This window comes from Desarmillaria tabescens (genome assembly GCF_030435595.1).
Source record: "Desarmillaria tabescens strain CCBAS 213 chromosome Unknown EV420scaffold_143, whole genome shotgun sequence".
Classification (NCBI taxonomy): Eukaryota; Fungi; Basidiomycota; class Agaricomycetes; order Agaricales; family Physalacriaceae; genus Desarmillaria; species Desarmillaria tabescens.
In genome coordinates, this window is record NW_026848442.1 from 13,865 (window position 1) to 84,393 (window position 70,529).

A 70,529-nucleotide genomic window follows, 5' to 3' on the forward strand; every position below is an offset into this window, starting at 1 on the left:
CAATAGAACGAACTATTGGTAATCTAACTGAGGAGGTCCATCAACATTCCACTCCATTTGCCAATCTCAGTGAGCGTGCTCTCCATCGCTGCTGTGTCAATGCGCTTAAGGTGATGCATTCTGAGCTGGATTATGACACTTTGAAGAATAGTATCTCATGAAATGCACTAGATCTTGGTGGAGGTTATGTTCTTCTCCCACGAGTTGATAATGTCCGACGTGATATCCTTGAATGTGAACAACACACCATCAAATCATACCTGCAGGGACTTGGATACAGATTGGCAGCAGAATGGCAGTGTCCTCAGGTACACCGATGGGCAAGACTTCACCTTCCCACTGGACAAAATGCCTGCTCACTATGGATTGAAGCACGCAAACCTTTGAGCCATTTGCGATCCTCAAGACATGTAAAGGTATATTGATCAGATTTAAATCTTGAGGAAGTTCTAACAAACAATTCATATCCAGATTTACATGAATGGCCAGAGTCGCTTTGGTGAAGTGCGATATTATACCCAGCTAACTCTTGGAAAGCAGGGCACCACGAAGGCCGTTGCCATAGTCTCCTTATTTTCAATGCCAAATGCAGAGCTTATAAGGTGATCACATGGTCAGTATGCTACATTCCACCATCAAGGAGATCTTTCTGTTCATGCCATCGATGTGCATGATATCGAATCTGTTGTAATGATGGCTCCAGACCAACATTATGGATTATTTTATCAAGATAGGACAGAGACAAATCAGTGGTACTTGATGGAGTGGCCAAATGTCAAGCTGGCATCTATGGAAGGGTGGGCAGATGATATAAATGAAGAAGAGCAGAATGTGTAGAAATACAAGTTCATAGTATTTTGGCTGAACATGCAAGCAATATAAATCATGTGTCAAATGCATCAGAAGCACTGCCTCTCTCTCTTTTCATCTCTCTTTCCTCAGTTGGGCCTCCTTTATCACACAATCACTTCTCCTTTCACACACCAGCAATGTCGTCGGGAAATCTCTACCTGTCACAGAATGTGATGTCATCGGACTCGGCTTTTGACAACTATGATGTTCCACAGAGTTTCTCTAGCCATTCTTCACGGACGCCATCAGTATCCTCAAATTACACATTGAAGCTACCACGTTTTCCAAGCTCAAGCTCAGACAGTGATTTCTATGACAACAGTTCAGACTGGACTCCCTATCAGCCAAGCCATCACCCTGCCACTGCAAATATTGCCACCAGCTCAAATTCAATCCTTCATACAACAAACCCAGTAACTAACAGCCAGATAAATGCATGGTCGAGCCCCGACATGCCCCAATACAACAGTAGCACATCGCTGCAGTTTCAGATTGAGCAGTTGAAGATGCGGTTAAACAAGACTACTCTGCAACTTCATGAAGCAAGTGCAACAAATAGAAGTCTGAAGTACATACCACATTGAATGTTTTCCCTTCATATCTCTTAATACAATCTTGATCAGATATGCATATACTCAGCTTCTTCAAATCGTCAAATCACACGTCTCTAATGGTACCACCAGTGAACAAGGAGCTACAAGTCAACCAGCAAACAGCACTGGTGATCCATACCCCGAACCTAGCCAACTGGACCATAAAGATCCTCGCTACAAGCATGTCAAGTTTTGGTTTATCTCTGACTGGAAGACACACATGGTCAAATGAAAAGGCGAAACTCATGTCGAAGTCAATTCAGAAAGCAGTGACGAGGACAACACGGACATTAACGAGGATGATCCCAAGACTGCTGCGGCACTTTGTCTGAAGACCAAAGGCAATGTTCATGCCAGCCAAGGTATCAATGTGGCTATGCGATATATCTGTGACATCAATGGCAACATAATCGATGGACATCGGGCTTCCACAATTCATAGCAAAGCATGCAAAATCTGGAATGAGCTGCAACAGAGAGATCTAGCACCAGCTGTTTGGGGTGACCTCAGTACCTTGGCAAAAAGCTATTTCCTGCATCATATGTATCAGAGTTTCTCAGAGCTCTCATTCTGCGAAGGTCACTGGAAAGTGCTGTGGATTGCTACAAACAACTACTCACAATGGCATAGCAAAGCCCTCAAGAAGCAGAAGGCTACTAGTCGCTCAGGACAGGATCATTCTGCACATGGACACCACCACCATTCTTCAAAGAATATCGGAAAACATGTCATCTCACTGGCAGATCGTGAAGAAAGTGCACTTGAATCAGCTCTGAAGAGAGTTCGGACTGAGTCTTCCACCCACCATGATGGCGAACGTCTGAGTATGGAACTTGATGATGTTGAGGATTGCCATGGATCTCAGGTGCACCATGTTCAAGTAATCTGTTTTCTGACTCTCGTTTGCTTAGCTTTGATTTCAGGGAGATCTTTCTTCTAGGTACCAACACTGCAAGGAGCCTTCAACACCACAATTAAACCCAGGCACAATCTGGCAACTATCACCGCAACCATCGACTGAGCTGTCAGTACACCCGCATAGACCTGTCAATGAAAATCCCAAGCCCGATTCTACGAACGAGGACACTAACCAACCAAACTCGGATCTCAATGACTATCCCCCACCAGAACAAACTAATAGCACTAACTCGGATCTCGATGGCTATGACCCACAGGAATCTGGGCCTGAGCTGCCTAGTTCCTCAGTCATCAATATGGCATCCTTGAAGACAATGCTGATATGTTAGGACAAAACTGTTAAATGTATTGCAGCTACTGATATCATAGACTTGTTTACTTCCTTCAGCACATAAATCCTTTGTAAGCATTCAGTTCTACATGCTCAGAGATGGTGATGCTAACATTGGTATTGCACACCTTAGATACTGTCATCGCAACTCCGAGTCTCAAAGCTCCAAGCCATTTCAGGAACCGCCTTGTCCACCATCAGTAATGCCAATGGAACCTGTTGCAAATCCTGGAACTGACACATTGGACTCACAGGCACTCAGGAAGAAAAAATCAGATGGGCCAACAGCACGGTATGTTCTTTGCAGCAATGTCATTTATCTATATTTATGCATTCAACAGAGCACTATGCAAAGAAGATTGGATGAAGCAGAACTCTGCTGGCAACTGGAAAACCGAGTTCCAGCCATACTGGAAGTCCCTTACGATGTTGCAATCAGCAGAATACCGAGTAAGTGCTTTACTAAATGCTGGGACTTCCTGATCTCATCTCTGCATTGTATAGAAATAGGTTGATGCATCAGCGGCAGCAAAAGCAGCTAAAGAACAGGTGTATATTAGCCTATAAATTAAATTCAGACAACTTTTGTTGACTACTACACTATCTAGGCGGCGGCTGTATGACATATATAGTGCCTCGGGGTATTACATAGACAACATTAGATGTACTTAGATAGCTCAAAATGATATGTAATTTTTCTCCTTCGATATGATTTGATATATTCTGGGTCAAAGAAATTTGGGACCATATATGCCAGTCGAAGCAAAATATATTCATTTGAACTACTTATAAATCCTTCGATGTGATTACAAAGAAGCGATACAAATGGCAGAATGGTCAAGGCACATCGAAGTAGATACATCTAATTGATTGTCTTCGATCTCTTTCGAGGCACTTTTCGCTAGGTTGTAAATACAGTGTACTGAGTGGACTCTGGCAAAGAATTTGCACCCAAAAGGGCTCAAACTCTAAGCCTTAATAAGTGTGCCTATACTTCAGAGACAAGTTACCATTACACCAAACAGCCAGACACTAGTATAACTAATTGCCTCATTTTGATAGCTTCCACTGAAATCATATGATGTTCACTTCATGTTACTATTTGCCTTTTTTTCCACTCTACCACCATGGCCATTGGGAAAAAATCAACCCACACATACAAGACAATATCTGGAACTGTGGTGAATGCTAGGAAGGCTAAGTTAGCAGTGGAGAGAGTGGTGCACAAGGAAGAGATGGCAAGAGCATTAGAGAAGGTGAAACAAAGGCAGATGGAGTGCAATGAACAGTTTAAATGTGAAGCAGATGTAAGGCCATTTATAGCACTTTCTCTGCAATGTATATTGCTCACTTTTCTTTTTTTTACAGGTGAGAGCCAAAAAACTCAAAGCATCACACCACCTTATAGCTATTAACATGTCACAGGACCCTATTCCTGAGCCCAAGCCTAAGAGGGAGCTGAACCATTGCCACACAAAGAAGGTGGCCACTCAAGAAGAGGTGATCAACAAGATGAATCTCCTCATGTTTCTTGAGCATGGGAAAACAGTCTCTGGTGCCTTGAAGGAAAAACCAGAAAAATGTAACAAATATGAAAGTAAGTGGACATCATCTAATTTCACTTACCCTTCTGATGCCATAACTGAATGAAGAGACACTCTATAGATGGCCAAAATGCAAGCTAGTTGTCTACCAGCTGATGATCTGAAGATCTTTCATGTCAGCAATCCATCTCAAAAAGATGTGAGTGAATGGTCTGCATGCAACTGTGACGAAGATTCTTGGCTCAAACAAAGTATGTCTCTCTTCTTGTTTTGCTTTTTTTGATGATATATACTTTTTGACATATCATATAGTATTGGCTTAGATAGATTGGATAAGAAGAGACATGGTAATGCTTTTTTGTTGTAGAAAATTTTGTTTCAAAAAAAAGTGCTTCAATTGGTATTCAAACTGATGACAAATCAAAATTCCAATCCAGTTCAGTCTTGTACACCACATTACACCAATCAATGCACCAAACCTAAAATCAATACCTGGATCTTAAATGGTTCTGTTGGTCAGAAGTGAAATATTGCACTGCTGGTGGGTTAAATACCCAACTGTGAAAAATAAAAAGTTTCTTCTTTGAATCCCCCTGACACCTTAATCAATGCATCATAGGCAGACTATATTTTTTTAACTTTATCTATTGACATGCCCCATAGATTTTGGACTCACATGTGATATCTTGTTCTCACCTGAAACCCTGGCTTGAAACTAAAGTGAAGCATGATAATTGGTGTGGGACCATGACTAGGGTTCAATGTCTGGAAAGGAGATTACCGAAAATGAAGGACAAGAAAATTGGTCTCATACCACTGTGTGGATGGGCAATCTCCAGCAGTGAGGTAATCTAAAACAGGGCAATAGACATGGCAAAATTCAGAGCTTCAAAATGAATACCCACCATAGCATCTTGGAATATGCTCTGATAGAAAGCATCTGATGTTTCAAGCTTAAGTAGATACAATTAATGAGGCATATTATTTTAATGTAATCTTTTACAATTCTAGTTCACTTCTAAGCATAGTGTAAGCAAATAGTATCCAATTTCACTGAGACATTTGCCACATTCAAAGATTCTCATCTGCCCAGATGGAAGATGCTCATGCAAGGCCTATTTGCAGCATCTGAGACATTAATATTAGCTTGTTTTGATGTAGTTTATAGGAAATGCCTACTCTCAGTAGCTCTAAATGTTCTGCTGCACATTCTCCTTTGGTCTTTAGAGTGTAGCTGACTCAATGTCCTTTGAAACATTTGTAGTGGAATGAGAAAAACAATTGTCATCAATATTGAAGGACTTGTATGGAAAATTCATGTTGAAAGTGATGTCTGGGTTTTTCTGCCTCCTGAATCAATGCCTCATGGTATCCTTGGTCAAATGGTCATAGAAGTTCAACCTGTTTAGCAGAAAACATGCTCTTTATTTCATGTCCATCACATCACATCTGCTTTCCTTTCTGCTGTAATTTCTTTCCTTCTCTAATGCATGCAGCATATTTCTGGGCATACCTAAGACTGTCTTTTGTGAGAATATGAAATATTCCTTTGCTTGATGACCATGATACACTATCTTTAGGATAGACATATATTTCTTGCCTAAATTCATGCATCAGTCCTTCAAGCTGATGAAATAATACTGAGCACAGGAGAGAAGTATAACAGAAACATGCTTATGTCCTACTCAGTTATGTTGTCCTGATTAATTCATTGCAAAGATAGAGCTTTCATGCTGAAGATTTTTGCACCTTCCTTCATGTTCACCACCTCAAAGAGCTTGGTAATGGACAGTATGACTATGGGAACATTATTTCTTTTATCCTGATAACAGATAATGACTTACGTGTGGCTTTGAACATCAAGTTATTAACAAATACCACATTGGCATCTGAAATGAGCTGCCAGAGGTTAGGATTCTCAAGCATGTTTCCATATTCAATTGTGATAGAATTGACAACCATCAGTGCCCTCCAGAAATTGATACAATACCCTGCTTCACATATCATCAATTTCACAGCTTTGATGCATTTGTCTTGCATCTCAATGCCATAGGTGCAGCAGCTATATGCCATCCTTAGCTGTGAGAGGACATTTCCCATTCCACAGCCAAGATCGATTATGAAGAAAGAGGAGTTGATGTTATAAATTGTAGCAACTCACCAGATGAAGTTGGAAAGCAGTTCCCCATACATTTCACTGCTGAATGGGCAATATTTCTGAAGCTTCATGGCTATGGCAAGAATGTGCCAAGAATAGGTCTGTTCAAGGATGCAAGTAAGCATCTTGTTTATCATAAAGGTGATCCCTTAGAAGTGCAGTGTGTCATTGATCCTAGCCACTTTCTGTAACATTGGTCTCTCAAGTGCTGTACAGAGTGCTTGTAGTTGATAATAATCATCATTGTTATACCCTCCCTTAAGTGCTATAAACTGTGAGTAGCAGCCAACATGTGATGATATTTAACAAATACTATGGAAGAGAACATCAATAGTACTCAGCAGGTCCTTCTCAGGGTTGTAGTATTTAGAACTTGAAGGTGCCATGAGGAGAAATCTGCTTAGCATAATCAAAGATTATAAAAAAGTAAATCTCATTCACTGACTCCTCACTCACCCTGCTGTCAAGGTAGTATAAACTGATAACATATTTTGCACCCTTGTAAACTGGGTTTACATTTAATAGATGGTTGAGATAATATATAGGGAGTGGACTGACTTTTTTATATTTTCTAGGGCTTTTTTCAATGAGCTCCCAGGCAGACATTGGCATATCATTGTACCAGTTTATAATGTGTCCATGTGCCTTGTCTATGTTCAGTTGGTGAAGATATGTTTTATTTGTTGTGATGGAGAATCTGAGATTGAGAACATTGTAAGGTGAACAGTCCTGGTTTTTTGATTTCACTGCAACTAGAATAATATGATCAATGAGTATTTATGTATTGACAGTGCATGGATAGAAGTGATGTCTCTGGAAATTATTTTTTCTGGCCTTTACGCTATGGCTTTAAAGTTGACTGGTACACTATCTCTAAATACACCAGGTATGCCACCTCTATGCTAATATGTGGATTATTCAGCATATATAGAATTATTCTAGGATGGATCTTACCATTCTATAAGGTGTCTTTGCTCCTGATAGTCTCTGCTTATATGATTGAGGATGTACACATTTTGACAGCCACCTTGGAGCTTTACAATGTACTTTTCATAAAATACTCGATAAAGTTTGAGGCCTCTTACAACAAGGATTGTGCCCTTCTGTATATCATGGATGAGCTGAACCTGTTCATCATAAAGTTGTATGGCAAGTATTTGATTGAAGAGATACATTGGAGGCCTCCTTCTCCAGCAGTCTTCTAGGTGTTTTCCTTTGGTATAGTCTGTAAGAAGTAGAGTGGGTATATTTTTGATAATTCTAGTTGCAATGAGCTGTTGTAGTTGGTGCATGAGTTTGGCCATTAGTCTTTGGAGTACAGATTGTAATGTCACCTTCATAACACAGTTAAACATCTTGTTCAGGGTGATGTCAGAAAAACAGGTGAGACAGAACTCATCAATGCTGTCCATCTCTCTTTCAAAACTAGCCTGCCATTGACTGGAATGGGTGAGAAAAGGCCCCTGAGAGATATGTGGCATACTTTTTCATCACAACAAGACTTTCATTCTTTGATGAAGGATCAAATTGTTCAATCTGAGTCTCATTCATCTTGCCCTCTGCATTGCCCATCTTGTCTGTCTGCCAGAGTATGTTTCTCAGCCTGTAAAATCCTCCTACTTACATAGTGCTTTCTTGTTCATGAGCTTCATCCCAAAGTTCCAGTGATATGGCTGACTTGTGCAAGACCTGAGGGCACTATTTCAAAGAGAGAATGATGCTATCAGGTCTAACAGTGTAGTCAGTAACCCATATCTGGAGATTGTGATCTTTAGATTCGATGCGTAAGACCTATTATGATCAACATTTGTTTAGTTCTTCTGGTATGTGATGCACTGACCTCAATGGTACAATCAAAGTACTTGCCACATATGTTGGTTGGTACTGTGTGGATTGTCTTCCATCAGCATATCATGTTCTGACAGTAGTTTATCTCATCTTTTTGCAGGTTATACTGTTGTTTAGAATTGATTAATTTCAAATAGCATTTGGCCATTGTTGACTGATAAGTGCTGTATTGTAATGTGTCATGATACTCCACTCCATGGCAGGTTTTATAAAAGATTAGCTGTAATGCCCATGTTTGATTAATGTGTTGGCAAAGAGTTCTCTGGCTGACCTTAATATGGTAGAGAACAACTACATCACCCACTTCCACACACATGGCTTCATTTTGATCTTTTGGAAGCAGGTGATAGTAAAGGCTACATGATGACATCTATCATTATTTTTTGTTGGCTATGGGTATATTTCTTGTCAAAAATTGTGAGCTGTGCATCATGAAGACTTAAGCAAATCTCTTGTCCAACATCAAATGCTGTATGCTCCAGGTCTGAGAGTCTCTGCGATACTACACCTATGAATACCATAGGAAATGCATGACTGATGCAAGATGGTGACTGAAGAACCAGCACAATAGATATCTTTGCACCTGATATGTCATATTGTTCTACTGTATCTTGAATGTAACACATCATGTCAAATCCTGGCTCCAGAGGCAATTGCAACACAAGTTTACATTTCAAAGGATCTTAAAATGCAACATTGACATCTATTCCATCACATACATGACTTTGGAATGGGTGAATGCAGTTGCTATAGCCAGAGGTTATTTGAATTGCAGATATGTTTTTTATGATGAGATAGTCTTGCCAGCTTTGTTTGCAGGGTAGGAGAAGGAACCCTGAGAATTGTTATAGGTTGATGTGATTGTACTATATCAGAAAACTGTACCTTAGAATTTCTTAAACATGGCTGAGTTGTGTTGCAGATGCTGGTGGAAGAACTTGAAAAGAATAACAAACAGATTCATCAAATTTTTGATCTTTGTTTGTATATATTTCTGCTGATTAGGTGCACACCATGATTAATACTTGCAACTTATTGTTGTTCTTTCATTTATATAACATTCTATGCCTACACTACAGAGCTATTGGTTCTAATATTTCATCCAATATAGATAATAGTCTCAGTCTCATCTCTCAGCACACTGCCTTGTGCTTCTACATCTCTGCATACATAGCTGGATCCTGCCTAGCCATCTCCTTCTCTGTGTGAAAGTCATTATCTACCCACTGTAGAATGCCATCAGCCAAAAACTGTGTAAAAGATATCCTGCTGTCCTCTTCAGCCAGAAGGTAATTGGAATGAGTGATGGTGGCTGAGGGAATGAAAACAGTAGCCCTATGTGGAAATTGAATAAAGAGCTTGAGTTCCCAAAGTATGAGATGTGCCTCTCAATAATGGTCAAAGTGGCCTAAGGCTGTGATAGTGCACCATCCATAAAGGCAGTTCAAGATGTCACAGTGCTTGAAGGTCCAGACATTGCCACCAAAGTTGAAGGTAGCACAAGAAAAGATAGACCTGGAAAAGTTGGGATGAAGATGTAGTAGCTTTTTGTAGAGTGCACTGAGGTGCTCTTCATAGTGTTAGTGCAGCCAGGGTGCCTAGAGGTTATAGGAGGCTATTCATCTGTAGGTTAGAGATGCAGTTACTGGAGAAACAAAATAACATACTGCTTGGATAGGAGGTCATTTGCCTGACTGCCTCACTTCTGACAAGGCAGCTGATGATGTGAGCCAAAATGCCATTCTGAAGGTGGAAAGGTATCTTCTGGCCTTTCCCATATGATATGCCAAAGTTTACTGCCAGGAAGCCACTGCGATGGCCATAACAGTTCTTGCAGAATTTTGCAGCCTGATCCTCCTGCAAAATATTGTCATGGACCTCCATGCACACTGCAGAGTAGCTTGGATCACTGCAATGACTGCCACAATACATCCTTTGCTGTCAACAATTGGCCTGAGGTCACTGCAGGCTTGGGTTGAGCACAAGATGAAGAATTAGAGGAGATAGACTTACAAACCCTTCTATAGAACCTCAGAAAAACCAAATGCCCACAGATCATCTGCCAAATATTCCTTTAATGTGTCTGGTCCCACAAAATTAACTGTGGAATAGGTGCCCTTAGCTGTTGGGAGTCTTTCAGTGGTGAGACTGGTATAAATAGGTTCTACCATCTCACAGATGAGATTGAGGGTGTGACTGGATGGGCAGTGGCTCTCCTCTTCATACTTTTTTATTCTGGCCTTGCACCTCTTCTTGTGTCAGTGTGAGTTGGGGAGGCATCTGTGTCCAATCCAGCAGCATCACTAGATGGCCTATATTCTAATGGGCACTTCAAACTGGAGCTCAAAGTTGGCTGAGGTGGCAGAGGGGTGGGATTGCAAGGAGGCATAATATGAATGTCATTGAGCTTGTCAAGGTCATTCTTCAGAGAATGATCATTTTTGAAACTGACAGCTTCACAAAACAATTTGCTGGTGTCAATATTAACATAAAGGGGAGAGACAGAAAGCCTATTGAAGGTGGTGGAGTTAAGGGCTATAGGATTGGGGTTGAACAGATGCTCAGAGCAGGTAAAGCAGAGTACCCATAGCATTCTGGCAGCAGCAAATGCCATATAGGCTACTAAATGTCTCTGTAAAAAAGGAGTTCAGTTATAACTGAGAGGCCGATATTGTCCTTCTGTGCATGCTGAACACATTCAGAAACCTGCCAGGTGCCTTGCATTGGACCCAGAGGTGATTCTGTGCACAAGGTGCCCAGCTCTGTTCTGAGGGTGTCTGGTCCATTTCACCATGCTATGAGATGGCCTACCAAAAAAAAAACCATCCAATGTCAAGATGAAGACAGTCATGGTGAGACCACCAAGATTGAGGATGCTACCCCAAAAGATATATATTATCGTTGGATTAAAGATCCAACATATTCATATTGTTGATTATGACCTTGTACCAACATATCAACATGCATCCAAAGGCTCCAGCCACATGTCACTGTCTATTTGTAGGCCTCTCTCTGAAAGAATAACCTATTAGAACAAACTGAACAAGAAGTGTTCATTGCTCAGAACAATGAAAACAAATTGAAAGTCACTTTTCTTTGTTAAAAACATATCTTTTTTTGTTAGGGGTTAAGAATTGAGATGAAATGGTATCTTCTTTTCATGGGCTTTTGCTTTAATGTTTATAGAGAAATTCACTATTTTGCATGTTTAATGGATTCTGCAGGCCTGTCTTGCTGGATGGAGCACCATTTGTGTTTTTACAAGATGTATGGTATGCTTTTGACTTCTGATTTTTATCTAGTAACCTTCAATACCAATGCTTTGTCCCAGATGAATAATTGTGCTCTGATTGCCTCAATGCTGATGCTGGTCCACAGATGCTGAAATTAGGAAATGTGGTGAGCTTGATGGCTGCCAAGTATCATCTGTGCAAAGCCAAGTCTAAGATGCAATCAACTTATGGAAACATTCCTTGAAAAGAACAGTACATTCCTCATTCCATGCAGCCAATGTGCATGCACTGAGTCTGTGCACTGGTGAATTCCTGTACAGTTGAATGCTGCCATAGTCTTTTCCAATCTGAGGCTAAAATATTATTCTGAAATCAAATATGATAGAGCTATTGGTAAGGGTCAACATCAGTTTATTGTTTATCTATACTTATTTTCCAATCAAGTTTTTAGATTCTAAACAACTTTATGGATGATTTGTCAACAAATTCTGAGAATACATAAAACTGCCTCATTTTAGTCACAATGAGTGGCTTGCCTCCAAAGTGTCTTATTTTCAGTATTCATTTCCTGATTTTGATCCCAGAGAATATGAGGAGGCCAGCATCACAGAGGTATGAGTTTCTCCAGTCTATCAGAATCTAACCTCATTTTGCTAGTTTGTTCATGGAACTTTCACATATCTCAAGCAAGAGAAACTGAAGACTAGATATAAATGTGATAAGTGTCTTGAAATATTTAACAGTCAGTGAACATTCATTCCTTGCAAACATATACCATCATCAGAGCTGGATAAGCAACCTGAAGAAAGCAGAGTTGATGTGAAAGAGTGGGGATCTGGTTCAGGATTTGGTGGACAGTGAGAAACCTCAGGCCCATATTTTGAGGATGCAGAGCCTTAAAGTTATACATGTAGAGAGTTGTGCACTTTATTTTTATTTCAATAAATAATATTTTATTCATCAAAAGACAGTATCTGCAAGTTTATCAAAAGTAATCTTAAAACACATTCACACATTTATCAGGTGGTGACAATCAATCAACAGTGAGCATGATGTGACTGTTCTGCTGATTGTGTGAATTATCTATTGCAACTTTAAGATTAGACCTAATGTCTGATATATTATATCTCACATCTTAAAAATAGGTAGGAATGATGCCAGGAATTACAAGTAAGGACTCAACATCCATAAAACCTTGCTTTTTCTCCTTGTCTTGACCTTCTACTAGCAAACACTCTGGAACAGATATGCCTTGCCCTTCCTTGTCCAGCCCACAGATGTCATCACAATAAGACTATGGAGATCCAGCTGATAGGCTGTCTATGCAATATAAATGAGAGAAGGTTTGGGTAAAAGGGGAAGTTGTTTAGTTTGATAACCGGATTTACTATGCTGCAGTCACAACATGCATACATGAACAGTATTGACCCTGACTGGTGTCTTCCTCCCAGGCTTTGTCTAATAGAACCATCAGAATGGGTTGTCAGGATATAGCACCCAGAGATAAACCTAGAAGGCCAGCATAAACACAGCAGTTCACCTAGTGGAGGAGAGCTCTTCTAATAGTTGAACATAGAGCATATATAAAGTTGTGGCAAAGTTGTTTTGAGATCTCTTCTTGCTGGTAGGAATACAATTTGTTTGGCAGATAGCAGAGAAACAGATATCCAGCAAACCCATAGGTGAAATTCTTTAGTCAAGCCTCTCGTTGGTAAATGCCAACATCTCTCTTACTTATATTGATTGGTCTTAAGGCTCACTAAGTCTTACAGCCTGATGTGCTCCTGCACTTGCTGTCTCCTTGATATATCCTTGGCTTGTTTGCAAGTCACTGTGTACTCCATAAAATATTTCATATCATCTTTGAAGCAGTTGTCCTACTGTCAGGAGCTAGAGTAGGTGCAAGTCAATCCATGTACTATATCAGTTTTAGAGGACTCTAGGTATTGATAATAAAGGTGTTCTAGAGCCAACTTGTCTCCCTCAAGCAAAGTCAAGTGTTTTCCATGAAGTTGAATCCATTTGGCAGAAAGTATCACTTGGCTTTAAAATTATTCCAGTGAAGGATCCACATCACTATCATTATCACTATCAAGTTGAAATGTCAATGTCTGACATCTCCTGGTTCTCATAGAGGGCAATCAGATCAAGATGGTTGATGATGTCAGATACTTTCTTTGTGAGAAATTTGTGTATTTTAGAATAGAGGGTGACTGATTCTTCATCTGCATCTTCTGAGAGCAGTGGAAAGTTGTCAAGTCTTGTAAGAGCATCCTCAATGACAGTCTAGAAGCTCTTGGAGTAAAAGTCCAGTCTTTGCATTGTATGCTTTCAGAATTGTTCTAGCAGTATGTGATGTGGAAGGATGTAAGCTGTGGTATCAGTCATGTGATTTCATTTTGACTGATCTTCTGCATTGGTTGATCACTACAGAGGCTTATAGACCATACAATAGAATAAAGGTTTGCCATCCTTATTGCTATGTCTGTTGTAGAGCCTTCTGCAGTGATATTTCTGAGTTTTCTCTGCATACACTCTCATTGATAGATATCTTTCTAAAAATTTTCTGTGAAGCAGGTGGAATTATTTCCTCTCTTTGGTTGTGAATACCTTCCTCTACCTCTCTCTTATAAACTCAAAGATGCCATTGTCAATGTGTTATATAGAGAAAGACTACAAATCAATGAAAACCATGTTGCTGGCAAGCAAGGACTTGTCCTGACAGACTCAAGCACCCTTGTTCTGAGAGTTCTGGCTGGCTCCTTGCAATATGGCTGATTGCATGACCAATTGCATGACTGTGTTTCCACCTGACCATGAAATGCTGTCAAGATATGCTCTTTTTTATATTATGTATATAGCTCACACACAATATAGCTTGCTCCAATGGTTGACTATTTTCAGGCCTATCCCTACAGTGTTGTTGAATAAAGAAAATAATAAATATGAGCATATAATGTCAGTTTCAGATAAAAATAAAGAGTTCATATGCTTTTAAGCTATTGTACTCAGATGAACAATAATATTGTGACACATTATCTACTCTGTTCTCCTCCAGATCTAACCCTTCATCTGTCTCATCTTGTGAGGCCATGGGGGTGAGGAGAAAGTAGCTAAGGTGCTCTTCTGTGGGGGTGGATATTCTGGTCTAATGAGTGTCAACAAGCATTCAATTATTTGAAACATACCATTCTTCTTACCTTCCTGATGCTCATCAGTAGAGAAAACCAAGGGTACAGCAGATTTGTCCAGGTACCAGACCCTTACCCACAGGGTCCAGGTTTGGGCTCAGATAATTTGACCTGCTCCTACCCATTCAACCTGCTGGTACCCTTATGCAATTTCCTGAAATTTTAGACATCAGGCCAAAGAAAACTGTACAGTTTCAACATGAAATTCATTTTTCACAAGTAGCACACACAAATATCTCAAAAAAGACTACTCTTTCCCACTGAAAATATGTTCGACATCACTGAATCTTCCAGTCTTGACAAGTGACAGCATGTCTGAACCAAACAGAGCAAGGAAAGTGAAGCTCAGGCAACTGAGGCCACTCCATCACTGATCAAAAAAACAAAATCACAGAAGAAGAATGCAGGGTGATAGCATGTGACCAAGGCTGCACCTTCTACTATTTCTCCAACTATGAATCCTGCAGACTTGGCCCCAGCACCAGCTACCAAAAGAGGTTATACAACCATGATGACAGAGGAAGAAGATGATGCTCACACTCTTGCCAAAGGTATTGATTACTAAAGACCATGATGGAAACATTACAGAGTTACAATGCATTGGTGGGCCTACAATTGTAATCTGTCCTAGGAACAATGTGGTTGGTCACACTGTGCATCAAGATTCAACACCACTGGATCATCTCTCAGGTTCTCAGATGGCAGATGGTAATGGCAGTCAGGTCAATAATGAGGATCTTCTGGAACTCATAGATGTGTCTGCAGACTCTGACGATGAGGATGAAGAGCAAGTTGATGACAAAGACATGGAGGAGATCTCAGATGAAGTCAAGCTTTGTATATTTTACATTCTACAATAATGCACAGATTACTCACTGCAACACGAGCCTTTTCTGCTTTGCTTATTGCTGCATTATCCTTTCCCTTTGCAACATCAAGTTGTTTTAACATCGACTTTGCAACAAGATTCATGATATGTGCAAAGCATCATGTATGGTTTGCTTCACCAGGGAAGCATTCAATAATATCAGCAATGGCATCAATCATTGTGTCATTGTTGCTCACATTGTCACATGTCATAGAGAGTAACTGTTCAAGCCATTGTGAGTGTGCTTCAGCCTCTAGACTCAATGTGAGGGCTGACCTTATCTGTTAGCTTGAAATCTTCTAAGATTCTGAAGAACTCATCAGTGAGATTCTGCCTGGTATGATTCTATTATGCAGTTAAAAGATAAGTGATGGTCAGACTGAAGTGGTACATACCTTTGCAACCTCAATGATGTCTGATAGAAGACTGACAGGTTTCCCATTCTCTTCAAAGTGTACAGTAACCATGATATATGGGTGGTGATTTAGTGAAGTCCAAGCATCCATAGCGAAGTGCAAGTCACCATTATAGCTCTGGTATGGCTTTATTAATGTATTTATTGAGCTATCAATAAGAAACAAACCTGCAGCATATTGGAAATATGCTGACATATATGCTCAAAGACAGTCTTAACATCACAAGCAACTGTGTTAGGACTGAAGATATAGCAGCTTAGCTGACCCATCTTCATCAAACAATTGTATCCATAATCCTTCATAATAGTGAATGGCCTTGAACTTTCAGAAATCCAACATATGTGTTCAGCACTAATAAAATTATTAGTCTGTTTACTATATGTTTAGATCAGCATGACATACCATGCCTCACTCTTCATGTGTTGGCAATTTGAGTATGTGACACGACCCTTGCCCTGATGTGCAAAATGAGCAGTAATAGACCTATTCTGCTTATCTGATCTGATGCCCTTCAGTAATGACTATGCCATCCTAACATTACTAGCCTCATCAACCTTCTTAACAATGTTCTCCCCTCAGCATTTTCAAGCATGCTTTCTTAAGTTGCTTGTGGACTGTGCATCTTTTGTGTCAAGATAGTGGGCAATACGATGGCCACAACTACTGATTTATACTCTTCCAGCTTTATAAACTCTCTTTTAAAATAATCAACTCCTTAACCATACTTCTTTCTGCATAGTATGTGATTCTTGATAAGCTAAAGTTGAAGCAAAGAATGCTATCACATGACATGGCAACTCGCTGGAGTTCGACATATGACATGTTGGCAATGGCTTTGGAGTATAAGAAAGCTGTGAAGCAGATAACAAGTGATGATGAAGAGATTGGAGATCGAGTGGTACCAGAATTCAGGCTGTCATTGAAGGAGTGGAAGATGCTCCCCCCCTCCCAATTGCCAGTAACATTCTAACTGGTACCATCAGATTCTCAAAGATGCTACTCTTTTCTTTTCTCACTCCATGCCCAGCCTTGTGACTGTGATCCCAGCTATGGATCACATTGACTCTGTCTTTACAACTCAATCAATCCTCTTTATGATCCTGTGATATGAGCTAGCATTGGAATGGCAAAGAAAACATTAAACTGATATTACAATGTCACAGATTATTCAGAGGTGTATCACATAGTCATGGGTATGTCTTTGTTATCTTCAGCATGGCTCTGTTTCATTGTTCCATCAAGTTCTTTATCCCTACAATAAACTGGCATATTTTCACAAGGTTGGATGGACCCCCAACTGGATCAACACAGCACATGAGATCATTCAAGCTGAATATGAGTGCAAGTACAAAATTCAGGTGATTCTAGAGAAGCATGACCAAAATGAAGTCAATGAGGCAGCTCCTTTGGTATCAGTGCATTATTGAATGGTAGTTTAAAGAATACTCTGACACAAGCTAAAACAATATCTTTGATGCTCTTCCAATGTTAACAGTGACCATGTCTACTCAAGATGAGCTTGAATGCTATCTCTCCACAGATTCAGAGGCTGTGGAAGATGCTTTAGCATGGTGGAACAAACACTGTGCAATGTATTCTCATCTGTCATGTATGGGGTTGGATTATCTATTAATTCCAGGTTCATCTATCCATCTAAATATTTCTCCTGGCTCATATTCCTGCTTTTAGCAATATCAGTGGATGTAGAGCATGTCTTTAGTCATGGTCGAATTCTCCTTTTGCATATCCACAATTGTCTCAACATGCAAAGTACCTCAGCTCTTCTTTGCCTTGGACAATGGAACCTTCATGGTTACATCCACAATGATGACATTCTTACAGCAGTCTCTCTTCCTGAGGTCTCCGAAGATGAGGGCAAAGATGGAGATTTCCTAATGCTGGACAGCTGGAACATCATTGAATCTGATACAGAGAGTATATAATCTTGTTAGCTAGTAGGTTGAACTGCTATTCAATTTAGGTATACCCAATCTGCCAATACCTGGATGAAACCTATATCCATGAAAAGGGTAAGGGTAAGACTGGGTAAGAGTGCGAGTCTCCTCTTTAGCACTCATAGGTGACCCGTGGTGATCTCTAACATGTTCAGCAGATGATCAAGATTGAGCAACCACATTTATAACCCTAACTCATAGCTCCCTAAAGATATTCCTCTCTAGACCCAAAAATTTGAGAGAAAGAATATATATAGAGTGACTTGGGCATTCTTTTTCACTTTTTATTCTAGGATTGTTTAAATTAGGTTCTTTTTTTTAGGACATAGACTGTGACTGACAATTTGCCTCTTAGTTTTTTCTCACCATTCTTTATAATGTCAAGCTGGATATGTATCTTTGAGTGCTCCAAGAGATTTGACAGTCAAGATGCTCAAGAGTGCCACCTTGGTGTATACAATGAGGATGAAAAAATTTATTACAGTGTTTCTGGTGAGTTGTCCTGTGCAGTTGTGTGGGAGTTTATTCTGACATTTATAGTAGAGTAAATGTTCACTATTGTTTTGATGTCCAAGGGATATATTTATCCCAACCTGGCATGCTTGTTCCTTGGATATGGTGTGGCTCTCAATGAGCATCTTTTCACATGTCTGATGAGTTATATATGTTTACTTTGACAAATAGTCCTAATATTTGACATGGTGGGAAATAAAACAATATATGTCAAAAAAGTGCCAAACTCACATCTCTGAAACAGATGAGAGCAACATTTCTGAATCAGCTCAAAAAAAGCTGAAAACTATATGAACCTCATTGCTAGACAATTTTGATGACTTTGATGTTATTGACACACCCATGCTAAGTTTTCCCTCATCCCAGATGTGTACAGTTTTATCCTCCTCATCTCCTCTCCCCATAAATGCAAAGAAACACAGCTTGACTTTTCTCCACCATTCTCTCATTCAGCCTGCTGAAGATAATACCTGCAGCAATAACCATGTTCTCTATTCAACTTTCCTGCCTCCAATCCTCACTACAAGCAGTGTCACAGGCTCTAGTCCCTCTGGCCCACCTTGCTTATTCTATGTGGTATCCTGCCTGCAAAGGAGAGGCTTCAAACTGCTTTCAGAGGCAGTGAGTTTGAGCAATTTTGAAAGGGTATGTCATTTTGGACAGTGTGCTGCTTCAGTTGCAGCACTCCACACTGGATGACCTTTGCCCATGGGCAGAATATGAGCAAAAATTGCCAGCAAGAGGAGTGGCTAGGTGAGTGGCTTCATGAAGTGGCTTACCCAGCTGACTGATACAAGGCAATGTATAGCAGTTAGCAGGTCCTTCTTGTACAGTGCAACATTCTTGTATTTCTGCTTTACATGGTCTGCTCTAGTTGACACATTCTCCAGTTGGGGTAGAATGCCTAACATAGTCTGGATATTTCCAAGTTTTGCCAGCTGGAATTGATGACCCATCTTCTGCTGGTCATCAGAGAGAAGAAAAGGAGTTTGTAGGTTTGGATCCTGGAGCATTGTGGTAAGTGTACAATACTAGCACATATGTGAGATCTTTTTTAGTATTCTTAAAGACAAGCAGCTTGCCTTGACACAATTATCACATAACACTCCTCCTAGTGCTGTGCAACAGTATGTGATCCCATCTAGTGGCCTGTGTAACCTGATACAGTGGCACTGATGTGGCTTCACAAGATACAAGCATAGTTCAGTAATTCTGTAATGAGTTTGGTCTGCCTCAATGTTGTTGTAGAATTGGTCCTTCTCAGTCATGGGTTTCAGAATATTACCCTCAATCATGGGGTAGTTAATGGTATGATCTTCATGCTGCTGATGATTGAACTGGTGCTTGTTCACCCAGGGAAGTTCATTCCAAAAGATCATCAAATATAAAATCCTGCCATCTTGTCTGCTTTGCCCTGTCTCCTGTGTGACACCAACAATATGTGTCACATTATAGTGGACTGTGACATGGATGTTGGGCATGTCTATGCTTTCCCCAAGACACTGTGTTCCCACTATCCAACAGTTACTGGGTTCTTCACTCACTTTCCAAGCTTCAATTTGATGCCTTTTTTCTGTCACATTCTTCTCTGGATTTTTGTTGATCTTGGAGATGTAGAAATCACAGGATAGGTGCTTTGCCAGCTGTTGAGCATCAGCAATTGTGTGAGTGTAAATTATTCCATGGTCTTTGGGTCCCAGCTTGATGTGATTAATATACTCTACAAGTTTAACATTCATGTCTTTCTTAGGTGGAACTTGATAGACTAAGAGATGTTGGAACATGCAGTGGATCCTCTTATGACTCACAGTATGCATTGATCAATATGCATGGCCTGATACAGGAGAGGGATAGATTGTGAAAGCATGATTGCTGACAGGAAGGTGAAAGGCTTGCCTAGCTCTGTCAGTCTGTAGAACAGTTTGAAACTTTGTCAGTAGCATGATGAGAGGTAGATGTGCTGAGAAGAAGGCTAAACTTTTCTCACTTCCTGTTGGCAAAATGGCAAGTACATGGTCCAGAGTAGTGGTCATCTGAACCAGTTCTGCCTATTGCAGTGATCAGAACCTTCAACTGTCTGGGGGTAAGAGAGATTTTATGTCCTGAAAAAGATTGGAGTGGACTTGGATGGGTGGTTGAGATTCATGATGTGTCTGAATGGAGGTGTGCTCTGCATGTTCACAGTGAGAGGTTAGATGGGTATGTATGTATGCTATAGCCCCAGCCATCAGTCATTGACCTATTTCAATGACACATTATTTGATCTTGGCCAAACCTACTTAAAAAGTTTCAGTGTCATCTGAACCAACAATGAAATTTAATGAACAGGGACTAGTTTCTGGGGACCCAAAACCAATGATTTTGGGACTGATTTTGCTGTATTCGAAATCTAGTATTTAACACAAATGATTTTGGGAAGACTATAACTCAGCTACGGCATGTCAGCGGCTCAGCAGATGCATGGCTGTGGTAAAGATTTAGCACAATGCCAATTGGGCAAACCTAATGCTTTGCTGCATCGTGCCTGGTACTCACGTATGCACCAGCAACCAAATCACCATCATCACTTGAACCGCATCGAACTCAATGTCTTTCTGCATGCACTTGAAGTATCCTACTCTGAGACTGCAGGAACCTCACTACCAACCAAGCTAGGCTAAGCAAATGAGTTCACTGTTTCAAGAAAATTATTCTGAACAACTCCCTCGAAGTCACTTTCTACAACATAGCAGGTATACTCAGACAGTGTTAGTGACTTACGAGTTCATAAATAATGCCTAGTATGCCATAACAACAGAAGCCAGCAATATTCTCAGTCATTTGTGTGCTCATCAGCTAATCAGAGGTTGTCATGTGTGCGACCACATTCATGGGCACACGAGCGAATGATCTCTTTCAGATTCAACAACATTACATGCAGCATTCGCTTGAATAGGTGAAGGAAGCAGTCAATGGCAGGTAGTGGTGGCGAGACAAAAAGTTCAAGTGACGTTCATTTTGTATCAAAAAAGTAATCATATGAGGGTATGTGTAAGTGGAAGGATATATATATAATAATGAGGCAAGTACGCAATATTTGACTGAGACAGCTTAAGTGTAGCTATTGCAAAGAGTCAGTGCTCTGAAGAAGTCTAGCATGAAGATAATACACACAAGATGCCTATGAAACGATGTTCAGGCATATTGATGACAGCAGGTGCAGTCACAGGAACAAACTCGGCTTCTCCTGGCATGGATGAGTAGTACAAAGAGCCAATGTGGGCTCCATGGTTAAAGAACCTAACGACATTGCAGTGATCACCATCGCTGATTAAGTTCCTAAGAGGAAGTTAGCAGATATGCATACCAGTTGGAACAAGAACTCACCACACGATGCAGTAGAGGTGAGGACGGCCTTCAACACTGTTGCGTATAGTGTTGATGATGTAGTTCAAAGCACCAAATAGATCCTGCACTTCATCCACGAAGTACATGTTGAAAGGAATCCACATCGTCTCCATTGTGTATACTCTGATTAACATCTTGATAGACATTGAGCTCTTCTACACCAAAGTTGCTGTCTGTCTCTCACCTTGTTGCCTTAGCCTGTGCTTGATACTTGAAGAGTGAGGGCAAGAGTAAGAGTAGTGGTTGTCAAAGTTGAGCCAGGTTTCACAGTGAGAGAGAGGCTGAGCTGATGGTCAGAGAACAGAGAGAAGGACCAGTGAGAGTCAGTGAGCTCTGATCATTGCAAAGACAAATAAACTTATGCTAAATGCTTAGCCACATGATGTTGTGATCACGTGCTGGCCAAGGCAACTTGAAAGTTTCAATGCATCATATTATTGAAGAGAGGAAGTGGAATAACTCATATCTAGAATATGCGTGACCATCAGAGAGGTCAGTGATGGCTCGAACAGATGCGTGAGGATCCCAGAGCGAATTATTGAAGGAAGATGGGTGACCAAGGCATGGGGGGTGGTTTAGATGGGTGTTGCTGCTATGGAATATCTGGCCTGACTCTCATTGAAGACGGCACCGACAGAGAAATAATACGCTGCACTGAGCAATATGTCAATGTGAATTTTGGAGGTAAAAAAATCAACAGTAAGATCAAAATGTTTTACACATGAAAATAGGCTAAAGGGCTGGATTTCAGGACAGAGGTCGAAACTGTGGACTAGTTAATTATACAGCCTAGTCTGCTAGATTTCCGTTTGAAAGGTGTGAGTTGACAGTTAATTGTGATACATCAGAAGTGTCAGTTTACATCCAGCCCATATACAGTAATTCCATCAGGATGACAAAGTGGCTTAGTAAGCTTCCCAATCTGTGTCAATGATGGCATCATTAGAAAAGAGGGTAATCCGGGGAATTGAACCCAGGACCTCAAAAATAAATCCAATAACATCCCATGACTTTCTCAAGCAAACATGCTAACCACTACACCATACTGGCATTATATATATATCTTTTCATCTCTATATATACCCTCCCTCTCTTAACATTTATGACCTCATATTGATGCCCTCCCTTTGCTCCGCTCTGGTGCGCTCTTTTGCCTTTTTAGGCTCCCCAAATCAGCCCATCAATTTTGGCTGGATCCAGTGGCAGTGCCGCATTTTTAATACCCAAAATAGGGGCTATTTTCCGGTCAAAATAGCTATTGGGCTATTCTCAGGCTACTGGCTGGGCCAGGGGATAGCACTATAATCTGTATAGACATAAACAACATAAAATAGAGCCCTCTAATGATGCATAGGAGCCCTGGATAGTGGGATAAAAGGGTGATATAATGAAAATCGCATAAATATTCGCTTTTGGGGGCTGCTGCATGCATTGGATCGGCTGGAGGACTTCACCAATCAATTCCCTGACCTTGAAAACACCCAAACGACCCCTCCACAGTACTTTTGGCACACTTTATTCCTGGAGATAAACGAAAATATTCGCTTTTTCAGGGTGCAGCATGCTCCAGATTGCTTTTAAAACATTACCAGTCGATTCCTATGCTATAAAAACCTTAGAATACATCCTCCTTCGTAATATAGGTCCAGTATAATACAGTATAAAAGGGGGTATTAGGGGGCATACATCGCTTATTTTGTTTTTCGCACTTCGGATGGCCTGGGGAGCATCACCAATGGATTCCCTGATATTAAAAACCCCAAAACGACTCCAACCTTCATTTATAGGGTCTCAAAAACGACAGAAATAATGATATTACAGTTTAGGAGGAGCACATGTAATAAATCCTATTTCTGGGCTTCGGACCACTTCGGAGTTTTGTCTATTGTGTTTATTGACCTGAATAACACTCAAATGACCCCACAGGACAAAGGAAACCATCAGAAATACGTGATAAAAAGAGTAATAGGGGGATGGAGGAAGACATACCTTATATTTCGCATTTCTAATAGTTAGGGAGGGTATTCTTGTTATATAACAGACTGTATATATTGTACAATGGTGTGTACGAAGCCCCATGGATATCCGAAATGTATTGAATGAGATATGAGCAGATCATTCTGTAAAACAGGAGGAGCACATCCCATATTTTGATGTTCTGCTCATTCTATGGCCTGGGGACTATCAGAATCGGATTCCTTGACCCAAAAAACAGTAGGGCCACCTATCATCCATAGGAGCCATTTTACCCAGATAACACATACAGCCATATGTAGCTAGAGGACAATATAAGTAACAAATGAGAGAACATCTTGTACTTCGGAGTTTGAACATCTGAATACCATGGATGATAGGTGGCCCTACTGTTTTTTGGGTCAAGGAATCCGATTCTGATAGTCCCCAGGCCATAGAATGAGCAGAACATCAAAATATGGGATGTGCTCCTCCTGTTTTACAGAATGATCTGCTCATATCTCATTCAATACATTTCGGATATCCATGGGGCTTCGTACACACCATTGTACAATATATACAGTCTGTTATATAACAAGAATACCCTCCCTAACTATTAGAAATGCGAAATATAAGGTATGTCTTCTCCATCCCCCTATTACTCTTTTTATCACGTATTTCTGATGGTTTCCTTTGTCCTGTGGGGTCATTTGAGTGTTATTCAGGTCAATAAACACAATAGACAAAACTCCGAAGTGGTCCGAAGCCCAGAAATAGGATTTATTACATGTGCTCCTCCTAAACTGTAATATCATTATTTCTGTCGTTTTTGAGACCCTATAAATGAAGGTTGGAGTCGTTTTGGGGTTTTTAATATCAGGGAATCCATTGGTGATGCTCCCCAAGCCATCCGAAGTGCGAAAAACAAAATAAGCGATGTATGCCCCCTAATACCCCCTTTTATACTGTATTATACTGGACCTATATTACGAAGGAGGATGTATTCTAAGGTTTTTATAGCATAGGAATCGACTGGTAATGTTTTAAAAGCAATCTGGAGCATGCTGCACCCTGAAAAGCGAATATTTTCGTTTATCTCCAGGAATAAAGTGTGCCAAAAGTACTGTGGAGGGGTCGTTTGGGTGTTTTCAAGGTCAGGGAATTGATTGGTGAAGTCCTCCAGCCGATCCAATGCATGCAGCAGCCCCCAAAAGCGAATATTTATGCGATTTTCATTATATCACCCTTTTATCCCACTATCCAGGGCTCCTATGCATCATTAGAGGGCTCTATTTTATGTTGTTTATGTCTATACAGATTATAGTGCTATCCCCTGGCCCAGCCAGTAGCCTGAGAATAGCCCAATAGCTATTTTGACCGGAAAATAGCCCCTATTTTGGGTATTAAAAATGCGGCACTGCCACTGGATCCAGCCAAAATTGATGGGCTGATTTGGGGAGCCTAAAAAGGCAAAAGAGCGCACCAGAGCGGAGCAAAGGGAGGGCATCAATATGAGGTCATAAATGTTAAGAGAGGGAGGGTATATATAGAGATGAAAAGATATATATATAATGCCAGTATGGTGTAGTGGTTAGCATGTTGCTTGAGAAAGTCATGGGATGTTATTGGATTTATTTTTGAGGTCCTGGGTTCAATTCCCCGGATTACCCTCTTTTCTAATGATGCCATCATTGACACAGATTGGGAAGCTTACTAAGCCACTTTGTCATCCTGATGGAATTACTGTATATGGGCTGGATGTAAACTGACACTTCTGATGTATCACAATTAACTGTCAACTAACAGTGTTTGATGTATCAAAGTAGCAGCTACAGGTGAATTATATAGCTACAAATAAATGTGATTTATCTCGAGAGCAGTGTAAAGACATTGACCACCTGAATATAGTATCATTATTAAAGCTAAAATGGCATCAACAAAAGCTAAGAGGCAATGACATGAGACATACCTTCAATAAATTCAGAATTACAGCATGCTCATGTAAAAACTCGAACCAAGCAACATGAGAAACTACCAAAGACAGACTGACTTTGTCAAAGGGGTCATCGCTCATCCTGAAAGAATAAATGTGGGCAGGAAATGATGGATATCGATGGAAGGGGTCATATTTCGAAGGAGGGAGAGGAGCTTGGCATCTAATATGAAAATGAACTTAATCACCTTCAGTGGTGATCTTTTGAATGCTTCTGGCTATGGCAGTTGTAGACTTAACAGTAAGGTAATAGAGAACGAGACTATTCCTGACATGAGTGCATTCATGGGAGAAATTGTAGCGGTCAAAGAAGTAGTGGGCATGATTTGACTGTTGGGACATGGGTGGCTCCACATTCAAATTATGCGGAGAAGTATCTGTCGAGAAAGCCCAGTTGAACAGAGTCTTGAACTCCATGATGACGTCCAGGCAGTCAGGCAAATTGAGCCACCATTGAAGGTTTGCACCTTTCATGAATGACTGTAAAACCATAGCCTCCAGTGCTCCTACAATCAAGATTAATTAACTAATGACAATAACTACAATAAGGTCATGGGCTCACTGCTAACATGGTCGTTGGTGTTGATTTTTTGCAACATACCGATCAATCGCTCAAAAGGGAAGGTCCACCATGAATATACTGGTTCAAAAAGGAGTAGGAAGTCATATAGGTGGAATGAGGCATGGATGTTCGGCTTGCTGTTTTGAGCTTTTGTATGTGGATGTATTTCAAAAAGTCTGTCAGCCCACTTCTTCATGAATTCGCAGTACAGGATTGCGTGGTGAACAGTCATTGTATATTTGCACATAATGATAATGGCCTGAAAGAGCACCATGGTGTGATCTAACACTTGCAACAAATAGAAACCTGCATCTGGCTCTTGACCATTATCATCCCTCCAGAGTGTTACCAAAGCCAAAGGAAGAAAAACGGTGCTAAATGTTCACCATTCATCCGCTTTGATTGTACCAGCACTGTCTTCACTGTATTTTGCCAGAACAGAGTTTATTCAAGAAGGTGTCACTGTTTCTTTGATGACGCATTGGATGTATGCCAGAGTGTTGAGATCGACAGGTCTCAGGCGAGGATTACTTGTTTCAACTTCGTCTCATTGAAGATGCTGATGTAAGAGCATCGTCAGTAATGCTCCAAAAGCTACATATGTACTACATACCCACTGGATCAGGCGGTCCACAAAATCCGCTTTGTCTATAGCAATTTCAGCTACATCTGCAGCCGTGTGATCAACTATTTCTCTGTAGCCGACCATTGCACAAACGAACATGAGAGAGGCCCAACTTTTTCCTAATAGTCTTTTCCTGAGAGTATCTACCATAATTGACCCATCCCCAGCTAACAGTAGTTCTAAAATATGATGGATGTCACTGATATCTTTCTCTTGGTCTTCGCTCAAGTCATTGATGGGCTCCAGTAAGACTCTGTGATCGTATGGGACCCATTTGTAGAGAAATGCAGGAGACGGCTTGCACAGCTTCTTCGCAGCATCCTTATCAATTGCCAGAACATAGTGGCAATGATAGTGAACTAAACCCTCCAGGATGCAATGCATAGAGTCAATGACCAGCATCCAGGTTGGATCCCAATAGGGAAGCCTCCAGAACTCAGACCAATGAACACCATATTTTTTGAAGATAGTCTCCCTAGCTTTGCAGGTCGTAGCATCACGCCAAGCCTCTGTCTGCTTCCGCATCTCAGCTACATCTCTTCTTTTCCATTCATGGAAGCAGGTACGATATGACTGCATGTCCTGTTGACAAACGGTACACCAGGAAGTCTTGTGAGCCCCATTTCCAGAAACTCGGCACATGGCAGGAAGGTCATTGATGGAGAGGACCACAGCATACTCAGTAAGTCGGCCTTGTGGACAAGACACTGTCCTTGATATGTAAAGGCCCCGATGCCAAGCTTCCACACATATGTCCATAAGAGGAGCCATCAAGCGAGGTATTTGCTCATAGTTGGGCTCCTTCAGTCCAGGTGTAATGCCAGCTATGAAGATATTCTTGGGTTTATATTGAATGCTTTCTGGGATGTTCAGATTAGCCATGGAAATCAAACCAATCAAGTCGTGATTGCCACGTTTGCATATGCTGTTTGGGTTGTAAAAATCGACTTGCATAGCATAGGCGATGCGGACCTTTTCACCTCTATCAATGAACAACTTTCCTGGTACAGGCCCTTGGAATGTTTTCATAAATTCTCCATCAAAGATGTTGATCATTGTGCGATCTACAGGATCATCAAGGTGAGCCATGGCATTATTACAGGCTTCGTGGCACAATCTCTCTATCATTGGATCTGCAAGTGACTGGGCGATGAAGTCAGGAAGGGAGGCCATGAGAAAAAATTTTAGTAGCTGAAGAGATCCCTGACATTCTTCCAGTAGCTCTGCATCACAGACTTCGAGATGATTGATGCCAGAAATATGGTTGGTACAGCGGGAGGGATAAATGGGCATGCAGAGGGTCTGATTATGTTTGGATTCATAGCAGAAGTTGCAGGATGGACAGACAGCATAGACTGTAGTTTTTCCGTCCATGTTTAATGTCTTTAAAGCAGAATAAAGGCTGGTTGGGAGGTTTTTAAGGACATTTTCCTGCAAAGGATTGAACTCTTCTTCTATTGATGGTGCCGGCCCAGTCAGCATGGAAAGTCATGAAATGAGTCCAGCGACTCCAAGAATGAAGTTGCAGCCCCCTTTTGAGATTTGCATGACAATATTGCATACGACCCCCAGAAGAATCATGAGCTGTGCTATGAGGTTAAGATTGTCTATTCCATCATCATATATATGTCCTAGAATGGTAACATGAGTATAGAATCAAAGATACAACTCCTAGAGAGACTAACCAGCATCATACATGACCAGACCTGCAGGTGTGGGTAACTGGGTACCAATGACAGTGATTTGCAACTCCATGCTTCGGAGGTGTTCAATAAGTTGGGTTCTAAGAGGAAGCATATCGCTTCTCTCCGCTTTTATGGAGATAACAAAGCTATAAAGGTCTCCAATCAAGTGGGCCTTGTCATCAAGGAGACAGCACATATCATTGACTTCGACTCCATCATCGAAGTCGACATGTTCCATTGACTCCAGCAACCGACCTAGCTCTGTCTCCAGCTTCTCAACCTTTTTCTCAGCCTTGCTCATCTTTTGTATATCTTTTCTGATGACAGCATGTGGATGATCTGGCTTAGTCAGCTTTGAGCATGTGTGAACTGACGGGCAGGGAAGAGCAGACCATTGCCAAGGTATAACTCTTGAATGAGGTGCTTCGGGAGGGCTAGATGGAAGCGTCATACCTCCACTGGAGATGGAAGGAGGTGTAGATGGCACTACGAGTGCTTTCGATAGGAGTCTGTTGATGCTGAGTTAAGCGTCCTCTTGATTAATGGAATTCTTTCCATCTGGATACTGCATTGTTCTGGCTGCACTTAATGCACTAGATGATATCCAGAGTTTACTTGGCCATGATTCATTGGAAGGTCCATCGTCTGTGAGGGTCAACACTGCAAGAAAATCTGAAAGATCTTCATCAGCAGAAGCATCAATTGTATCATCCGCATGTATATCCGCAGTGGTGGAATCTGCTGTGGAATTCAATAGCTATTGTTTTTTTGGAGTTAGTCAAAGATCCATCATCAAGAATGAGACCCACCTCAGTTCATCGTTTAATGTCTAGCTTGTGGGCAAGTTCATCCTGTTTAGATATGGTGTGCCCATCTGGGAAAAGGAGGCAGTGGCAGAGCTTTGAGGCTCTCATCCCCAGCAAGTTGACTCAAGTTATTGACGCAGCAAAGGATAAATTGATGGAGGCCTCATCCTGTTTGAACACAGATACAAGACAACTCGGAAAGATGAATGTGATGGTTTGAATCGTCTTATTTATCAAGACTGAGGGAAAGAAGTACCCATACAGAGAACAAGACACAGTGCATTAGAATGCAGAGCGCAAAAACAAGAGATGTCTTCATTGAGAATAAAATGCGACATGTTAGAACGTGAAGCACTTTGGGGTAGCATTGAAAGTGAGTAGATTATGTAATATGCAACAGCAACTAATAGAAACAGTCCCATGTGTCTGAGATTCAGTTGGAGAAGAGATGCAGCTTGCAGCTTTCATTTTTGAATTTGGTATATACAATACAAGCATATGGATACAAGAAAAGTATAGATACAGGCACAACGTAGAAACATTTATTACAGAACATTTTGTAGATATTCGGCTGTTAATTTTTCATTCACTTGAGCAACCTTATTACACTGTTTCAAAAACTTCAATGAGTGCTTCCACTGTGCAAGTGTCCGAAGATCTGCTTTCCCCAAATGAATGTCATTGAGCCGCTGTTGAAACCATGCCTCACAGTCAGATGACCAATATCCTATGTACAGACCGAAAGTCTCCCATGCTGAAGGCTTGGGCCACCATGATATTATGTTCATCTGGTTACTATCTTGCCCATGTTGTCCTGAAAAAGAATTTAAGACCACAGAATACTGTAATAAGAGATAACCCTACCAGTATCAATTCGGTATACTCCGCAGACTAGGTCAAGCTCATCACTTGTCAACCCATCATCCCAAAACATCATCAAAGGCTGCTTTGAGTCCTGAAAAATGATACCGTCTTCAAAGACATCTTCCGAAGGATCATGATACACTTCTTCATATGGAACCACACCGCGAGCCAGATGGCCAACAATACCACCCATCAAACATGCTGCTCTCCCTCAAGGAGACTGAAGAAAGGCATTATGATGCCACTCGTATGCAATGAAATCAAGATGGTCAGGTACGTAGTTCTTTGGTTGGTAACCAACGATACGAGAATGTATCGGATTTGGTTCTGCCTTGGGTTGGCAGCAGGATCCCGGAATGGCAAAGTTGAAGGCGATGTCCTTATCCAAAAGCTCACATATGATATCGTGAATTGACTGTCCTAATTTGCAACCCCATTGATGGCATAACACTTGCATTGTAGACACAGAACTGCTTAACAGAAGAACTTCTTCTGTCTTGTCAGAATGAATCAAGTAATACTCCTGATCCCTTGTATTCTGCCTTCCACCAGTCAAGAACCTCCACCCTAAACGGTACTTGAAAGAAAGCATCACATCTGCATCTGGCTGTCTCAAGTCATAGCTGTCAGAAGGAATGTCATGGATGCTTTTGGTGGATTGCAAGATGCCGAAGAACTTGCAAATGCGAGGCCTGTAAGCATCTGACATCCCAGTATTCCATCCCAACCTGACAAACTTGCATACTCGGTCCCATGGGGGAGTGCTTGGCAAATCTGGGACTTCACCAATGGGACTATACCCGAATTGACTGTAAACTATGTCATCAACTGCTTCATAAGCATGCAGCGAGACCTCTTCACTACAGTCCTCCACAATGTCTGTGTACATTCTTTGAAGGTCCATCTTTGATGAAAACCGCTCTTCATTGTGATTGGCTTGCTCCTGATCTTTGTCGACTAACAAGATATTGCTTTGCTTCTGATAGAAATCGTTGTCGTCGGAGCCATAACTGTTATAGTCATCATTGTCATCAGGAGAATCTGAGAGAGCAAGTGCTTTGCAGAGATCCCATTCATTACAAAACGAATCATACCGCTGCTGTAAGTGCCCATACAAGGCCCAATAGAACCCATACTTTCCGCGACCAGCCACCCATCAGACAAAGAACCCATCTACTTTCTCCTACCAGAAGACCTTGGCACTTTTACTTTCTTTTCCAGGAACTTGATGCATTCAACCTGAGGAAGTGTGTTCTTCTTGATGGCATCTGCGTTTAGTGCATCTATTTCAGCAGCAGGTCTATCTGTTGTCAACAAAGAAGGCACAGCTGCTTTCGAACGCAGCAAATCAATTGTCTTTTGATCTGGTAAATCTCTTCTTTCCAGTCCCAATGGTAAGGAGAGGGGAGCACTCGTTATACAACCTCAACTGAGGTAGATGGACGTGTAGCAGAAGCTCCGGAAAATGTGGGAAAGTAACCAGAGCAATTCAGACGTTTAAATGTCAATAAAAGCCCTGACTCATGGAAGATCTCGGTCCATAATGGAAGACTGTTCCAGGTCTGCTAGCCATTCAGGGTGAATGTCAGTCATCTGCAAAACATGATCATGCCAGTGAAAGCCCTCTACAGTGACTTCTTGCCATTCCATAAGCACTATCATGAATGACAATGCCACCATGAGTGGAACAAAGGCATCTCTTGAACGCATTATTGCATGTAATTAGGCCTTAGCTGTGCAGCCCTTGGATGATTTTGAGAATGAATGGCCTTTAGAGCGATTGTTTTTTCTTATTTGCAAGAACTTGGCCCAAAGGGTCAAGCCGAAGACTGCCCAAACTCAAGAACTGCTGCTGCCAGTGGCAGGTTCTAGTCATATTAAGGCGGTGCAGAGGACAGACCCACCGGTCTTAGTTCTTGTGTTTTTTTTTGTAGAAAAAACCTTGGCTACATATAATTCATACATGTTAGATACCCCTACATAGCAAACAAATCTACTTCTTGGCTGTCTCCTCGCATGACGTGCACTGTAACATCTCAACCAATTTTAGGCCTGGCATTTACTCAGTGTTATGACAGAGGAATTCCATTGTGATGATCTGGCTTGCATTCTGACCAGATATCTGGTTGCTGTTCATGTAGAAACTCCCTATGGACAATTCTCTCTCCTGAGATTCATTCCACTGACACTATCACATTTACAATGGTCATTCAGAGCAACAGGATGCCACCAAATCAAGCTACTAAAAAGCATGTATGAAGATGACTCCAATAGATAAGAGGCTCCCTATGTAGGTCAAAAACCACACTCATGAGATTGCTGTAGGGCCTATCAGGAGCACATCTGACACAATCTACTACAGAACCAACTGACCATCTTCAATCCTCTGAACAGTTTCATGATGTTCGGGCCAGATTTGGAAGATATTTAATTTCATCTCTTGAACCATCTCTCCAAGGATATCACCCTCTTCAAACTTACTCAACCATTCGGTAACACATCTTTTATAAAGAAGAGGATACTATCTTATCACTGCAATGTGAGGAAAAGGGGCTCAGGGAACCAAGGTGGAAGTTATCCAGCATACAAATATGGAGAACAGTCATCACCTCTTTGTGCCCAATGGAATGTTCACCATTGCTATGACTTATGTCAAGACAGCCTCCATACAGGGCATGGATTCCTTATATGCTGATCGCCATCATTCAATATCTCCTGCCTTGTTGTCCTGCTCATCACCCTCACCTATCCCACAGCAGCCTACATATCAGGCTACATCCTGAAGAAAGAACTCACGAACAATTACAACAGCCATCTTTTCCTCATAGAAGGGCATATCATAAACACTGAGGATTTCACTGAAACTCTTGGCAAGACAACATCTGCCCAACTTGGTGTCCCACTTGGAATCACACTGGGAATATGACAATTTTTGAGGTCTCTAAATTGGACCATAAATGTGAGATTCTGAGATGCATTTAGCTACAAATTTACTGTATCTATAAGCTTAAAATTCTGAGTAACATTAGATACACTCAAAAATGCGACCCTCTTTTGGTGGCTGACAAACTAATCCCCAAAGAACACATTTCTGCTAGTCCATAATGAGAGTCTTGGGAATAAATGTTGGACAATCCTACTCAAAAAGTTTCAGCATTGTCGGAACCACCAACGAAATTTAACGAATCAGGACCAGTTTCTGGGGATTCAGAACCAATAATTTTGGGACTATTTTGAGAGTATTTGAAACCCAGTATCCAACATGACAAATTTTGGGTGAACCATAACTCAGCCATGGCAGTTTGGCAGCTCGGCGGATGCATGGCTGAGGCACTGACTCGGCAGGATGCCGATTGAGCAACAGCCACAAAGTAGCCATTTATGCTCATAAACCATTAGTCCTCGAAGCACCTTACAGCTTGTTCCCTTTTTGTTGCATGCTGGTTTGACAACTGTCAAGCAACTATGTGCATTCAAACCTGCTGACCAAGGCACTAGGAAGGTCATTGTCTCTACCAATATAGCCAAAGTAAGCAATAATCACTTTCCTCATGTTCAAGAGGGAAGTTAGCTCATGTGTAGGCTAGTGTCACTACTGAAGGCATCAAGTTTGTGATAGACTGTGGTTACGTCAACAGTTCGTCAACATCAGGGCTCAAGGGTCGCTTCAGAGGGGCAGAAAGGAGAGGGGGTGAGGCATGGGTGTAGATGAAAGAGAGTCACGATGCATAAGATGAGAATGAGAGGAAGGATCGCTGTGCCGGCTTGAAGTAGATACCGCTGGCAAATGGGAAGGAACAGGTGCGTTGGATGAATCTCACACTCAGAAGCCTGGTGCACCAGCTGCAAGCCCCATGAGAGTGTCAGCGACACTTTCATCAGTCCTCATCTATGACATGAGAGGGAGGTCAGGGAGCACCACTTGCAGGCGAAGGTCTGATCAAAGAACCTGAACCATTCGAGCTGACAGGGCCAGGAGTCAAACATACAATCCCCTCATAAACTGCTGTTGTTCGCACCTGCTCAGGTTTTTAGACCTCATCCAAGCTCTGACCTGCCCTCTGCAACATGTTCAACATCACCACAACTCTGCTTTTGCATCCTCCCTCAGGCCTCACACTCACAACCTATCCCTCAAAAACAACCTTCCCTGCATTCTGCCCTGCCCTCCATCCTGCTGTCTCCATCCACACCCTCTCAGTCTGTCCCACATCTGTGGTCAACCCTTGCTCTCTTGTATCTGTTTGCGAAGCATTTGGATTTGTTCTGGGTTCAAGTCGGGAGGTTTGATGCCATTTTGGTAGGGAGACTTGTCGTTCGTCAAGCTTGAATCAACATCTTGCAAGTAGAGGAGCACTTTGATGAGCAACTGAAGGAGGGAGAAAGGAGGAAGGAAGGCTGTGTGCATGTGTGTGCAGGGTGGAGACGTGCACAGATTATGGTGGAGAGATGAGAACTGCGCTCACTTCTGATCAGAGCATGCATCACTCCCTTTGAGGTTGCACGTATGTCTCTCTGATCTCCTCTCATGCCTGACTACTATCTATCTTACTCTGTAATGCTAATCTAATCTAAATAACACGATTCTGCTTAATCGTTGGTACCATAAGTGGCACGTGTTGAGCAGTGGCGATGAAGGCAAGATGAAAGGACAAGTGACAGTAGTCATATGAGGATAGATTCACGTAAGATGAAGGATATATACATTATAATGAAGCAAGTATGTATTTAACCTAGATAATAGCTAAGCATAGCTGTTGTAAAGAGTTAGCACTTTGAAGATGTCAAGCATGAAAAGAACATGCACAAGTTGCCTATGAAACGACGTTCAGGCATATTAATGACAACAGATGCAGTTGCAGGAACGAATATGGCTTCTCCTGGCGGGGATGAGTAGTACAAGGAGCCAATGAGGCCTCTGTGGTTAAGCAACATCATGATGTTGCAGTCATCACCATTGCTTATTAAGTTACTAAGAGAAGTCAGCAGATACATACCAGTTGGAACAATAACTCACCAGACAATGCAGCAGAGGTGAGGATGACCTTCAACACTGTCGTGTATAGTGTCGATGATGTAGTTCAAAGCACCAAATAAACCCTGCACTTCATCCACAAAGTATGTGTCGAAATGAATCCACATCATCTCCATTGTGTATACTCTAACTAACATCTATGATAGACATTGAGCCCTTCTACACAGAAGTTGCTGACTGTCTCTCACCTTGTTGCCTCCATTGGTGCTTGATACTTGAACAGTGAAGGCAGGAGCAAGCTTAGCAGTGGTTGTAGAAGTTGAGCAAGGTTTGACAGTGGGAGAGGCTGAGTTGATTGTGAAAGAACCAGTGAGAGTCAGTGAGCTCTGATCATTGCAAAGACAAATAAACATATGCTTACCTAGTGGCTGCGCCTTTTTATCCCTGAACAGCCATTAATATGAGCATAATGCGCAGAAAATCCCCTATAAAGATGGCACCCACAACAACGAATATGCGCTGTCTCAATGGCAGCAAAGACATCTCGTGGTACTCCAATCCTGGAATTCCATTCCGACCAAGCAACGAAAACTGGATCATTGAGATCTACATGCAGTGGAAAGGGTTGAAGGCAGGGAATAGTGACTGAGGTTGCCTTGTATGAGACTAAGTAGATGGTAAATTTGAAAATGCGGGCTGAGAAGGAAGTAGAGCAGACCATGGACAGGCTCATACCAGTTGCGGCATACTTCTCCACAGAAGAGATCAAGATGGCCATTATATCCGTTTGTAGAGAAGTTGCACAGGCAAGCTGCACAGGTCTTGCTGCATTTTTTGATTATTTCAAGTTTGAATTTTTCGACACCCAGTACGGAGTTGAGGCAGTGGACTAAGAGAGCAAGGTGGGTGTCAGAGTACCTTGTTTCTCACAAGACCCTATTTGCGACGGTGGGATTGGTGGATGTGTCATAATTAGCAATAATCGTATGGTAAGGTATGTGAGCTGGATGCATAAATGGATCCCCTGCACCGATTTTGGTCAGTGGAAAATCTAAAAAAGATGGTGCAGAATGATATATGTCTGTATGTACCATTCCGCATGTTGCTATGTATATCATGAATAAGAGACACATCTAAGTTATGTGTTATTGTCTGGGAGAAAGAAGCCAGATAAAGCCACGATCAAGATCAAGGCAGCATTACAAAGCATGCAACGCCTTATCTAACTGATTGAAAATTTGATATTGGCTGTTTGGCTGAGGAGTAGCCTCAGGCCGAGCATTCAATCCTCGCAGTTTCCTCCATAGTTTTCTTTCTTTCTTTTTGAGAGCACTTCGGATTTAGAGCGAAAGAGCAGATTGATCTTGTGGTGAGGCCATTGAATTGATTTTATTGTTTTGAAAGCAACAGCTTCTTCCTTTAAGCCCCATGAGATAAGCGGTGAAGCAAAATACAATGTGCATGCCTAAATAGTCATTAACATCAGGAGGTGACCATTTCTTCTTGTGAGGATTGTCACGATGCATTACTATTGTTCTCTGTACCAACTGCTGCCAGGGGTCGAATTAATATGGATCTGCGTCAGTCTTAATTGTTATTGCAAATTATCGAAAGTAGTTATTCGCTGCATGTCATAATTCACAAAGGTGTTTTTAAGTAACAGTAATTTATTATTGGAACAAGAAAAAATGTGTACATCATTCTAGATACCTATAGATCTGCAGGACATCAAATGCACGTAATGTGCAGGCATCGTGTGAAGCATGCAACAACTCTTGCAACAGATATACCCTGTTTTTAGCATCACAAAAATGTCTTGAGGAACTCCAATGCTGAAATTCCATTGATGCTAGGCGACAGACACTGGGTCCTAAACGTTGACCCAGGGCGGATGGAGCAGTCTGCATGTATTGACTTGGATGGGCAGTAGCCTCGGGACTGACAAGAAGAAACGTAAGTCAAGAGTGAAGCAAGAGAACACAAAAGGCATACCTGACACAGGAAGGTACCAGTTGCGGCAGATGCCACAACATATATGGCTGTTGTATCTGGCATGGGAGAAAGCACATTTGCATGCGACACAGATAGTAGAGTTGTTCTCCAGGTGTCAGAGGTCCGCTCGTCTGATGCCATTGGCAGAGCTAAACCAACGAACTAAGAGTCCAACTGAAGTTTCATCCAGATTGAAGCATGAGGTGGTTTGAAGGAAGTATGCATATCAGAAATTGTTGATTGCATCATAACCATTCAATGCATGCATGGGGGGATGAGTTGGATGAAACTCAGGTGCAACTGCAATTAGAATTTAACTGTAAGCAAATAATATAGAATGGAAACAATCTACCTTTATGGACACCCTGTCAGGCACAATACTTTATTTCATCCATTAAGACTGAGTCTGAACAGAGAATCAGATCCGGTTTAATGATGATGAATATGAACACTGACCACTAAGCGCCCTCTGCTGCACGACAGTTGGTGCAAATATCCCTCTATGCAGGAAGAGTCCATTACCTTGTTGAAAGACATGTCATGGCTGAATGACTGCAATAGGTGAGAATGCAGCTAAATTGAAAGAGAGCCAAAGACTTACTGTCAGCAGACAGAAGCAAAGAGCCTATCGTTAAGATACCAAATCCAGAGGAAATGACAGCTTTTATACAGGTCTCCAGAGTGTTGCATGATTCAGACGTAATGGGTTCGAAAGGCAGTAATGAGTAGAATGGTCAGAAATAGTAGTAGATGTAAAACAATAAAGACCTGATAGACGTTGGAACATTCATTGTGGAACAAGGCAATGGTGAAGTCATGTTATCAGCCGATCAATGACGTTGATATCTGGCTGAGTCAGCAACCCCTTTAAGGCTAGGCCATGGCTGGCCATAGCATATTGTGCAGAGTCTCCTGTAAGTGCTTGAAGGGAATTTGATCATCACTGAGAAGATGATGCAATTGCAAGAGCAGGTTGGTTAAGTTAGGATGTATAGCCACTGGATATAAGGGCATTGGTGTGTGTAGGCACTGGAGCAAGAAGCATAGGAGATGACTCATTTCATCAGAATTTTGCTTGAGGGATGAGACTAGCTTAGGTGCCTTGAATGGGTGCAAGTCAGCTCTGTGCCAGCAGTTAGATTAGGATATAATATGGTAAAGCTGAGGACATACTGTTCAAGATGTGAATGCACTTGTCTTGTCAAAAAGTTGATGTCCCAGTTAAGGGTGGAAGCTATAGTACTGTTGTTATGAATTCATCCCTATTTTTTGCCTTATCTTATCTTATCTCATCAACTCATCATTCGACTCTTGTCATCACTCCTCATACCTTATCCACATCATTCATGACCCACTTGGTCACATTGGTCACACTGCATCACTGGGGCTTCACCTCTCATCACCATCAGACCCATCTGATGATACAATGGATTCATCTGATGGCCCAATAGATCTGATCATACTTCTATGGGCCTGACCCTCTTTATTCAATCATGCTTCTTAAGGTTGACTGTGACACATCCAGTGGAGCACAGAGGCAAAGCCATACAGTTACAAAAGACAGCACCATATGGACACTGGTCTTCTTACCTGCATGAACTCTTCTCATATACCAATGTTGTTAGCCTAGAAGACAGCCATGCATTAGGACAGTAGATACCAAAAGTGTATTTAAGTGAGCCTCACTGTGGCCTTATGCCCCAGCTTCAGCTAAAGTTATATACCTCTAACTGTTATCTGAACTCCAAGTCCCATGACTAAGAAGTCACATCACTTAGCTCAGCAATTGCAACACCCTCCATAATCTGACTCACTGAATGTGAGTGACAGATTGGAGACAAGCCTTGTACAATCCAAGTTAGTGCATTACAATGATGATCTGACAGTCCACACATATGACAACTCTGTATGTGGAATTGACATGCAGACCATATTTGGCAAGGATTGATATTGCAGTGTTGTTGGTTTCTATATCCTCCTCTTCCATATCTGGGTGGGGTTCTTCAGGATTGTTGGCCTCCCAAGCCCCATCCTCTTCAGAAAGCCTATCCTCCTCTGCTCCACTGTAACCTTCATCATCATTATTGTAAACATCTTTCTTCCTGATCATCAATTTCTAGCCTGGGGATTGCTAGGATGGACAGTGATGACTGACTTGAAGAGACAGGTTGAGGAGAATAGAGAAGAGAGAATGGTATCTGTGGCAACATTGGACATTGGAGCTGATGGAGCCAAGGATGAATAAGCAGCAAGGTCTGAGAAAGGGTGGTCTTTGATGTGAGAGAATGTGGAATCATCTGCTGCAATATCATTGCTGAGGCCCACTGAAAAGACAGTCTGTGCTGTTGGCATGACATATTCAGAGCTTATTTGCAGAGTTGAGGTGGACACAATGCTGGACTGCTGTTCAAATATATCATCTTGGTTGGGGTTTGTTTCTCTGTGCTTACTTTATTATTTATGAAGGGATGGTGGTGGGGTGGAGATGCAATATACTCAGGCACTTAATGAAAGGGCAAGAGACAACTGGCAAGAGATAAAGAAGAGTACAATGTTATGGATGCTATCATGTGCTATGTGAGGATCCACCAAGCAGAGCATCAGTTGATCAAGAACAGCAGATGTGGCACTTGGCTGTAGTGTCAACTTTGATCATTTGTTTAGTGCCTGATAACCAAACAAACCTTAAAATTTCCTCCCTGAATATTAGGTGTCTCCAGTGGCAGCTGATTGCCAGTCTGAGTAACTTGATAACCAAACCCATTAGAAGATTGGATGCCCAACAAGCTGGGAGAGATGAAAATATAGCCAAACAAGGAGGCTAAATTTCTGTTGATTGTTTAGTGTCTGGCCTCCCAACTGGTTTCAGTCACTTGGTTCAAGAACACAACCTGTGCTTTATAATAACTTGGTGTGGCCATACTTTTCTAACATGAATTTTTTCCTGCACTTTGATCAAGCTCATCTGCTCTCCACAAGCTTACCTAAGAGTTTTTTTTCAAGACTTGCTTATATTTCCACCACAAATCTCAGATGACATTCAGATGAAAAATCCTCTTGCTAAGTGCATTTCGAGTGCAACAAGATCAGCAGTAGGGATGAGGATGTTGAGCCTATGGCTGTATGAGCTTATTCATTCAGTGTTGGTTTAATGGAAAATTAACAAGTGTTAGGATCGTGCCAATAGGAATGCAGCAGAAGTTGCATGTAGTGGAAAGCCACAGAATACATCGGATGTAGGCGAAGCTATTAGCAACGTCACCCCTAAGCTGAAGCCCTAAGATGAATATGGACAGAAGTCTGTGGAGTGTCAGAGATGAGGTAAGAGATAAGTCCAATGGATTGGAGTTTTGTGGACAAGAGGATAAGAGTTAGACTTAGAGTCAGAGAGAGATATTGGGCTGAACCAAGTTGATATTTGAACTGAGTATCTACAATATAATTCTAAGACTTATATACTAGTTAGGAGTCCAATCTAGTCCTTCCTCAGAGTGGTTGGAAGTTGTAATCTATCAGTCAGTAGCTAATGGAGTCCGATAATATATTTGCTACCGATGTCGGGCTATTGATAAATTAAAATGGAGAGGTGAAATATAAAATGGAATATGAAATAGAAACTGGGAATAGGAATCTGTAGGATTCCGAGATGTGATTTGTTAGAGTTAAGTTGAGAATCAGAGGTCCATCGGCATGTGCATTACAACAAGTCTGTTTGCTGGCTTCAGTGATGTTCCCTTATAAATCTCACAAAATGCAGGTGGACAGACAGATGACAGTGGAAAATCTTGCTCAGTTGCTTAGCTTTCAGCATTTCAACTAGTTTTGGTCATTTGGTTCAAGAATCCAGTATGTGGTTTATAAATAACTTGATGTGGCTATGCTTCTCAAACAGGAAATCATTCTCACTTGGGTGGGTCTGGCAGATTGTGTCACCAGTGTCACCTCCCCCAGAGCATTGCTGAGGATACTTTTGGTGCAGAAATTTAGTTATTTTTTAGAGCCAACAGAATATTTTTATTTTGATAATTTGCTGTGTTCACCATTCTTGGGATTCCTCTTCATCAATGACAAAGCAATCCTTGTACAGGGCAAACCATTTGTGGACATCCATCAGAAAATCAAGGACATTATGGAGCAACCAGAGGGCATACTTGAATAGGCATCAGATCTCATCATGGGAGCAATGTGCATGGCAGCAGTGAACATACTGGACATTCATGCCAATCTCCTCCCTATGATTGGCCAGGTTGTTGTATACTAACATAAGGTGTAACACACATGCTGACAGAACTCTGACTTCAAATCTAACTCCAACAAACCACACTCCAGGATCTAATGGATACTGATTCTTAGTTTTTATTTTATATTCTATTTTATATTTACTCTCTCCATTTTAATTTATCAATAGCCTGACATCAGTAGTGAATATACCATTGGACTCCATTGGCTACCAACCAGTAGACTACAACTACCAATACCAACCACTCTAGAATATAGACCACTCTGAGTAAAAACTAGATTGGACTCCTAAGTAATATATAAACCTTAGAATTACAATGTAGATACTCAGTTCAAATATCAACTTGGTTCAGCCCAATTCTCTCTCTGACTCCAAATCTAAACTCTTGCTCTCTAGCCCATGATGCTTCAATCTGTTGGACTTATCTCTTATCTTGTCTCTGTCCAAATTCATCTTAGGGCTTCAGCTCAGGGGTGACATTGCCAATAGCTTTGCCTACATCCGATGCATTCTGTGGCTTTCCACTACATGCAACTTCTGCTGCATTCCTATTGGCACAATCCTAACATAGGGCCCTTACACACATGACATGTCTACCACAAGCATACCTACTGTACAAGCCAATATAAAGGGTGACAAACTGATACATCAAGTGATATAGGTCACCACTGCATGAGCTTGCAAGAGACTTTGATGTGCAGTCAGATGGTCTTGAGACTATCAAGGCAGTCCACTTTTCACCATATTGGAAAACAAAAGTGGAGGTGGAAGTTGCAGAATCAATGCAGGAAGCCATGACAATGGAATGGATGAACTGCAGTGAGGTTAGGGCATACAGCAATGGATCAGGCATAGATAGAGAGAGGGATAGGAACTGTGGCTATCATATACAAGAGAGATTGGAGGGTAAAGAAAGACATTGAGATTAAAGGTCAGATTGGCAAAGGAGTATGAAGTATATGCAGCATGTACAATATCAAGAGTGCTTCCATCAGTATTGACAACATGGCTGCCATACAGGTGACAACACTATTGTGACTAGCTCCATCTTACCACATCATTGACCTCTTCCACAAACATGTTGACATGGCCCTGCAGAGATATTCTAACATCTCTCTCAAAATCTGTTGGATCCCTGGACACCAAGGCATAGCAGAGAATGAAGCAGCAGATGAAGAAGCAAAAGCAGCAGCCTACAGTAATACCAGTACAATGCAGAGCCTCCCTGCACCACTACAGAAACCCATCCTCCAAAACAAAACATCAACACTCTGAGAAAACTATGCAAAGCAGAAGACCAAAGCTGACTGGGCCTGGAGGAAGTCGATCCACTACTCCAGGTTCTGAAACATTGACTCAGCATCTGCCCAGCAAGCTGCACACTGGTACCAGAAGCTGGCCACTTCTCTACCATGCAAAATACTCATGCTGTGTCAAATCCCCTGCATGCCCAAACTGCTCACATCTCAACAAATCCATACACCACTACCTCATATGATGCTCAACCTTTCAGAATGAGTGTAAGACATTACAGTGTTCAATGGGCATCAGTGGGACCATGTTGACAGCTAAGCAAATACTGTCCAAATGAAAGAACTTACCACATCTTATCCAGTATCTCAACAACACACATCACTTTGCAACTATATTGTTAGGATCGTGCCAATAGGATTGCGGCAGTAAGTGCATGTAGTGGGATGCCGCAGGATGTGTCAGGCATAGGTGAAGCTATTAGCAATGTCACCCCTGAGCTGAAGCCCTAAGATGGATACGGACGGAAGTCCGTGGGGTGGCAGAGATGAGGTAAGAGATAAGTCCAGTGGATCGGAGTTCTGCAGACTGGAGAACGAGAGTGTGACTTAGAGTCAGAGAGAGAGATTGGGCTGAACCAAGTTGATATTCAAACTGAGTATCTACAGTGTAATTCTAAGACTTATATACTAGTTAGGAGTCCAATCTAGTTCCTACTCGGAGTGGTCTACATTCTAGAGTTGTCAGAAGATGTATTCTACCAGTCGGTAGCCGATGGGGTCCAATGACATGTTCGCTACCAATGTCAGGCTATTGATAAATTGTAATGGAGAAGTGAAATATAAAAAGGAATATGAAATGGAATATGAAATAGAAACTGGGAATCAGAATCTGTAGGTTTCCGGGCTATGGTTTGTTGGGTTGAGTGGAAGTCAGGTTTCCATCAGCATGCTCATTACAGTATCTCCCCTTAGCGTTCTTGCCCTCAAGGACGCAGATCCTGATGGCCAAGTGTGTCCACATGGAATTATTTCTGATTGGTCACGTGAGTTTTCAACTCTTGACCTGTAACCACCACCATCTCCATGTCTTTCCCTAACTCCATCATCAACATTTGCTATGTCCTCTAATGCTGAGTATCGTTTGTCCGTAACTCCCGAGCCCTATGAGCCTGCCCCGACACCCGACAATCTTCACCCAGAAGAACTAGAAGTTTTCTTTGATGAGTGGGATGCCGCAGAAAAAGCAAGGGAGGATGCTGTGGAGGCCCATGAAGCTTGGAAGGCACAAAAGCTGAAGGAGGAGAAGAAACAGGCCCAGGAGTTGGAGAGATGGGAGAAGAAGTTGGCATGGGAGAAGCAGGTTGCTGAAGCCAAGGCAAAAAAGGAGCAGGAGGAGCAGGAGGCTGCAGAGAGGAAGTGACAAGAGGAAGAGGCGGAAGCGAAGCGATTGGAAGAAGAGGCAAGAGCTTTGGAGGAGAGGAAAACCACAGAGAAGAAGTTAGTGGATGAGGCCAAGGCCAAGGCCTTGGAGGCTCGGAAGGCCATGGAGGCTGAGAAGGAGCAGGCAAAAGAGAAGGAAGGTGGCAATGGGAGTGAGGGGAGCAAGATTGGTAGCAGGTCCAACGGAGATGACGAGCGGGAGAAGGACCCAAAGGGGAAGGCATTGAAAAAGTTGGTCAAGCAGAGGGAGGATAGGAAGGGTAAGGGTAAGGCAACAAATTCGGAGGTCACAGGGAATTCAAAGAAGAGGAAGGCCAAGTCCAGTGCAGTGGTATTGAGTGGAGAGGAGGAAGTCACAGGGCTGTTGGGGTGGCCATTGAAGAAGTTGAAGACCAAGCCTGAGATGCAGGCTGATGATGAGGAATATAAGGATAATGGTAGGTTCTTCTGTGGGTTCCGGCTATTTTGCTGACTTGGTGCATAGAGCGTTGTGGACGTTGTAAGGTGGACAATGTAAAATGTTTCATTCGCTGTGGGTGTACTTGTGAACGGTGCAAATTGAAGAAGAGCAAGTGCGTGTTTCCACAAGGTGAAGGTTCAGGATCTGCAGGGTCCAGTGAGGTCATTGACCTCCTACAAAAACTTTGCGACAAGATGGATGATTTCTAGGAAGGCTTGGAAAGGGTAGAGGGAAAGGTGGATTTCCTCGGAAGCCATGTCGATGACTTGGTCAACAATTTTCATGAGGGTGATGCTCTGGAATGGCCATCAGATTTCATCAAGGAGGAGTTTAGGGAGGAATGGGCGGCATCTAAGGTCGAGCTCAGAAACCTCAAGAACGTGAACTCGGAGGCCCTACGGATCGCGATGCATATGCGACTTGACAAGGATGTTGCCCAGATGTGGAATGCCCATGTGATGGGTATCGAAACCCTTGATGCCGTGGATCCCTTCGAGGTCGCCAACATGCAAGTTTGGTATGGCTGTCTCAGGAAAGACGGTCTTCAATTGGCCATCAAACGTCGCGACCATTTCTTGGACACAAGGGACAAGTTCTATGCACTTGGAGGCTGTCGGATTGAGTGGGCATTGTGGAAGAGGTATTTGGATGATGCAGATGAGTTTTTGGTAGAGGATTCCAAAGGGGAATTGGATCCCAAGGAGAAGAAGAGGGATGAGATGTGCCTGGGCATGGGTGCCATCAGAGTTCCGGCACTGGATGAGCTGGAGCTTATTGTCATGAGTGATGAGGAGGAGGAAGGAAGTGGAAGGGAAGATAGGGTGGATGAGAATGTGGTGATGGAAGAGTTGGTGCATGCGGAATCCTAGGTGCCCTTCTTGGACTTGTTATAATTTTTTGAATGTTGTGTGTTGTACATGGTTTTGATAGCGTAGGCCCTGATGACAATAATTATATATCTTGGCTTGTAGGCTTGAGTGAGTAAGAGGGAGAAGGAAGGCAAGAAATAGGTGTCCAATGGGTTCTGTTCCCAATTAGGAAGGTAATTTGCAATAGTTTTCCAGGATTTGATTTGAAATTCAAGGAGCGGAGACTGTAGGGAGCTGATAAGTTATGGGTAGGTCAAGACGCAATGGGCAAGAGTTTGAGGGAGGCTTTGCGGATGGTGACTTTGGATAGCGGTCCTGGTTTGTCTGGGTAATGTTGGTGGAAGTCTTTGATATATTCGTCCATGGAGAATTCTGTAGCAGAGATCCAGGCAAACTCTTCATCAGTACCTTCATAACCCAACCATTGGACTCGGTATAGGAGTGGACAGCAGAACCGATAGTCGAGTTTAGAGTCGAGGATTTGAGATATCTTGTACTGTTCTTCACCGTCGACTTCAACTGGAGGTGGAGGAGGTTGGGTACAGTTAGGAATAGTATTGGTCTCCACCAGTTCAAGTTGGGAGACATGGAACATGGGGTGGATGGAGCAGAAATCCGATGGGAGTTTGAGAGTGAAGGAATGGGATCCAGGCTGAGCAATGATTTCGAACGGTCCTAGGAATTTCTCAGCAAATTTCGCAGTAGGGCGAGTAGTTCTGATATGTTTGAAACTGAGGTAGACTTTGTTGCCTACCTTGAATTCAGAAGCCAGGGACCATCGCTTGTCTGCTTGGAATTTATAACGGGACTGAGCATAAGTGATTTCATCTCGAAGGAATTGGTGGAGCTCATTGAGGTTAACGATGAAGTCATGGGCCTGAGTGGAGGCGATGTCACGTTCAGGATGCATGGTGATATTGGGATGATAGCCTTTGTTAGCAAAGAATGGGGAGATTCTGGTGGAAGCATTGGGAGCATTGTTGTAGGCAAACTCGGCAGTGGGTAGTAAGGTATCCCAATTGTCTTGTTGGTAGGAGCAGTAGATACGGATGTACTGTTCCAGAGTTTGGTTAGTGCGTTCAGTTTGTCCATCAGCCTCTGGATGATATCTGGAAGTGAAGTGAAGCTCCATACCCAAAGCTTTGGCAAGAGCGCATGTGAACTGGGAGATAAATTCGAAGCCGTGGTCAGATGTTATATGGTTGGGAACACCATGCTTAGTGAACACATGGTTAACAAATAACTGGGCAAGCTTCTCAGAGTTGATGGTGTCATGAGTAGGGATGAAAATTGCTTGCCTACTTGCACAGTTGACGACTATGAGGATGGCAGTGAATCCATTGGAATCTGGTAGTTGTTCGATGAAATCCATAGAAATGGAATCCCACAGGCATTCTGAGACCAGCAAAGGTTTGAGTAAGCCAAAAAGGCGGTGTTTAGGTGTTTTGTTATGTCCACAGGTAGTGCAAGATTTAATGTAGTGGCGAACGTATTCACGCATCTGTGGCCAGGTGTAATTCCGTCGGACAAGTTCAAGAGTCCGATTTTGACCAAAGTGACCTGCCAAGATGTGGTCATGATTGTTTTGGAGAATGCAAAGATGGAGATTATCAGAGTCCAGGACATAAATGCGACTGTCAAGATGTAGTAGTCCTGATTCATCCACGGACCACCGAGAGGAGTGGGAAGGGGAAGATATGAGTCAGAGGCCTTCGGTGGCAGTGGAATCCAATGGCTGTGCATTCTTGATATCCGAGTGGAGCTTGTCAATGTCCATGATAGCACTAGCATGTAAGACAGGACCTTCAAGGAATGTAGCATGGAGTGAAGCGGAGAGTTGTTCTTGAGTGAAAACAGGTTGGAAATTGTGAGGATTGACTTGGGCATATTGACTATCCCCCTCTTTAGGGTAGACATCCCATCATCTAGTGAGAGCATCAGGTTTTCCGCCAAGTTTACCCAGTCAGAACCGAATGACGAGGTTGAATTGGGAGAGGAATTAAGACCAGCGCACTTGATGTCGAGTAAGGACCTTAGTAGTAGAGAAATATTCAAGGTTCTTGTGATCTGTAACAATGTCAACGGCTTCCGCAGAGCCTTCAAGGTAGTGACACAAAATATTTGAAAGCTTTGAAGATGGCTAGAAGCTCTTTATCGTGCGTGTCGTAGTTGAGTTTGGCACCATGGAGACTCCAGGACAAGAAGGAGATTGGATGGATCTCACCATCCTCTAGATAAATGGATAGGATGGTGGCAATAGTGTAGTTGGATGCATTGGTTTCCACAACCAGTTGACAGTCGGGAAGCCAGTGGGTGAGGATAGGAGCATGAGTAAAAGCCTGCTTCAACTCATTGAAAGTGGATAGGCATTCATCGTCGAATTTCCACAGAGTTCCTTTGCAAGTGAGTCATGTTAAGGGCAGGATGATCTCACTGTACTCATGAATGAAACAGCAGTAGAAATTAGCAAAGCCGAGGAAGGATTGGATATCCTTGACCTTGCACAGAACCGGCCAGTCAGTAATAGCTTTGATCTTGTCTTCGGACATGTGTAAGCCTTCAGGTGAGAGGATGTAACCAAGATATTTAACAGAGTCCTGATGGAATTCACATTTGGAACCCTTGCAGTAGAGGCCATTGGCTCAGAGTCTGCGAGGGACTTCACGTATGTGTTTTCAGTGATCCTCAGGATTGTCGGAGTAGATAAGGATGTCATCAAGGTATACGATGATAGATACATTGAGCATATCGGAAAAGATGTTGTTGACAAAGCAGTTGGAAAGCCATGGGAGCGTTGGTGAGTCTGAATGGCATGACACGCCATTCAAAGGATCTGTAGCGGGTCCGAAACGCGGTTTTCCATTCATCACCCTCGGCTATGCAGATGAGATGATAGGCATGGTGAAGGTCTAGCTTGGTGTAGAGACGAGCAGAACACGTGGAGTCGAGGAGGTCAGATATGAGGGGCAAAGGGTAATGGTCTTTTTTAGAGATTTTATTAAGTCCACAGTAGTCTACACAGAGTCTAAGTTCACTGGTTTTCTTCTTGACAAACAGTACCAGAGCTCCATGTGGAGAGCAGGAAGGAGTGATGAAACCATTATGGACATTATCATCAATAAACTTGTGTAAGGCTTTTAGTTCGGATTCAGAAAGGGAATAAATGGAACCGAGCAGAGGAGTGAAACCTTCCTCAATATTGATCTTGAGGTTGTAAGGGCGATGCTCAGGGAGTTTTTCAGAAAGGGAATTACTGAATACATCAGCAAACTCATGGTACTCTGATGGGACATCAGATAGGTCAGCAGGAGCCACAGAGGTAGTCTTGCCACTAACACTAGGCATAGAAGGTTGTAATGTGAACTGCTGGGCCCCTTCTTCTGCACAAGCTCGGGCAAAAGCAGCAGCCGAAATAATAGATATCTTGGGGGCAGCCGAAGCACCAAAGGAAGGAATGGTAGGGTAGGAATAGATAGGTTCGTAAAGCAGTGGAGCCTGTCAGGGTCTCGATTTTGGGATGGGAGGTGAGGATTGGGATGATGAGATTGGACTGGAAGAGTCTGAGCGGACTGGCACATGTGTGTCAGCAGCCGCAAAAGCGCTTGGAGAGGAAACAACTGATAATGGTGAACAGAAAGTGATACTGTGCTTTACCCAGTCAATCAACGGATTGTAGCGGGAGAGCCAGTTGTATCCCAGAACGATGTTACAAGATGAATCTAGACGAGTGACATAGAAGTTGATAGGAAGAATGTCTCCAGAAGGAAAACAGATTGGGAAGGAAATAGATTGGGAGATGTGAGATCCGACGGAGCTGTCAAAAAGCCAAAGTTGGACAGGGGGGATGGATTTGGTAAGGAGATTGTGATCCTTAACATACTTCAAGTCAACAAAGCAGTGGCTAGAGCCAGAATCAATGAGTGCGAGAAAACAAAGGATAGTAGAAATGGGTGAACCATCAGACTCCGATCCAGAGCCGACTTCAGATGAGAGAGAGACAGTTAGGGAATGATTGGAAAGAGTGGCAGCATTGAGGGTTACGATCTCCAGTGCACTGTGACAGTCAATGCAACCCTGTCCTAGTGCAGAGGATACAGGGTTGCTCTCTAGTTTTCCGATTCTGATGGAACCGTTTCAATAGAGGCAGTGGACTCAGGAGTAGGAGTAGGAGTAGCTGCAGCTGCATGACCCTGAGTGGAGGCCACAGCTTTGTGCTTGTTGCAATCTTCGGTCTTGTGCTTACCTCCGCAGAACATGCAGAGGTTATTCTTCTGACAGCGGTCCTTTTCTTCTTGAGTAAGATGGCCATCTTTGCCTAGCTTGTCAGTGTAGGGCTTAGGGTTGGAAGAGGAAGAGTTGTTGGGGGAAGATGAAGATGAGCCTGCGAAGCCCAAATGGGAGGACTTTTGGCTCATGGAGTTGGAGTTGGGAGATGAAGAGTTAGAACCCTTCACCTTGTTGCTGTTGCTGGAAGAGGAAGATGGGTTACTGCAATTTTCTTGGGAGATTTCAGCTTTCCGAGTCCAGTAGTGAGCGTTGAGCTCTTGAGCAAGATTCCACATATCATGGAGATTATCGGGTTTCCCATGGTGAGCCATATCATCCTTGATGCAGGAGCAAAGGCCACACTAAAAGGCGTGATGAGGGGAGTTGTCGCCGTAGCCAATAATGGCAGCATACTGATTGAATTTGACAATATACTTCATGATGCAGTCTCCGTCATGCATCTGAAGGTTTTCCAGTTCATCTTCGGAATCTCTGATAGCATTGAAGGGGCCGAAGTTGGTTCAGAGTTCCGAAAGGAAGGCAGCATAGGAGTATGCCCAGGCAGGAGGGTTGTGGTGATTAGGGTGGAGGATATCTGGTTTGAACCAGTCAAGTGTGACACTGGAAAGGAAGGAGATGGCATAGTTGACTTTGGCCATGTCCGATCAGAACGTGTCAGGACAGTTGTTGAAGTTTAACTGGAGGGAGACAATAAAGGCTTTGAGTTTTCAGGAGTCCGAACTGTCGAAGGTATCTGGTTCCTTGATCTTGGTGCATACAGCATGTTGTTGATTGCCATTGACAGCATCAGAGATGCCACAGAGGACATTCATGAGCTGAATGAGAATCTGGGCATCATTATTGGGAGGATTAGGATTGTTATCAGGATTGTTGTTGGGTCCTCCTCCAGGACTGCCGTGACCACCGGGACCCTCTGGGACCACCAGGATTGGGTGGGCCACTGCCAGGGTTTTCCGATGGGTGTCCGCAGCCATTCATTGGCATATGAGGGGGAAATTCCCCATTTTCTGAACCTTGGTCATCATCATCATCGCAACCTTGGATATCATTGAACAGAGATGTAGTTGGATTCCATGGGGGGGTCGCTTCGATACTTGCCCCAGCCATTGGATTCTGATCGCTGGGCTAGGAAGGGGTTAGGCGAATCAGTTAGTGCATTGGATTGGCGAGCAGTGAAGCCACTGTGAAGGTAGGTTTCCCTACAGGATTGTTGGTGAGGGTGGAATCCGATCCGAAGAGAAGGGGACCCTCTTTTGAAGCAGAGGCAGGGATATTGTCCATGGTGTAGGTTCAGTTGTTGACTGTGGAGTTGCGGCTGGTTTCTGGAGGAACAGTGAAAGTAGAAGACATGGTTAGGAAGAAAATTTCGACTCAAGGGTTGAGTTCGAAATATACTGTTAGGATTGTGCCAATAGGAATGTGGCAGTAAGGTTGCACTGTAGCTAGATGCCATGGGAATGCGTCAGCGTAGGGCAAAGCTATTAGCAATGTCACCCCTGAGCCGAAAGCCCTAAGATGGATATGGACATGAAGTCCATGGAGTGATAGAGGCGAGGTAAGAGATAAGTCTCAACGGATCAGAGTTCTGCTGGACTGGAGAACGAGAGTGTGACTTAGAGTCAGAGAGAGAGATTGGGCTGAACCAAGTTGATATTCAAACTGAGTATCTACAGTGTAATTCTAAGGCTTATATACTAGTTAGGAGTCTGATCTAGTTCCTACTCGGAGTGGTCTACATTCTAGAGTTCTCAGAAGATGTATTCTACCAGTCGGTAGCTGATGAGGTCCGATGACATGTTCGCTACCGATGTTGGGCTATTGATAAATTGTAATGGAGAAGTGAAATATACAAAAGAATATGAAATAGAATATGAAATAGAAACTGGGAATCGGAATCCATAGGTTTCCGGGCTATAGTTTGTTGGGTTGAGTGGAAGTCAGGTTTCTGTCAGCATGCTCATTACATATATTCAGAATATTTCCAGATGTCAAAAGCATAGACGAAGAGGATGTATGAGACCAAGCATCATTGACAAAACACACAGCAGCAGATGATAAAGTGAACATACCTCCACCTTGTCATCTCACCAAAATAGACTGAGGGAGGTTGTCATGAATTCACCCCTATTTTTTGCCTTATCTTATCTTATCCTATCTCATCAACTCATCATCCAATTCTCATCATATCTTATCCAGTTCATCCATGACCTGTGTCACTCCTTCCTTCATCTGCTCCACACTACTCACATCAATCTCTGATCTTCTATCATCTACACACCTCGCATCATCAACATTCTGATCACCGATGCTGCTTCGGTATCACATTCTTTCCACTTCACCTGATCAAGCCACTACCTTGTGAGAGCATTTTTACTCAGGTGAAGTTCAATTCATACAGGCACCATGCTTTCTGGCTCACTGTACACTTGCCATTTGCTGTGCACATACTTCTCACTTTGTTGGCTGCTCATCATTTGCTCATTGGACCACTCTATGTATCACAGAACAAAGTAGGATAGTATTCTTAGATATGTACTACTTGTATTTAAGCACACCTTAGCTGGACCTAAAACCCAGCTTTGGCTAAGGTTATATACTCCTAACTCTTAAACTGACTCCAAGTTCTATGACTAAAAGAGTCAATGCTACTTAAACAGCGGTCTGCATTGCTACTCTTACCCTGAATCACTGAACATGAGTGACAGATAAGAGCCTGATGTTGCTTACCTAGTTAGTGCATTACAGAGGTGGATGTGAGACAACTCACAAGGAGCAAGGTTTTGCTTGATAGTTGTGATACCTAAAAGCATAGAATATAGACAAAGTAGCATGCATGACAGGACAATCCAACCATATGCTAGCATGTAGGATATACATACTAGTCTGTACAAATGGAACTAAAAAAAAAAAACCTAGGTGAGGGTTTGTGGCACTTCAGTCAGGCAGTGTGGAACACTACTCACACCATTGAAGACATCTTCCTAATAGTGACACTCTTCAAACATGAAGCCTAGACATACTATCTTTCCAAAGCAAATGCATTAGATGAATTCACAGACATTTCTAAAGGCATCAGAGAAGGCTTTCTGATGGGCCTCAAAAACTTTAAGCTCAATTGCACCTTCATTCCAAAAAATCACTATACATTCCCATTGCATCATGACTTTCTCATCACAAAATATGCTGAAGATATCAAACTCAAATAGTTATCCAAAGGTTATAACCTTATAGAACTGAAAGTATTGATAGGTACAGTACCTTCCTTCATTGATAGACATCAATTTTCACACCTTCAATCACAAGACATTTCTGCACAGCACCTCTTAGTGTAGCAGAGACTAAACTGGGAAAACTTTGAGCAATAGTAGATCAATATTTTCCACACAACATGACACCATTAGACCTTACACCTTGTAGTGATACTGAATACCTTATCTTAGTCAATCCCAGGATGACCTCTATTAATCCCATCATTGATTCTAAGAAATTTCAATGTGCCTGGAGCAGTTCTCTGTGTTATTTGAAGGTCACAAATACACTGCCTAGAGCACAAGCAGCCATGTTTGATGTGGAGTCTACCTTCTGCAATGTCTTCACACCCATCCATCTGACCATTCATCACAATCTCCTTAAATAGCCTCATACATCTCAATCCATGCCTAAATTTCAGTGCATCACCTTCACCTGGAATTTGGGAGTGCATAGCAGACATGATAGTCCAAATCCTACTGAACAAAATAGATAGATGACTTTGTCTTCTTCAGATCACCTAAGCAAATTGGAAATGAACAAACCTTCTCATACAATGCCAACATCATATGAAAAATAGCAGCTGATCTGGGCTGGCCATGGGCATCAGTGAAGTATATCCTCTTTGCCATGGCATTCCCATATATAGGGTTCTGATAGGATATGGAATTAAAATTTGTCTTATTGCTGGCTGCAAAAAAGAAGAAGTACTTGGCAAAACTCCTTCCATAGCTTTCCATAGACTGAAGGAACAAAAACAATCAAGAAGAATGTAGAGTCAGTTATCAGAACTCTCAATCACATCTGCCTTGTTGTTCCAGACAGACACTCTCATATACCAACATTCTACAAGTTCTGAGCCTCATTTAAAAACACAGAGTCAGCCTCTATTCACCACACAATATTCAAAAATCTCACAGACAATATGCAATGGTGGAAGCAGAGACTAAGCTTGAATCTGCTTGGCATACTCATTGTTTCACCATCGAAACCATTGGATATATTGCTCATGATTGATGCCTTCATGCCATAGAATCTCAGTTTAGTAGTAAATGAGAAGTGGCTTGCATGGAAACTAATCCTGTTAGCAACCAACTTGACAAATAAGATCAAATGCTGGCTGTCTCACATTCGTCTGAGACAATCACCATTAGCATAGGCAATGTAAGTCTTATCAAGTGACTGAGTTTCTGTCATGAATTCATCTCTATTTTCTGCCTTATTTTATCTTATCCCATCAACTCATCATTTGATTCTCATCACACTACATGGTAGCTTCAATATTTAATGCTAAAATATTGAAATCAAAAGATATTTATTTTTAACAACATCTGAACTTGAAATATCTAAGAAATAGCTGAAATATGTTTTCAATATTTATGATTTCTTTAAGTTTTGAGGCAATTTTCCCAAATATAGAGAATATACTTAGAGTTTCCTTACTGTATTTTAGATTCAAATACCATTAAAATAAATATTTTTTAAATTCAATATTTCAGGCTCAATTATTGAGACCATCATGCAGTGTCATTTTTTCTCGAATCTTATCTGGCAGCCCTGGCTGTATATCTGAGCCTCAATATCCTGGATATAACCACAAAGTCATTTGCTAAAAATCATAGTTATAACCATAAGGCTCAAATCAGTCACAGTCTAGAAAAAATCTTAAATGAGTGAAAATTTTTTTATAATTATCTATTTCAGACATGTCAGTATCTTAGCTAATCTCTGAAAAATACAGCCACCCCTAAAATGGGTGGGTTAGGGATTGGCTCTAGCAACATTCAATTTCCTGCCCCCTGCTCACTGTCTGGGTTTCAAAATAATTGTATGGGCCCAAAATTTAATAGCTGAAATACAGCTACTGCTACCATGGGATGAGCACTGTTTATTTTGGCTGGATTCATTGGCACACACTTGAATGCACCTACTATAGGAACATAGCATTTCCAATATGATATGCTTTCAAAAGTAGACTGAATTTTGGGATAGCATGCAGTGTATTGGGCTTTTCAAAGAGTAATACTACAGATAAGCACAGAATAAATGACTCTAGGTTATTTATTTCTCACTGTATTCATGAGTAGCTAAAAAAACAGTGTGTCAACAATTTTCAGAATTTGCTGGGCCCCTGCTGCACAGTTGCTGTGTGCAATGTCCCATAATTTATGCTTATGAAAGCTCTTCTAGCCATTTAAATTACAATAGGTGGTATTTATTAGTTGATTGTCATGTTTTAACAACCTCTTATGGCTATAATACTCACATTATGCAATGGTACATGTCAATTATCATACAAAATACATGTACAGCACTCCTTTTAGAAGGTATATCCTCCAGTACCCATTCAACTTTGAGTAAAATGTCCATAAAAGCATAGTATACATCTATTTTGACTATTATAAACTCATAAATCTACCTGCTCTGACACAACTGAATTTTGGTTAGATGAAAATGTACCAGATGAGAATACTGTATAATTGTCTAATGATCTTCACAAGCAAAGAAGTGAATCATGAGATCTATATGACCAGATCACTGTGGATTGGATACCTTGTGTCGATAATAGCATGCATACTATTGCACATATCACTTATACTATGCTAGTAGAAGATATGTAGAACTGTGTACAATATAAATATCATTGAAAATGCCCTGAAATGCCAGGTAATTGCAGTGAATTTGATATTGTGATAGGCTACAAGGCTCAAGATGCACTAAAATTAATGTATGGATACTATTCATACCTCTAATATTATATGCCGATGGCTTTTGGAGCCTCAGAGAGCATGCGTTGAGCAATATATGCATCTCAAGGATGTATTCTGCTTGCTCAATCATCACAGACTACACAACCACACAGCGATTGAGTGGCTGTGTGGCACCTTTTTTTGTTTTGTCTCTCCACCTCTACCTCTTCATCTATCCATTTGCTCACACATTTTCCTATTTTTAGGGATATATGGTATGTTTTCTCTGTTTTCTATGCTAATCATTTGATTTTAAATGCTTTTGATGTATCTAGTGGGCTCAATTGCCCCAGGTAGCAACCATTTCCCCTCCACTGGCATGCGTAAGCCCTCACACAAGGCTGCACCATTCTCCTTCCCTCAGATGATGGACAACTCAATAACCATTGTATATGATAACTCTCATGATGATGGTGTGCTCTCCAGCAGCCAGGATAATTCTAATTCTCACTGCGACCCTCCCAACATCCTCCACATTGAAATCGGCACCAATCACTATTGACCACACCTTTCGAGCATGTCAACAATAATTAATTTTCTTGGGGAGTTGGTATCGCTTACCATCTGCTGCAAGGAGGGTATATGCATATAAAGCCAACTACTGGGACAACAGCAATGACGACAATGGAAATAAGCAACAAGAGTGGGAGAATCAGCAAGAGTTAGAGAAGGAAGAAGGTGTATGCAAGATGGCTGTGGATGTAAGCCACTAACTCTAATCGACTTAGATCGTGCTAGGATCGCTACTCGCACTTCGGTAGACGATACACCAGCAGGTCAAAGGCGACGAAAGCGAATGGAACGCTTAGACAGAAGAACGGAGTTCGATGTTAGGTAGAATAAACCTTAGCCGAAGCTGGGGTTTAGACCAGCTGAGGCTCTACTTAAATACACGTTGCGTAGGCTAAAGATAGTGCCGCAGCAACGTCCGACCGAGATCGCAGCATAGAGTAAGCGTGAACACGTAAGAAAAGGAAAAGAAAAAGAAAAAGAAAAGAATAATCGTAACATTACCCCCCTCCTCAAGACTCGTTCGTCCCGAATGAGCCCTGACTTTCCTCCCCACTCGTTGCCGACTCGCTATAGAAAGATAAGACACTATAATCATCGTTGTCCTCGTTTTCGCTGTCGAAGTCCCAGTTTTCATGGACTCGTTGTAAGTTGTCGAGGTCGGAATCGGAGTCTCCGTCGTTGGGTGTTTCTTCGATGACGGGTATTCCGTTGGCCTCTTCCTCCGTGACCTCTCGTAGGTCTATTGAGGACTGTACATCCGAATGCCTTGGGTTGGTGCATTCGGAGGAGTCCACCGTTTCGACATCCGTGACGCACGGGGTGTCCGGGTCATGGTATGGCGTTTTAGCTTCCGGAGGTATTTTGTCGTCTCTTCCGACCGTCTTTCCGAGTTTATCAACTTCCCAACGGATTCTTTGGAGGTGGGCTTCGTACTCGTTTACCAGCTCCTCCGCGTTAGCCATGTCTGAGCGTTTGACCCAGGAGTTCTCTTCCCTCGGGTATCCTCTCCATTTCACTAGATATTCAGTTATCGCGCGACGAGTTCGTCCGCGACCTACTACTTTGTCCCGCTGTTCCACGATCTCCTCAATTTCGTATTCTTCTTCATCATCGATCAATTCTGGAGGCGGCCTCTCAGGACGCGGTTGATTCGGAAATGTTGGAGCGATGTAGGGTGTTAAGAGCGACTCGTTGAAGCGGTTATGGATTTTCCATCTTGTCGGCAGCTTCAACTCATAAGCGGAGACCCCCTTTTTGGCCGTAATTGCAAAGGGGCCTACACGACGGTCCCCAAGCTTCTTGGTCGGCCGAGGAAGGTGAAGGTTGGTCGAGTCGAGCCATACCTTGTCTCCTACTTGGTATTCCACTGCGACGTCTTTGTGCTTGTCGTAGGCCTTCTTCATGGACTCTGCCGCCTTTTCTAACGATTTCTTGGCTTCGCCTTGTGCTTTCTCTATCTCCTCCAACAGTTTCCCCGCTGCTGGAACGGCCGTTGCTCGTTGAGGGTTTTTAATCACCTCTCCGTCCCTTCCAAAGATAACCCGATAAGGAGAGTATCCCGTCGCTGAGTGTTGACGATTGTTATGAGTGAAGGCTGCCAATGGCAACCATTCGCTCCAGTCGTCTTGCCTGTCGTTGACGAACATTTTAAGGTACTTTTCGATCTCTTGATTAACCCTCTCCGTTTGGCCATCTGTCTGTGGGTGGTATGCCGTGGAAGGATTCCCCTCGACGTGGAGCAGTCGGTAGAATTCCTTCATGAATTTAGATACAAAGACCGAGCCTCGGTCGGAGATCACTTTCTCGGGCATTACGCCGTAGGGCACGTAGACGTAGTCTCTTAGGATTTTTGCAAATCCGAGGGAGGTGAGTTCCTCGGTACAAGCAATAGGAATGATGGCTTTCGAGAAACGGTCGACGATAACGAGAATGGAATCATATCCCTTGGAGTCGGGGAGTTTAGTGATCATGTCGACCGAGATATGGGTCCACGGTCGTGTAGGTATCTCGTTTGGATGCAGAGGGGCCCGCTTCGGGCGATGATCTGCCTTGGTTCGCTGACAGACCTCGCATCCCTTCACATAGACTTCCACGTCCCGACGCATTCGTGGCCACCAGTAGTCGCGAAGTACCAACTCTTTGGTCTTCTCAATTCCTGGGTGTCCTGCCGTAACGTGGTCATGCTTGAGGGCGATGATCTGCCCTCTGAGATCCCGATCCATGGGCACATAGATGCGCCCATCGTACCATAGAAGGTCTTGTTCGCGGGATACCCTTTTTCGTGGTTGAGGGAGTCTGAAATGCCCCTGTCCCAACGGCGTGGATCGTGCGTAGCGGCCTTGATCCTTTCGTGCAGGTCCTCCGTGGTCGGCATCATCAGGGCCCTAAAGTGTTCCGCTTTAAGGACCACAACGTCCCGATTGTCCCCCTTTCCCTGGTCGTGATCTGCCCTCCTGGATAGGAGGTCGGCTTTGCGATTTTGTGCCCCGGGTTTGTGGTGCAAGGTGAACTGGTACTCTGCCAGCTCAGTTACCCACCGTGCTTGTCGTCGGTTGAGTTTCTGAGGCTTGCGGAAGTACTGGAGATTGGAGTGGTCCGTCCAAATCTCAAAGTCTTCCCTTGCTCCCATGAGGTACTGTCGCCACTCCTCTAGGGCGATCATTATGGCTAAGAGCTCCTTGTCATAGATTTCGTAATTGCGCTCCGTAATTGAAAGAGCCTTGGACAGAAACGCGACTGGACGCCATTTCTCATCCTGCCATTGGGAAAGCACGGCTCCTACCGCTCCCTCACTTGAGTCTGCCTCTACTCGGAATCGTCCTTGGTCGAGGGGGATGGCCAACACCACGTCCTCACGGAATAACTCTTTAAGCTTCTCGAATGCCTTCTGCTGAGCCTCCCCCCACTTCCACTCCTGCTTTCCGGTAAGCATGGTCAGTGGTCGAACGTGCTTGCTATAGTCACGGATGAATCGTCGATAAAAGTTGCAGAACCCGAGGAAGGACTGTAACTCTTGCTTCCTCCGGGGAACTGGCCAATCTAGGAGACCCGCGATCTTGACAGGGTCCATGCGAATCTTTCCCTCGCTGATGATAACTCCCAAATACTCCGTCTCTTCCACCTCGAATTCACATTTCTCGGCTTTAAGGAACAAGTTGTTCTCCCGTAAGATCTGGAGGACCTTTCGTACGATCCTTTTATGCTCCGCCTTGGTCTTGGAGGCAATCAGGATGTCGTCCAGATATACTGATACTTCACCAGCGGTGATGAGATCTTTAAAGATATCGTTCATCATCCACTGGAAAGTGGCAGGAGAATTGGTAAGCCCAAAGAACATAACGAGGGGCTCGTAGAGGCCGCGGTTGGTTCGAAAGGCGGCCTTCCACTCGTCCCCCTTCTTGATTCGTACATTGTTATAGCCCCATCGAACGTCCAGCTTGGTAAAGTACTTGGCCTTCTTCAACCGGTCCATGAGCTCCCCGATAAGCGGTAACGGATAACGGTTCTTGATGGTCATCTCGTTAAGCTTTCGGTAGTCTTGGACAGGTCGTAACTTCCCATCCTTCTTTTTAACGAAGAAGAATGGAGAGGCCATCGGGGACTTCGAGGCTTGAATACGCCCGGTGGTTAAGTTCTCATCGAGAAACTTGTCGAGCTCCTCCTGTTCGGTCGGATTGAGTGGATAGACTTTGCAGTCCAGGTTGGCATTAGCGTTGGGAATTAGCTCGATGGCGTGGTCCCAAGGTTTACGCGGGGGAAGTTCATCGAAGTTCTCTTTGTCGAAGATATCTTTGAAGTCCCGATACTCTTCGGGTACTATTTCCTCAAATGACTTGACGTCTTTTTTGGCGTTGGCTTGGGCGGCTAGCTCGTTGGCCCTAGTTCCCATAGCCCTGACGTGAAATGCTTCTTCGAAATCGATTACTAGAATGGTGTCCCCTTCCTCGTATTCGTCCCATCGTGCTGACGGGTCGGTGTCGGGCAGGGAAAAGGGAATCTTCCTGCACGTACACCGGGCCAAGGTGACTGCTCCGGTATCCCAATCAATGAGCGGGTTATGACGTTGTAACCAGTCATGCCCCAGGAACAAGGGGGTGGAGCCTAGATCGACTACGGCTAGTTCGATCCGTTCCACGTGATCCCCTATACGTAACCTTACTTCGGCATACTCCGTGATGTCTCCTCCTTTGTTTCTGGTGCCGTCGGCATTATATACCGGAACGGGTCGGGCCGCTTTCTTTAGGTTGAGATCGTGGGTCTGGGCCCAGGCGCGATCGATCGAACTCCCGGTGGCCCCGCTGTCGACTAGGGCGGATAGAGCGTAGACTTCCCTGGTATCGAGTGTTTCCAACTGTACTTTTATTGAGACGTTCCTCCCCTTCCTCCCTCGTATGTACATTGGTGGCTTCCGTAAATCCTCCATCCATTGCCACCGCTCTCTGGCTTGAGCCGCTGTTTCCGTCTGCTCCTCTAGCTGATGACACAGTTTGTCTGTCACTTCCTCGCGTCGTCGCGGGTGTACCCATACGTTGAGAACGGCGCGAGCTGCCGCATCTCCTCGAGCAATCCGTAAGGCCCGACGGGTCCACAAGATGCCGTGGGGCTCGTAGTACATTGCCGCAAACACCTTCTGGTCGTTGGCATTTGCGGTGAGAGATACGGCGGGGGACGAGGGCCTTTTCGGGGTTACGACCGGTATGTCGGACCGTAGATGGGCTTCTTCGTCTTCTACTTCCTCCAGAGATACCTGGGGTCTTGTACTCGTGCACGGCAATTGGTCGCCGGGCCGGTCGGGAAGGCCCCTCGGTGGCATTTGGTCACCTTCCGACGAGTCGGTAGAGGAGGGCGCTCTGCCCTTTCTTCGGCCCTGGCCTCGGGCATTTGTGCTCGGCGTTGTAACCTCTACGGTTGTCCTAGACTTACTGCTCTTCCTAGACCCGGCGGTACTTCGGGTTGCCCTTCGCGGGGGCACACATATTGGCTCCCCCGAGGGGTCTGCACTGTTTGCCGTCGGGTGTCCCTTGGCTACTAAGGGCAGGTGGTCCCCCGAGCTCACGACCTCAGCTGCTTTTCCGACGCTTCCCACTGGAACAGACGCCTTCACAGACGCAGGCCCAGCGGGCTGGGCTGACGACCTTTCTCCCACTCCGGGCTGACCTCCCTTCGTCAAGGGTGCAGTCGAGACACGACCTAGGGGGCTCTGCCCTCGAGGGGCTTTCCCTGTACGGTCGGCCGGGGGTTCCTGAGCTGGGACGGCCCCTAGGGGTTCGGTTCCAAGCGCAGACCGCGCCAGGAGGCGGTAATCCCCTCCTACGCCGTGGTCGGTTGGCGATTCATTCTCCTTAGTTTCTTCGACTGGTAACGCGGCAAAAAAGTTGGTATATTGATCATACGGAGTACCTACATACAGAGTATTAACTCGGCTAGAATTACATGAGTGCGCACCAGTAGAAACTAAGTCCTTGGCCGACGTCGTCGAATCGCTTATTTCGACGCCGGCTGGTCTTTTGACGACTTCTCGTCCTTCTTCTTCTCTTCCTTGGCCTCCTCGATCTTCGTAGTGGGGGCGAGTTCCTCGTTTTCTGCTTCAGCGAGCAATTGGCGGAGACGGGCGACGTTGGGCTTTTTGCGAGGTGGGAGTTTGACGGGAATCCACTTGGATTTGTCGTCAGGGCACTTGTGCTTCGGGTTCCACCCCGTGTTTCCACACTTGAAGCACCTCTTGTCGGACCGCAGCTTGTCGATTTCCATCGGCTGCCCGGCACCTCCATAGGTGGTTCCCGTGGCGTCCTTCTTATCGCCACCTGACCCCTGTCCTCCCTTCTGTTGATTGCCTCTACCCGAACCAGCCTGGTTCGAGGAGGACTTACTGCCCAATCCCTGGGCGACTCCGTATCGATAATTGGCGTCTATTCTTAGGACGCGGGCCTTCCATTGCGCATAGGTGGTGGGGCGCTCGTTGTCCCCATGCATCACCGTGTTCCTCACCGTTGGTCTGATTGCTGCCTCCACCGCTTCGAACATTTGCTTCTCATCGCCAAACTCCTCGCATTTGTGGGCCAGCCGCTCGAATTTCGCGAAGAACTCTACAGCGGACTTGAAGTCCGCTTGTCGGACCTTCTTCCACTCCGCCTTCCATATCGTCAACTCGGCGACTTCGCGGAATTCTTGCGTGAGGTCGTGCGAGAATTCCTCCCAGGTGGGGAATCTCCAATGACCTCGCGGGTCGCGATATCGGTAGTATTGATCGACCCACCACTGCTGCGCATCTCCCCGTAAGTACCCTTGAGCGAACGTGATACGATAGGGGTTGTGCCCCTGATCGTTCATCGTGTAGTACATAGGGAAGACCGCAAAATAGACTTCACAGTGATGGAGGAACCGAGTAATATCCGATGATACTCCGGTGAAATATTCGGGCTGCGTCACCAGCTTGGGTTTGACGTCGTTCCAGGGGTTGTTGGTCCCTCCTGGCGCTAACTGCCAGGGTGGGATTGGCTCCGGCGGCGACGGGACGTGGGGAGGCGCCGGCGGCTTAGGCGGTCGAGATAGGGATCGTAAATTTCGATTTTCCCCCGGAGGGGGGTAGCCAGCAGGGTCGGGGTATCGTGGCGGTCTTGGCGGGAACGGGGGTACCGTGGACCCCTTTCCTTTGTCTGTCGTGGACGGCCCAGCGCCTGGGTCGTCCATGTCGTCGTCGTCCCCTCCTGCTCCTCCGAAGAATCCTTCGGGGAAAAAGTCCGACGGGTCTGTCGGGTGGGGCATTGGTTGCGGCCTTCTGTACGGCTCGCACATCTGCTGCGGCGCAGTGGGGTTTACCAGGTTCCAGACGGTAGCCGCCCGGTGCCAGGTTTCTACTTCCAGAATGTTCTTCATCAGGTATACGTCACCCATTCCCTTGGCGTGACGGTAATCTTCCCCTGCTTCGGAGAAGAGCCACTGTGGGTCTCTCTCCATGTCTTCCATTATGATCTCATACAGTCCGTGCCAGGGCAACAACTCGAAAATCCCGGGCCTAGGCACTGGTCCCTGAAGAAGGACCTGCTTCACCGCCGCCATTACCGTCGGCTCCAGAGCCTGGTTCGGGGGCCGGCTTGGCATCCTTTGCCTCCTTCCTCTCTCGGGCGAGGCGGTCGATCTCTCTGTTCCTTCTCCACCGGCCGATGTCTGAGTCTTCATTGGAGATCTCCTCTTGGTATACTCTCCAGGCTCGTGCTCTAGCTTCGAGGTCGGTTCCTGCCCTCCGGGCGTATCCGGTGTAGCGAACGGCAGCGGCTCGTATCCGGTTGTCAATCTCGGCGGGAGTGGCGTCGGGCTCGACGGGTAGGTCCCAAAAGCCGTTGGGCCCGTAGAGGGCGTCCTCCTCGGCACGTCGGATGCGTGCATCATGCGCTCGGCCTCTGTCCATTCGGGCCTGGACTTCTGGGGACTCCCGGGCATCTCTAGGGAGTCGGAGGGACTCGACGTACGTGTGATAGAGGAGCGTCCACGGACGCTGGGTCGCAGGGACGGGATCGGCGAAGGCTCGCGACGAGACGGAGGGTTCCCAGTCGGGGACTCCGGCGAGGCGCTCGGCGGCGGTAATTGCCCCAAGTTCCTCGGTGTCGAAGTCTGGGAAGTCGTTCCAAAGCTCCCCATCCGTCGGCTCGTGCGAGGAGACGGTGGAAGGGAGTACTGGGGCCTCGGACCCTTCAAGGATCGGGTCGGGCTCTCCTCCGGTCGACTCTCCGGCCACAAGATCTTCTTCCCCGTCGTCTGCGTAGACCCAACTGGTGTCGGGGTACCAGGCGACCGGGGGTCCTCTATTGGTTGGCCAGGCCCTTGGAACAGGCTGTGGCTGAGTTGAACTGGCGGTAGCTGCGGAGGCTCCGAGGCTAAGCTCCTCGGGGTCGTCGTAGAAGTCGTCTCTGCGACCTCGGTTGCGCGCCATTCTTGCGCGATCTCTTGCGTTGTCCTCCTCGATCCTTCGAGCGCGGACCTCCTCCCAAGTTCCTTTGTGTCCCCACCCTGAGTGGGTCCTGTCGTTGTGGGCGCCTCCGGTATCGGTGGCATCTTCCTCCTCCGAGTAGAGGTCGTTGAGGAGGTCGCTGAGTCGGGTTCTTTCCCACTCGGTGAGCTCGTCCCCTTCGAACTCGGTATCAGGGCTTTCTTCGCCCTCGACCAGATGCCTGGTGCCTTGTCTTCGGGCTCCGTCGGTGCTTGACTCGCCTTGGACTGGAGAGACGTCGAAGAGGCCTGGTAGGGGCGTGTCTCCTCGCTCGAGGAGTACCCGCCCGGTATCTGCGATGTCGATTGAGTCTGCTGCTGCGCTGGAGGCGCTTCTGTAGGAGTCGGTGCTCGACTCTGAGGATCGCGAGCTGGATCGCGACGATGTGTATAGGGACCTTCCAGGTCCCCCGGAGGCGTTGGATTCGACATCTCCGACTGTCTGTTGAGATGCCGCTGGAATGTCGATCACCGGCGGTGGATATGCCGGAGCGCTGGGGATGTAATGGAACGGTAGTTGTGCGCGGACTTGTTTCCGCTGGCAACAACGGCGAAGTTGGTACAAAGTAATGGAGCAGAAAAAGAGTATGAAAGTCGCGAAGACGGCGAGAATGGATTCGGACCAGGGCATTCGTCCGAGAATCTATTCGTGGCGTAAGTCGACGATGGACCATGCAAGCTGATAAACAGCGAGGATGGTCAGAACGATTAGGAGCGCGATGATCAGGCTAAGGTCGGTTTCGTAATTAGAACCGTTCATTAACAAGATTTCACACTCGTTGGAATCAGGGGAGCTTGTTACTATTAACAAAATAATTGTCAATAGCGATGCAAGCTGGAGGGCGAGTACGAAGGGTTTCGTGTTGGGATACGTGGTCCTAAACGAGGCGGGGATATAACGCGAACAGGGCAACTAGCAGGCTTGCTAGCAACACTGCCGATATTCCGAGTCCGATTAGGAGAAGGGTGAGGTATACAGTCAAGAAGACTGCGAGAATGAGGTCGTCAAAGAGGATGAATTCAAAAATCAAGTCGACCACAAGCACAAGAAGGAGTAGTCGGAAGGGTACTACCCAAAGGACTACTGCGACGAGGAAGTGTATCAGACGAATTTTGAAGGTGAGTGCTCTCCCGTTGGTCCACTCGCTGTGCGTTGACAAGCACCGGGTTGTCCACACGAACGCAGGCGATGACCTCTCTGGTCAAGCGAGGTAATTTCTCGTAAAAGAGTTGGGCAGCGCTCTTTCTCAGAAGTGACGCTGAGCAACGTAGATCGAGCTTCGGCTAAATGTAAGCCACTAACTCTAATCGACTTAGATCGTGCTAGGATCGCTACTCGCACTTCGGTAGACGATACACCAGCAGGTCAAAGGCGACGAAAGCGAATGGAACGCTTAGACAGAAGAACGGAGTTCGATGTTAGGTAGAATAAACCTTAGCCGAAGCTGGGGTTTAGACCAGCTGAGGCTCTACTTAAATACACGTTGCGTAGGCTAAAGATAGTGCCGCAGCAACGTCCGACCGAGATCGCAGCATAGAGTAAGCGTGAACACGTAAGAAAAGGAAAAGAAAAAGAAAAAGAAAAGAATAATCGTAACAGTGGAGCAGAGAGGAGGACAGCTGGATACTCAATAGAGGTGAAGGGTATAAGCAGAACAGCAGGATGATGATCAGGTTTCTGATGTCCAATGATGGCAGCGATGAAAATGTCCCATTAGGCATTGACACTACTCCAATATATGTGACGGATGACATCACACTGATGACCATATGACCACTGATGGTGCTGCTGCTGCCACTCCAGCCTAAAGCTAACATAGGCTTCTACCGCTAGGCCCAGTCTCTCCAATGGCCCCAAGTCTCTTGCATCCCTCATTTTTGACATGAGGGAACATGGGCATCAAGTCTATTCCTCATCTCGATGCTATCACCACCAGTGATGATGATGATGATGCCCATGCTCATCCCCACCTGATCTCAGACCTGTATGACCACCATCAGACATCCACCCCCTTTTTAAATACTGGGGAGTCTGATGGTGGTTACCATTTCCACTGGAGAATATGGGAATGGGTTGGAGGGTATAAGCAGGAGGGCAGGCACAACATTGGGGCCCTGATGGCCAGCGAAGATGATGACTAACTCACTCTTCCAGGCAACAATAGACAACTGGAGGGCATATTGAATGCATCAACAATTATGATTTGGTGACCACCCCAATGCCCGCTGCTGCCAACCTCCTATTCTTCCAATATTGAGGTCTCCCATGCCACTCAGCCTACTGACTTACCCCTAAATTATGCATATGTCAACACTATGCCATGTGATTCCCATCCTCAGTGACTATGCCTGCTGTCATGCTGCCCAGCATGATGACAGGCATTTTTTTCTTAATAGTCTATCCTTCATTAATTTGATGTGTATAGCTAGATTTACAATTATACATAGCCTGTTTAATGTAGCTGTTATATCACCTTTGTAAAATCTGGTTGAGATGTTTCTGGTTCAAACTATGCTAGATGTATTTTTTTGCTGCTTTGTCTTTCTTCACTGTTTGTCAGGAAATTGTTGTCATTCTGACCTGCACCATCACATCCAACTAATGTTTTGCATACAAGGTTGGGTATGCTTGGGAAAATAGTTGGAAATATTTTTTTTTAGTCAGATTCCATTTTTATGCAATCATACTGCAAGTATAAATGCAGAAATTCAGTTAAATATTATTCTGACACTCACATAGGCCAAAATAGGATTCAGCAGTGTATGATAAAGCATGCATATTTTAGCAGCATATTGCCTAAAAGGGCCTGTGGTTATTATCCATAAAAATGGCATCTGCAATTGTGATTATAACCACAGCCTCAAACTAACTACTACAGCCATAAGTGTATCTGGTTCACCTGTGATCTGCTTTGCATTATCTTTGATCTACCAGCACTGCATCAGCTCCACTGGATCACTGCTGCTCCTTTACACAATCATGCTTCTCAAGTTCAACTGATGGGCCAGTACGCCTCATGGAGAGTCATTCATATGGAGTCCTGCACCTCATGCTCACCTTGTTTCTTGTTCACAAGGATGCTTTTAACATACATACACAGTAGGTCTAGCCAATGACTATGTATTAGGAAAGTAGCTATAATGAAAACTGTATTTAAGCAAGCCTACACTGTGGCCTTAAGCCTCAGCTTTGGCTAAGGTTATACACTCCCAACTCTTATCTGAACTCCAAGTCTCATGACTAAAAACCAATATCACTCATAACAGTTTACATTGCTATCCTCACTCTGAATCACTGAATGTGAGTGACAGATAAGGACTCAACCTTGCTTACCAAGTTGGTGTGTTACATTTAGCTGAAGCTTGCTTTTAATACTCTTCCTGTTGTTTTACAATGGTAATTGTATGAACCCTTCAAACTGCAATTCCCTTATTTTTGCAGCAACCTTTAGATCTGCTGCATTACTATACACAGCTGCATTAATTCACTTTTTCTGACAAAGACCTTGCCAAAGAGTACTGACCCTGGAAGAGGGCGAGTAGATGGGCTCAATGGCTCATCCAGGCCATGCTGTAGAATTTGGTCAAATTACAATGCTGCTTAGCAGTGGAGCAAATTGCAAAATCAATGCAGATTGCCAATGCAGCTGTTTGAGGCAAAAGAGCACCTCATATGAAAACACAGCCACCCCACAAATGGGTGGTTTGAGCACTGGCTCAGACAGCACTGAAATTCCCACCCTCCTGCTTATTGCCTGGGTCTGAAAAAAATTGTACGGGCCCATAAAATAATATTTGATATACTGGTACCTCTTCTGCACCCACATGTGGCTCATTTTGGCTGGATTCGTACACACATGCTTGGATGTACTTACCATGGGAATATATCATGCCCATTTTGGTAGGCTGGCAATTTTTAAAAGCAGGCAGCATTTTGGAGATAGTAGACAGTATATTGCCCTTGATTTTATTGTAGCATGTGTATGAAATTTACATATGCTTACTGTACCTTCTTGTAGCCCTGTAGTGTATAGATAACAAGTGAGAAAGTAATATTTCAATGATTCCAGAGTTTGCCGGATCACTGTGAATTTGGGTGCACAGCACAATAACTTGTAATTATACTGCCATGCAACTCCCCTGGCCCTCTAAACTACACTGGGTAGTGTCTATTAGTTTATTTTCACTTCATAAATAAATTCTCTGTCCACAATTTCCATCTCATAGATCATTACATGTAAATGATGATGAAAAATGCATGTTTACCACTTTTTGAGGGCTATATAAAACAGTACACATTCAAATTAGAGTGAATTTCAGAGAAAACCATGTTAGAAACTCATTTAGATTATTATTGGCTTCAAAATATACCTATGCCAGCACTAATGAGTTTTGGTCAGATGAACATACATGAAATGAGAACATGGCATAATAGTATATTGCTTCACTCAAGCAACAATGTCAATAATGAGGTTTACTCTAACAGATCGCCATGAATCAGATGCATTGGTTGGATAGTACAATGTATATCCTTGCTTATTAAGTGCATCCGAGTTGGTGTGATGGTACAGGGAATGGCATACAACAGGTATATGCTAGCAAGTGTTTAAAAGTGGGGTTAATATACGATAAAATGCATATTAACCACTGTTTGAGGCATTAAAATATAAAACAAAATCACTAAAAGCACTTCTAACTGTCATAAGAATGTATTCTGATGATTTCCAGGGCTTTGGAGTGCCAGAGTTGAGGAGGGGATGCATCCCGAGCATGCATTCCACTCGCTCGATCACCCTGGACTGTAAATCCACATAGTGATCGAGTGGCTGTGAGGCTTCTTTTTTACCCAGAGACCACCATGTCGTGTTGTCTCTATGCTTGTGTAGCCCACAAATAATGCTGTATTTGTGAAGCAAGGTATGTTTTATTTATTTTCATTGCTTATTACTTTCTTTTAGGTCTTTTCAGTGCATCCAATAGCCCTAAGAGCCCCAGATAGCATCCATCCTGCTGCCCACCACCCCTCACATAAGCCCTCAAATGAGGCAGTACTATTCAACCTCCCAGGTGATGGCCATGGAGGCCACTACACTCAATGACAACGATGCTGCCAACCCACACCCTACCATGACCCCAATGTGACCCCTATCCCTATGCTGACCGACCCATGATCCTCCACAGCGACATCAGTGCCAATTGCTGTCACCCTCAACTTCCGCATGCTACAATATAGTGGAATCTGTCTGGGGATCTCATATCGGCCACCATCTCGCCATGGGAGATGCTATGCAATGCACAACCAATGACAAGGATGATGACACTGAGCAGGATGGTGAGGATGACAATGGTGGTGGAGGGATTTTTTCTCTGATGCAGGGCCATGGCAGCATCTTGGAGAGGGCTCATGCAGAGGGAGAACAGATGCGGAAAAGGTAGGAGGGCAGGAGAGGATGAGCGGGATGGCAGGACAAGGTTGGGACCCTGATGCTGAATGACGATGACGATATCCATGCCCTTTTGGGTGTCGATGGAGGACCTGAGGGCGCAACAAATGAGCCCACAAGCATACCCATACGATGATTCACCTGCCTGCCACCGCCCACCCTGCCAAAATCCAACATCAGCCTCCCCCGCTCCACCCATGCATCCCAGCCACCCCAGAGTCATACATCCCCCATTATTTGGGTGGGGGAACATGACCCTGCTATGCAGTGTGTTCAATTTTTACTTGGTGTAATTTTTTTTTAGATGTGCATGATTAGCCTCCCAAAATAAAAGGTTATCCAAACCTGCATTGATGGATCCAGCCAATATTGGCTGCATGATGTTGGGCTGTTAGGTGATATATGTATATATATATTTTTCCTGCCCAGTCTGCTTTTTTATGCACCCACACAGTGAGCACAGGGGATGGAAATTTGAGCTGCACCTGATCCTGGCACTCAAAATGAGTCAGTTAGCTGAAATAGGATGTGGCAGTGTATGACCAAGCATGTGCATGCCAGCCATATGTAGCCTAGTAGATACCTTTGCCAATAAGCATTGAATATGCAATCCACTCAATTGCTGATTAGCATAGCCAAAGGCCTTTCCTTGCAGCATGAGGTGGCTCATCAACAGCAAGTTCCAGGATGGGAAGCACCATCAGGTTCTGACACTGTTCACCACAGTCCGATGAGGGAACAGGGCTTTGAACCCCCACACTCTCCAGAGAAGACCT

The 70,529-nt window shown here is 43.8% G+C and overlaps 13 protein-coding genes and 2 pseudogenes across 15 annotated transcripts; 5 read left to right on the plus strand and 10 right to left on the minus strand.

Annotated features, from left to right (window-relative positions):
* Positions 1–989: 989 nt before the first annotated feature.
* EV420DRAFT_1487884 (uncharacterized protein) lies at positions 990–3,261 on the plus strand (the record flags this gene model as incomplete). Its single annotated transcript, XM_060470573.1, has 7 exons — positions 990–1,420; positions 1,492–1,640; positions 1,682–2,310; positions 2,369–2,687; positions 2,752–2,986; positions 3,036–3,144; positions 3,205–3,261. 7 exons carry the CDS (start codon positions 990–992, stop codon positions 3,259–3,261), a joined length of 1,929 nt encoding a protein of 642 aa, XP_060322054.1.
* A 2,774-nt stretch (positions 3,262–6,035) lies between these two features.
* EV420DRAFT_1281603 (uncharacterized protein) lies at positions 6,036–6,359 on the minus strand (the record flags this gene model as incomplete). The annotated part of the gene is made up of 1 exon (XM_060468270.1): positions 6,036–6,359. A coding segment is annotated over one exon (324 nt), but the record flags the coding sequence as incomplete, so codon positions are not given.
* Positions 6,360–15,910: 9,551 nt separating this feature from the next.
* Positions 15,911–16,434, minus strand: EV420DRAFT_1281602 (uncharacterized protein; the record flags this gene model as incomplete). The annotated part of the gene is made up of 3 exons (XM_060468269.1): positions 15,911–16,069; positions 16,120–16,303; positions 16,355–16,434. Coding segments are annotated over 3 exons (423 nt in total), but the record flags the coding sequence as incomplete, so codon positions are not given.
* Positions 16,435–16,700: 266 nt separating this feature from the next.
* Positions 16,701–16,922, plus strand: EV420DRAFT_1281601 (uncharacterized protein; the record flags this gene model as incomplete). Its single annotated transcript, XM_060468268.1, has 1 exon — positions 16,701–16,922. A coding segment is annotated over one exon (222 nt), but the record flags the coding sequence as incomplete, so codon positions are not given.
* A 1,982-nt stretch (positions 16,923–18,904) lies between these two features.
* EV420DRAFT_1487889 (uncharacterized protein) lies at positions 18,905–19,726 on the plus strand (the record flags this gene model as incomplete). Its single annotated transcript, XM_060470574.1, has 5 exons — positions 18,905–19,041; positions 19,097–19,173; positions 19,359–19,437; positions 19,479–19,547; positions 19,669–19,726. The coding sequence occupies 5 exons, from the start codon at positions 18,905–18,907 to the stop codon at positions 19,724–19,726; spliced, it is 420 nt and encodes a 139-aa protein (XP_060322058.1).
* A 1,025-nt stretch (positions 19,727–20,751) lies between these two features.
* Positions 20,752–21,953, minus strand: EV420DRAFT_1487890 (uncharacterized protein; the record flags this gene model as incomplete). Its single annotated transcript, XM_060470575.1, has 6 exons — positions 20,752–20,809; positions 20,956–21,045; positions 21,095–21,138; positions 21,181–21,247; positions 21,574–21,738; positions 21,787–21,953. 6 exons carry the CDS (start codon positions 21,951–21,953, stop codon positions 20,752–20,754), a joined length of 591 nt encoding a protein of 196 aa, XP_060322059.1.
* Positions 21,954–22,759: 806 nt separating this feature from the next.
* On the minus strand, positions 22,760–22,857 carry EV420DRAFT_t309 (annotated as a pseudogene). The gene has a single exon. The product of its transcript is annotated as a tRNA-OTHER (tRNA).
* Positions 22,858–25,333: 2,476 nt separating this feature from the next.
* EV420DRAFT_t308 lies at positions 25,334–25,430 on the plus strand (annotated as a pseudogene). Its single transcript has one exon. The product of its transcript is annotated as a tRNA-OTHER (tRNA).
* An 862-nt stretch (positions 25,431–26,292) lies between these two features.
* EV420DRAFT_1623583 (uncharacterized protein) lies at positions 26,293–27,465 on the minus strand (the record flags this gene model as incomplete). The annotated part of the gene is made up of 3 exons (XM_060475951.1): positions 26,293–26,597; positions 26,622–26,689; positions 27,245–27,465. The coding sequence occupies 3 exons, from the start codon at positions 27,463–27,465 to the stop codon at positions 26,293–26,295; spliced, it is 594 nt and encodes a 197-aa protein (XP_060322060.1).
* A 120-nt stretch (positions 27,466–27,585) lies between these two features.
* On the minus strand, positions 27,586–27,969 carry EV420DRAFT_1281594 (uncharacterized protein; the record flags this gene model as incomplete). Its single annotated transcript, XM_060468267.1, has 1 exon — positions 27,586–27,969. A coding segment is annotated over one exon (384 nt), but the record flags the coding sequence as incomplete, so codon positions are not given.
* Positions 27,970–28,428: 459 nt separating this feature from the next.
* EV420DRAFT_1653018 (uncharacterized protein) lies at positions 28,429–28,926 on the minus strand (the record flags this gene model as incomplete). The annotated part of the gene is made up of 2 exons (XM_060478700.1): positions 28,429–28,571; positions 28,626–28,926. 2 exons carry the CDS (start codon positions 28,924–28,926, stop codon positions 28,429–28,431), a joined length of 444 nt encoding a protein of 147 aa, XP_060322062.1.
* A 1,050-nt stretch (positions 28,927–29,976) lies between these two features.
* Positions 29,977–30,365, minus strand: EV420DRAFT_1281604 (uncharacterized protein; the record flags this gene model as incomplete). The annotated part of the gene is made up of 2 exons (XM_060468271.1): positions 29,977–30,273; positions 30,324–30,365. 2 exons carry the CDS (start codon positions 30,363–30,365, stop codon positions 29,977–29,979), a joined length of 339 nt encoding a protein of 112 aa, XP_060322063.1.
* Positions 30,366–30,506: 141 nt separating this feature from the next.
* On the minus strand, positions 30,507–31,452 carry EV420DRAFT_1653019 (uncharacterized protein; the record flags this gene model as incomplete). The annotated part of the gene is made up of 2 exons (XM_060478701.1): positions 30,507–31,391; positions 31,432–31,452. 2 exons carry the CDS (start codon positions 31,450–31,452, stop codon positions 30,507–30,509), a joined length of 906 nt encoding a protein of 301 aa, XP_060322064.1.
* A 3,587-nt stretch (positions 31,453–35,039) lies between these two features.
* EV420DRAFT_1653020 (uncharacterized protein) lies at positions 35,040–36,048 on the minus strand (the record flags this gene model as incomplete). Its single annotated transcript, XM_060478702.1, has 7 exons — positions 35,040–35,049; positions 35,103–35,267; positions 35,313–35,467; positions 35,519–35,616; positions 35,692–35,714; positions 35,771–35,936; positions 36,006–36,048. 7 exons carry the CDS (start codon positions 36,046–36,048, stop codon positions 35,040–35,042), a joined length of 660 nt encoding a protein of 219 aa, XP_060322065.1.
* Positions 36,049–55,878: 19,830 nt separating this feature from the next.
* EV420DRAFT_1487895 (uncharacterized protein) lies at positions 55,879–56,619 on the plus strand (the record flags this gene model as incomplete). Its single annotated transcript, XM_060470576.1, has 5 exons — positions 55,879–55,936; positions 56,017–56,025; positions 56,086–56,223; positions 56,405–56,511; positions 56,572–56,619. The coding sequence occupies 5 exons, from the start codon at positions 55,879–55,881 to the stop codon at positions 56,617–56,619; spliced, it is 360 nt and encodes a 119-aa protein (XP_060322066.1).
* Positions 56,620–70,529: the final 13,910 nt, after the last annotated feature.